The sequence below is a fragment of the Lycium barbarum genome, chromosome 11 (assembly GCF_019175385.1).
Source record: "Lycium barbarum isolate Lr01 chromosome 11, ASM1917538v2, whole genome shotgun sequence".
Classification (NCBI taxonomy): Eukaryota; Viridiplantae; Streptophyta; class Magnoliopsida; order Solanales; family Solanaceae; genus Lycium; species Lycium barbarum.
Window position 1 is genome coordinate 17,102,310 of NC_083347.1, and position 72,089 is coordinate 17,174,398.

Sequence of the window (72,089 nt, forward strand, 5' to 3'; positions counted from 1 at the left end):
TTTTTCCTAGAAAAGCTATTAAATAATTTTTGATTATGTAAATAAGGGTAATTTTAGAAGAATAAGATCAATTTCTTCTTGAAATTCTAAAGTACCACTTATTTTGAAACAAAATAAAAAGCCTAAAACATCTTTTATTTAGAAACGGAGGGAGTACTATCCTGGGCAAACACCTCAGTCTTCAAAAAGAAACACCCCCATGTTACTCTGTCTCGGCAACTTCATAAGAGGTGTGCATACGCTAAAAAAACTATTTATTATGAAACGGAGAAAGTACATATCAACATGGATTTTAGAAGTCTTTCGATACATGATAATTAATGTGATTAAGGATTATTCATATCATGTGATATACCTACTGTGAACCCCACTACCGTGTGGATGCTGCATTGCCTTAAATCATAAAAGTCTATCATAGTACATGTTTGGGACAATGCGCGATTTTTTGGGACAATGCGCGATTTTTTGGCCAACTTTTCATTGCCCTTATTAATGTGGATACCAAGAATTTTAGTAATGATAGAGTAACCAAAATGGATGAAAACAACATAGGCTATTTTATCGTTTATAAGGAAGTATCAGGTTAAATACGCTTCATTACATGTTTGTATCTCATATATATATATATATAAAAAAAAAAAAAGGGTCTTAAGTTCCTTTCTAGTCCTGTGCAGAAAAGTTCACTTACAAAACTAGGGCAGGAATCATGATGCAATATGTTCCCCTACAAAACCTACTATATGCGATAAACTGATGGCGAGTTGATTCCCTTTAGGAAGATGTTGGATAAGTCCAACTTATTGAAGCTTTCCAGCAGCTACCTGCAATCCATTATCACATGAGAATTTATGAATATTATTTTGCGCAAGCATAGATAATAACACCTCGGTTATAATAGGCACAATTTTTTTACGACAAAAGTGAAGATCATAATAACTTCATGGACCCAAACTTACATAGCACGTACACAAGTTGCATTGAATTGCATAAACAATAAGTGAAATAAAATTGAACAAAACATTGTTACCTTTTTTCATGGAAAATATGGGTCTAAGGAATTGAAAGGAGAAATAAAGGGGCATTGATTTCTCCCATTGTTATTTTCGTCAGTGTAATTTGCAGAAAGGTTTGGATGTAGAAAACGAAGAAGGCTGCATCAGAGGCACAAACCAAAAGGGGAAAAAAAGATCTGAAGGCGATTATGCTGCCGGCGACTCAATTCATCTCAATCGCTTGTAAGCCACATCAAACGAAGAAGGATGTATCACCTTAGCCCCTACAAAACAAAGATCAAATATCATATCCGAGAGACATGGTCAAAACTTCAAGAAGGACAGACAAAACAAGGACAAAACTTAGCTGATGGTGCAAAGAAAACAGAGATCCAGAGGCTGCCAGAAATCAGTCGCCGGGAAACTAAAAGTGATCGAAAGTCAGAAATAACTGTTGGGGTAGGTGCGGAATTACTGACACGCCTGACCGGGATTTTATTTTATTTTTTGTCAAAAAGGTGGTCGAAAAAATGCAGATTCGCCTGAAACAGTGCAACAGTCATCGAAACCTTCGGTTACATTTAAATGCGTCTAAGGCTGCATACAATAAACCATCTTGGTTCGGCCCTTCTCCGAAGCCCACACATAGCGGGAGCTTAGTGCACCGGGCGACCCTTTTTCGTATTTGTCCTCCTATTTATGAGTCATTTCTTTACATTTGATTAGAATTTCTGTAACGACCCATTTGGTCTTTATAGCTCTTTCGGCATTTTCGCCCGCTCCTGAGCATTGATTAGGTCCCTTTTGACCCGAGGGGACCGTTGATACGCTTCCCGAGGCATCTAGACCGAACTCTGGCGACCTTGGTAAAAATATGGGCTTTAAGTAAAAAAGGTTGACCCGAAGTTGACTTTTGGGCAAACGGATCTTTTTTGGAGGTTCGTCAATTCTAAGAGGTACGGATGGTCGTTTAGAACCTGTATGTGTGTTTGGTTCGGTCCCCAATGCATTCAGATGCATTTCGGGACATAGGATGAGAGATTAGAATTAGGCATCGGGGGTTGACTTGGTCAACGAGGCCTCTGTTGGGAATTCTGAGACCACGAGCGCGTTCGCAGCGTATTTTTGTATAGGTCTAGGTGGTCGGGTTGTGAGCAGATGGCCTCGGGAATAACCCGGAAATTCGATTGAGGACTTAGAAAATTATAGGAATTCTGGTGTCTGGTGCCCGCAATGGCAGCACCAGAGCAGCCCCAGAGGCACCGCTATGGCGGTGTGATGACCGCTGGGGTGGTAACTTTTAATAGGTGCCATACTGTTGCGGCAGTATCCCAACCGCCGAAGCGGCGCCGCCATAGCGGCATTCCTACCGCTGTGGCGGTGACGGGCAGTTATATTTCATTAAATGTGTCTTAAATAAGTCTTAAACCCTCATTATTTCATATCTCGATATAGGAGCTTAGAGAAACTGTTCTTGGAGATAAATTGAAGAAATTCTTGGAAGTAAACTTTGCCTAATCCTTTACTCTTCCTTAATCACAATCATTTTAGATTCTTCCCTTTCCTTTAACATTTCCCTAGAGATGGAATTTGGAGGAGGGTTTTGGGAAACTTTTCCCTTAGGGTCATGTATGATAAATTGATGATGTTAATGCTAAAATTTGATGAATCTAAGCTTATTAATCAAATATCTCCCACTTTTAATATTGAATTTCGGATTTGGAGACTTAGGGTTTATACCCAATTTGGGGGTTTTACTTGAAATCAGGTTTAGACAAATTCTTGGGTTAAATCAACAATTAATGGTTGGGTTATGATTCCCTAGTACTTAATTTGGTATTTTGCCCGCGAATTTCCCTTTTTGCCCTTGTAGGCCCGTTTTTCCAATTTCTAGGGTTACAATGGACCTAATTAATATCGTAGCAATATTAGTATCATTCTCCACGATTTCTAATTTAGAATTCGATTATGCTTAGACTACTTTGGTTCTGAGCTTCAGAGGAAGGGCAAAGCAATAGAGTGACTTGTTGGTGTTGCGGTTCGGCAGTCCAGGTAGGTTATGGTTTACCTTTAGTGAGACTTCATATAGTAAATCACACATTTAGATTATGATGTCGGAGACAGCATGTGAACCTTCAGGTATGAAGTTGGGATGGATATTGCCTTAGGTTGGGCCTTGATGTGTGCTGGGACTAGCCACCCCGTTATGTGTACTTGGTTGTTTAACTATGTTGGCTTGATGCCATGTGTAGTTGGTAGGTATCGAGTTCTGTGTATCGTCCTGATTTGAATAGAATTGACATATCGTTATTGGTATTTGTGCTCAATATATGATAGCGTACCCTCCATTAGTACTTCAGTTATAGATATATATTGGCATGCCCACTATTGGTACTTGACTTGATATATGTTGGCATACCCATTGTTGGTATTGTGATGTGATGCGTTGTTAGCGTACCTCGTTATGGTACTTGTGATATTAAACCTGATTGTTGATTGTTGACATATGCATTGCACGTATTCTCTTATATTCATGCATGGCCGATACCCGATGATGATCCAGTATTATTGATTGACCGAAACTGATATTTGATAAACTCTTTTACTTGAGTGATTGTGAAAAGGCCGATGTTCAAAGATCCATTCCAGAATCGTTGTTTATATGAAACTGATATTTGATAAACTCTTTTACTTGAGTGATTGTGAGAAGGCCAATATCCGAGGTTCAATTCCGGAATCGTTGATTTGTGACACTGATATTTGACAGACTCTTTTTGAGTGACTATGAGGAGGCCGATGTCCGATGGTTATATTCGGGCATCCTTGTTGCATGGCCGATTCCGATGTTATCCCGGAATCGTTGTTAGTGAATGGACTCCGCGGGTCCCCAGGGTGGTGCCGGTGAGACTTCCCCCGTGAGCAATTAGCTAGGGTCCCGTCTGTCTGTTGGGAAAAGATACGGGATGGGTGGCACTTAAACTTCGCGAGTCACACTGGGTTGTGCTACCAAGACGTTGATATTTCCGTCCGGAGTACATGTGTACACTTCATTTGCATGGCACGACATCGCATTCATGCCATTATTGCACGGCATTGCATTATTACTTGATTGAGGTGTGGTGATGATTGGATTGTGATGTTTCTGTTCTGATGATTGTATCGTGTCGATTCTATTGTGGTGATTGGATTGGAACGGATATACTCAGACTTATCATATTGGGGTTTAGATGCTTACATAGGTGATGATGGATACTCGGTTGCGATTATATTGTCTCATGCTTGGTTGGTTTATTTGCTTTATTTTCTTAATTGTGTTAACTATGCTTAGTCGGCCGATGATGCCTACCAGTACTGTTGTTTGTACTGACCTGCACTTGCTGCATTTTTTTATGAATGCAGAGTATCAGATCGGATCTATTTCTCTGACTCGTGGTTGATCGACTCTTCAGCTTCCACTCGAGTTTTCCAGGGTGAGCACGGCGTCCGCTGACCTCGAAGACTCTTCTATTACTTATGTCTTGCTTTCCATTTTGAGACATGATTTCAGACTTTTAATATTCGGATGTAGATGCTCTTGTATGACCAGACCAGATACTGGGGTGGATTTCATTTACTTCCGCACTTGTTAATTTATATTATAATTGTGAGACTTACGTTACTTTACCTTCTTCCGTTATTTTCTACTATTTGTGAATGCTGAGTTGAGGGTTCGCCTACCGATGTGGGAAAGGTAGGTGCCCCCACGATTCAGTGAAATTAGGTCGTGACATTTTCCCTTCGTACAATCTTCCACTTATTAATAGTTTAAATATATATTTATGTGTATTGACTGCTGACTGTTCCGTTGTGGCTTTCATAATGTGGATTATAGAAGTAGAATCAATCCACCACGTGTTATAATTAACATCATCCAATTAGCTTCATAACATACAAGAGAGATTGAAGTCATGAATGCACTTTCTCCTGTTTCCATCAGCAATTGACCCTTCTCTTGAACTCACATGGCCATAAGTTCATTAATAGACCAATTATCCTTATGTGTGTTATAGAAGATCTTGAAAAGGTCGTATTGTGGAGGAAGAGAGATCAAAATTGAGTGCACAAGGAAAGTTTCAGACATTTCAATCTCAAGAGTCTTATATTGAGTCATTTTCTTGAATAAACTTCGCAAATGGACCTTGTGCTTGTCCATCCTCAATGTATCTACCGTAGTACTCACCACCTCTATCAGTTCTCACAATCTTAATTTGCTTTCTATTTAGCCTTGAAAACTTTAAAGGCTTCTAATGCTTCGTAGCATGTAGAGATACATGTATCGTGAGTAATCATCTATAAAGGTGATAAAGTATTTCTGACCATATGCGTCCATGTCTGGACAACATATTTCTGAATGTATGATTTGTAATATGATTGAACTCCTCTTGGCACATTTGTTTGATATTGGTCTACTTGCCTTTAATGCAGTCCACAAAGTACTAATTACTCCATCATTTACTAATCTCTTAATTCTATCTATGGAGATATGTTCTAATCTCCGATGCCACAAAATAGAGGATTCTAATAAAAAAAGAAAACGAATGAACCACCACAAATTAATGAAGGAAAAGAATGTTGGGGAAAATGTGAAAGCAAAAGCACCAATACCCAGAAATCAAACCAATAAGTTAAATATTCCAAAAGTGAAAGAACGAAAAGGCAAAGTCTAAAATATTAAATTCAGAATAAATAATAATAAGAAATACCTACAACTGTACTTCAAAATCATAAAGAAGAGATTCACGAATTGAGAGAAACGACATGTTAGCTAATTTTTTTTTTTAGTTTCCCACTCATTGTCCGGTATTCGTATTAGAGCCCGACTAAATTAAGATTTGTGTCACGTAAGGCCCACTCATGAGAAGCGCTCTCTACTAAGGATTTTTTCATGCCCAGGACTAGGGGCGGAGCTAGGTTGGGCCGAAGGATTACACTTTGTATACAAGGTTAAAATTTCGGCGAAAAATTACACTATATATACAAGGTTTTTTATGTATATATGTATATGTTAAACCCGCTTAGCTTCTTCGTGTCTTTATTTCTTTATATTCTTGAAATCCCTTAATAAAAATTCTGGTTCCGCCACTGCCCATGACTCAAACCCAAGACTTCTGATTAATGGAAGAGCAGCCTCATCCGCTGCCCGACACTATGGCATGTTAGTTAAATGTTAGCATCAGTAATAAGAGTACAACTTCAGTATAAAAAATGTTTGTACTTACCTCAAAAAACAAATTGTATTTCTGCTCGCATCTCCAATCTAGGGAAGAGCGCCCCGGGATGAGATTTAACATAAATCTTGTCGTTTAATTGAGTCAACAATATGCAAGAACATAAACACTAGTTAATTAAACTGCAATTAATAATAAGAAAATCTAATTACTATATGTAAAATATCACTCCAATTCTTGGGAAGAACCTGGGATAATTAAATCTAACGTATATCGCGTCGTTTTATTTAAAGTTTCCAAAAATATAAGCACATGTTAATTAACTGTTAGCTAGTAACAATAAGGGAAAGCTACACTATGTATTGTGTGTGTATATACAACATATATATGTTTACATGTTTTCCTTGTATCTCCCAGGTCTAGGGAAGAGCCCAAGTGCAGTGAATAAATAGCTTAGTAAATTTATGCTTTTAACGTTTGATTTAGTGACAATTTATGTACAGATTAATAATGTATGTAGGCATATCAAAGGCAGGTTGGATTAAACTTGGGTAGCTTAAAATTAACTTAATGCCGACATTAATCTAAATGTTGGAAAACTTAATGCGACATTTTAATAATGTCGTAAATAAATGTCGTAAATCATCTACCGACATTAATATAAATGTCAAAAAAATCCCGACATACAAATATACGACATTTGTACTAAGTGTAAAATAAATGTCGCTAAGTGATTTTGCGATACTTGTGGGTCTTAGTACAACATTTATAAAATGTCATCGTATAGTAGGCCTAACTTCTTGTAGTGTTGGTTTATCAGTTAAACCGGTTTTTGCACACTCCTAATAGGGATTAGGTATGCGTACACTCTACCCTCTTCAGACTCTATTTGTGAAAATGCAACGAGTATGTTGTTGTCGTTGTTGTAACATTGTTATAAAAAAATAAATTTAAAAAAACTCACTAAAATAAATATAAAATTAAATTAGGTAAACATATATCTCTAAAAATTAAATTAAGAAAATTAAACAGGAACCTTATACCTTATTTTGTCAAATATGAAACCAAAGGCAGTCACACAGCAGTATTGACTGCACAAACCCCACCACCTCACTTTTCACGGAAAACGCCAAAAGCCTTTGATTACTAGTACAACCAATACCAAATTCTCCTTTGTCTCAACTCTAATTTCTCTCTTCCTAACTACCTCTTTGTTCAATTCCTCTTTTCCCGTTCAACTAATCCTTGTCACCCACTTCCCTAACTTTTCTTCTATAAAACCTCCCTCTTGTAATTCCTTTTCTCCTCATTAATAATTCGATAGCAAAAATGGGAAGCCTTGATTCAAATAACAGCACTCAAACTCAATCCAATGTCGCAAAATTCAACCCACTTGACCCTGAAGAATTCCGTACCCAAGCCCATCAAATGGTAGACTTCATTGCTGATTATTACAAGAACATTGAGAACTACCCGGTTTTAAGCCAAGTAGAACCTGGTTATCTTCGTACCCAATTACCCGAAAATGCCCCTTATCGCCCCGAATCATTTGACACCATTATGAAAGATGTCACAAACCATATTGTCCCTGGTATGACACATTGGTTGAGCCCTAATTTCTTTGCATTTTTCCCAGCCACGGTTAGTTCCGCGGCTTTCGTGGGAGAAATGCTATGCAATTGTTTCAACTCTGTCGGATTTAATTGGCTGGCTTCGCCAGCCATGACGGAGTTGGAAATGATAGTCATGGATTGGCTAGCCAATATGTTGAAATTACCAAAAACGTTCATGTTTTCTGGCACCGGTGGTGGTGTAATTCAAGGTACAACTAGTGAAGCTATACTCACTACCTTAATTGCAGCTCGTGACAATAAGCTCGAAAATCTAGGTACCGATAATATTGGAAAACTCGTAGTTTATGGTTCTGATCAAACACATTCTACGTATACCAAGGCTTGCAAGCTGGCTGGTATTTTCCCATGCAATATTAGGGCAATACCAACTTTTATTGAAAGTGATTTTGCTTTATCTCCTGTGGTCCTACGTCGAGTTATTGAAGCTGACGTGGCAGCTGGACTTGTCCCACTTTTCCTCTGTGCTACTGTAGGGACCACTTCAACCACAGCAGTTGACCCTATAAGTCAACTAGCTGAGGTGGCTAATGAATTTGGCATTTGGCTCCACGTGGACGCTGCTTATGGTGGTAGTGCATGCATATGTCCAGAGTTTAGACAATATCTTGATGGTATTGAACATGCTAACTCGTTGAGTCTTAGCCCACATAAGTGGTTATTAAGTTACTTAGATTGTTGTTGCATGTGGGTGAGAGAGCCGAATGTGCTAGTAAAAGCTTTAAGCACGAATCCCGAGTATTTACGAAATAAACGTTCTGAATATGACTCAGTTGTGGATTATAAAGACTGGCAAGTTGGTACGGGTCGAAAGTTCAAGTCCATCCGTTTATGGCTCGTTATGCGTAGTTATGGCGTAGCCAATTTACAATGTCACATTAGGTCCGATGTTCGAATGGCCAAAATGTTTGAAGGGTTCGTTAAGTCTGACCCGAGGTTCGAGATTGTTGTGCCTAGGCGGTTTTCCCTCGTGTGCTTCCGATTCAACCCGGTTAAGGAATCTGAACCGGCGTATATTGAGCTATTAAACAAGAAGTTGCTTGATTGTGTTAACTCAAGTGGACAAGTTTACATGACACACACAAAAGCAGGTGGAATATACATGTTAAGGTTTGCAGTAGGTGCCACGTTGACAGAGGATAGACATGTAATTTCAGCTTGGAAGTTGATTAAGGAGTCAGCTGATGCTTTGTTGAAAAGAAGTTATTATGCTGATTAGGATCTTGTGTTAAAAGGAAAAAAAAAAAAAAAAAAAAGAGCTGAAGAGGAGGAGTAAAGAAAGAAAGACAAATTAAATAAATGCTTGGATTCTGTAAGATATGTTGGTGTATAGGCATTTGTGATTGTTTTGTAAATTTCGGACAAAGAAGTCAAAACAATCTGCAGTTGTCTTAATATATATATTTGAATAAAGATTGATCTGTAAGCTCTTTGGTGGAAGAAATTATTTATAAGCCCATCGAGGGCGTGTATTCTTGAGGATCTTTTTCTGTACTCAGTAATAAAAAAGCATTGATTATCAGTTCATCGTTTGTCGTTCGACAAGCTTAATTTGTCAGTTTTCTGATTGATTATGTTCTCTCAATACTTAATTCATCTGTTTCATTCATTCGAGGTTAAATTAGATTCTCCATAACCTTAAGCTACAATACAAATCTAGAAGTCCAAATATTGCAAAATATTACACACCTCAATATAATTTAAGTGGTACCAATACCCCCTTATTTGCCCACCTGGCAGAGGAGGTATACTCACCTACCTAAAGACACGTGAGATTTAAAAAAAAAAAGGACTAAAATGAAAAACTTTACATGCGTCACTTTTTTATTGAACATTATATAGCAAGATAATCTTAATATTCTTTTCTAATAAATAATTATTCTTAACAAGAAAAGATTTTTTTTTATTTATAAGATAAAAGGAATTTTTGTAGGTCCCACTTTCACTTTTAACTTTTCTTCTCTTTCTTCTTTCTTTTCTTCTCCCATGAATGGCAGTTCTCTGCCATGGACACAACCTTCACTTCTCCATTTATATACTGTCATCGCCACCTCCATTGCCACCCTGGGTGGTCCACCCATGTTACCATATAACTACTAGCTTCTATCCCACCTTCCTTAAAGTTGAATTCTTAACTTTATCAAAGTTCAAGCATTGAAAACAGTGACCCATAAACACACAATTCACCCTTACGTTCATATTCTTGACTAGCCAACTGATGTTTGAATTTTTTTGTCAAATAAGAAAGGTAATATGAGATAAGTTGGTAAGCTATTGAGGAATTAAGAACACAATGTCTCTCGTGTTCGAAAATCCAATTGATCTGCGTGTTATTGACGTAGAAACAATGGCAATCTGAGTTTGACACTAGATTTTATTTCGCACCTAATTCTTACTTTCTTTCAAATCGAGCTTGTTCCTTTTCCTCCGGACAAGCTCGTATGGTGTTCATGGCTTTTCTCGGAAAAGAAAAGATCACAAGAACTATGTTGTTCGAATCGAATAAGCAGGTGTATTTTGTGTTGAGATCCAAATTTATTGTGTAAGATTGTGCGGAATGGAAAATTTTAGAATAGTTTTTCCGGCAAGACTACCGGAGAGGCAGTTAGAGGGGCGGAGGAACTGACATTAAAGAAGGAAAAAGAGAAAAAGTACTTAAAATGAGAACCAAAAATGATTTTAAATAATTTAGTGGGTAGAAATTTAATGTAAAAACATATATAACAATAAAAAGAAAAGGACAAAATGAAAAAACGGTGAAAAAGATTGGAAAGAAAAAACAAATTAATTAGATCTATGTGGCAGCTGATGTGGCAGCATGTGTAAAACACCGCTTATCACAAAATTGGTTTTGTGTTTCCAATGGTGTATTAGTACCACTTAAATTATGTTGAGGTGTGTAATAGGTCGCATGTATAGTTTGAGTGTGAACTCGACATTTTGAGTATAGTTTAAGTGTCATTTGATGTATTTTGCCGAGTAATTAAGTATTCCCATCTTACTGCTTATTTGGATGGTTGTTATAAATGGTTGCATAACGTATCGTATTACATTGTATATACGAGTACAATATTATTTAAAAAAAAAAATTGGCTAGGAGGTAAAGTTATTAGGGAAAGGTGCAAATATACACCTTAACTTTGTGTGTTAGAGCAGATATACCCCCTCATTAAAAAAGTTGTGCATATACACCCTGCCGTTACACAAATGGTGCAAATATACCCTTTTCACTGACAATTTTTTTTTAAAAAATCATTTAACTTGTCTTATGATTAAAAAAATGCCATAGGTAGATTTATTTTTTTAAAGCCACGTGGTAATTTTTTTCTGTTGGGTCGGATCTGATTTATTTAAAAAGAATGGGTAGACTAATTTCTTTTTTAAAGCCAGGAAATATTTTTTCTAAACGAACAAGACAACCCATTAGAAATAAAAAAATTGTCTCGTGACTTTAAAAAAAATGGGTAGACTTAGGACCCGTTTGGCCATGAATTATTCACTTTTTTCCGGAATATTTTTTCACTTTTTTCACTTTACGTTGTTTGGCCATAATAATTCCAAATACAACTTGAAATTGTATTTGAAATTTGGAAACAACCAAAACCTGTTTTTCACTTTTCATTTTCGTTTTGGGCCTTTACTTATGTTTTGTTTTTCAATTTTTACCCCAAAATTTTTATGTTACTCAGTTTTTACCCTAAAAGTTCATACAACTTTTTTCATTGGTCAGAGGCAATTCATATTTGCTCAGTTGCTCTCCACTCCAACAACATTGAACATCATGTGCTAAAAAGCTTCTAAAGGAAAAGAAGCAGGTGAGAATTTTGCAACAAAACCATATTTAGAGATACTATATTTTTTGTGTACACCAGTAAGCCTCCCAGTTGCAGCTTTTTGATGGAAAGAAACCATCAGTTTTGAGCGCTCCATAAGCGGATCTCAAGTATAATTGCTATATTTCTCGCATTGGTTATATTTATTAATTTCTTTGGGTTGTTTTTGCTAGTTTTTAGAAATTGGGGGTATAAATCATATTTCATTTTTTTTTAGGAAAAATAGATTTCAACAACCAATTATTATTTGCAAAAACTATGGCCAAACACAACTCCAACTTCAAAAATTCCAAAAAAAAAAAAAAGTGAAATTGTTTTTGATTTCTATGCCTACTTACTTTTCTAAAGCCGCATGACATTTTTTTAATTTACGAGGCACTTTAACTTTGTGCACATCAGAAAACATTATTAAGGTTTGGTTGACTAATTATATTTTCCTTATGTATTTTTTATTTTCTCAATCTTTTTACTTCTTTCTTGAACAATTATTAGAGTAGTAACGATAAAAGATTTTAAAAAACAATCCTTTCTTAGTTTTGTAAAGCCGCAGGTATCTTGTAATGACAATGGAGAAGTAAATGACCGGAGGGAGTATTTCATTCCGGCTATTTGTTACTCAATAAAAAGAATAAAAAGACATCGTGCGTTTAAATTTTAGGTGAGATGGATTTACACTTTAACATGATATTAGAGCATGCAAAGACATTCTGAATTTGAATCTTACCGCTGCCATTATCAACAAGAATTTACACTGTTAAAGACAAATTCAAAATTTAAAATTAATGAGTTCATTCAGCACTCTTTGAAAATATGCATTCAAAACGTATAGTTATAACACTTAATTTTCAGAATTTTGCACGTATATAACTATGATATAAAAAAATAGTTGATTAAGATAAACTCATACCCACGAGGCCACGGCTATATGTTTGCGGGCGCTGACTTAAACAGAAATAGATAATACAAGATAGCAATATATAGAGCCACCACCTAATACCAACTTTGCGACATGAGTAAATTACTAGCTAGCTAGGTTGTTGGCCGATGATCGTTTATGGATAATATATATAACGTGCAGCCAAAGTTTAATTTATGGAATGAACATGGGTGACGTTGATGAGCAGCAGAAGCAGCTCGCGATATAAGATAGTCATGACTCACGCAGAGACAGATCCAAAATTTAAATTTTATGGGTCTAACCTTCAAGATTTTTAGCATTAAGTTATTATATTTTAAAAGCTATCGGTTAATTGATACTCCATCTACTAGTATTTGTTCTAATTTTAGTTAATTTATACATCAATTTATACTCCGTATAGAAGTATTGGGTTCATATGAACTCGGCACCGTTACTGTGGATCCGCCCATGGACTTATATATGAATGGTGGCACAATTGATTGCCCTATTTGTGTACGATCCTTATAGAAGGTAAGTGTCCATATATGTACGTAAGTACTTACTCTTATTTAAAACTATTATTTCTTGTTTCTTGTATATGAATTGAGTTTGTCATCTGCATGCTGTTTGACTTTAAATAGCTGATGTAATTATAGATGCTCCTCAAATTCGAAAGTTCTAGTTTCGATCGTATGTAAGCAGTTGAATACTCCCATATTTGTAGACAGTTATAGGAAATCTGGGAGCAACAGAGTGCCAGCAGACTTTAAATCTATATTAACGTCTCATAAATGCTAAAGGGATCGGGTGGTTTACGGTTAGTTACGTAGGAATAGTAATATACTGTCTAAATTTATGTAAAGGATCCGAAATACAAGAGTTAAAACGCTTAATTTTATTAGTTATAATTTTTTCAATTTTTTTTAAAGAAACACTACAACATAAAACATAAGACATCTGTAGCTACAAATTTAAAAGTCGTAGCTATTACCTAGTAATAGCCACAAAAATCAAATTTCATGGCTACCTACAAAATCATAAAATTTCTTAGCCACAAAAATCAAATTGACAAAGCTAATTCTTTGTTTTTGCTATAATTGCTAACAATCGTGGCAATAATTCCCTAATTAGCTACAAATTTATTGCTACAATAAAATTTTGTAGCTGATCATAAGTTTTTGTCACGCCATAAAAGTTACTGCAGCAATACAAACATTTAGCCACAATAAATTAATTGAAATAAAATGTTGTAGCTAAATAAATGTGTTTGCATCAAATTATAAAAAAATGTGGCAATAGTTCTATTATATAGCCACAAATTGTTTGCTACAATAAAATTTCGTAGCTAATCATAAGTTTTTGTCACGCCATAAAAGTTACTATAGCAATAATAGAAATCTTTTAGCTACAATAACTTATTTGAAACAAAATATTGTAGCTACATAAATATTTTGCTTCAAGTTATAAAAAAAATTGTGGCAATAGTCCAATGATATAGCTACCAGATTTTTGCTAAAGTAAAATTTCGTAGTTGATTGTTAGTTTTTGCCACGAGTTTAAACTTATTGTAGTAATAGTAACCTTTTAGCTACAATAAATTATTTGAAACAAAATGTTGTAGCTAAATAATTTTTTTTTTACTTCAAGTTATAAAAAAAATATTGCAAAAGTTAAATGATATAGTAGGTTTTTTGCTATAATCAAATTTTGGTGCTAATTAATAATTTTTGCAACGAAAATTAAATATCATAACTAAATAAATATCTTTGCTTTGAGTACTAAGAAGTCCTAACTAAATAAATATTTTTGCAATAATATCTTTATTGATATGGCATAATTAGAGGTGTTGATAGTTCGATTCAATTTTATATGATCTTGCTAGTAAGTTTTAAATATTTTTAAATGATGAAGATTATATCTAATTACTTTTGATTAACTAATTATAATGAATTTAAACAAAATTTTACTATGTCTCACTCAAGTTTTATCTTGATCAATTGTTTTTTACTCGGACCTAATCTATCTGAAAAATACCTTTTTGATCTACTATTAAATTCATTACTTAATAATTACTATAAATGTAATTATAATTAGTTGAACTGAGGATTAATAATTGAATTTAGCTATTATAGAAATGTATCTATACCATAATTAGTTACATCTAAATAAATGTATGATTAAATCTAATTACTTTTTATTAACTAATTATAATAAATTTAAACAAAATTTCACTAATTTTATTGAAGCTTCATCTTAATCAAGTGCTCTCCAAATTGTTATTTGACTCAGATTTATTTCATGCATCTTAAAATTAGTTTTATCGATCTAGTGTAATTAGGGACTCAATGATTCGATTCAGTTTTATAGCTTTCAAGTTTCAAAAATATATTAAATAAATAAGTGATTTTGTATTAACTTCTATTAACTAATTATATAAAAAACAAAAAATAAAAATAACTTCAAATTTCTCATGCAATCTTCATCCCGATCAAGTGTTTCGAGAATCATTATTTGACACGAACATATTCCATCAGTATAATACCTTTATCGATTTGATAAAATTAGAGATGTTAATTGTTCGATCCAATTCAATTTTACGGAACTTATTTGTAAGTTTCAAATATAATTTCAACACATAAGTGATTATATCTAACTAATGTTGATTAACTAATTATTTTGAACTCAAACAAAACTTCACTAAGTATAAGTGAAGCTTCATCTTGATCAAAACTTCCAGAATTGTTATTTGACATGTACCATCAAAATAATACATTTATCGATCTAATGTAATTCGAGGTGTTAATCAGTGTTTTAAAAGGCAGTTTTGGGACTTGCCTCGGGGCTCGCCTCGGGGCAAGGCACTAGCAAAATGCCCCAGGGCTCATGTGCGGGGCTTAATTCCTGCAAGGCTTACGCCCTAAGCGCCCGATTGTACGCCCTAAACACGCCTAACGCCCAACGCTCGGGGCTCGCCTAACAGTTCTTACACAATTATATGTTAAATTCCTTAATTAAAACCGTTGACCCTCATAATTCTTTAAGAAATGATTGATACTTAATAATTTTTCATTTACCGAAATAAGAAGATTGGGTATAACTCAAATAACAAGTCGTAGTATTGCATATTTACTATATGAGAACATCGTGAGGGTGAATATCACTTAATATTTCTTTTAAGAATACATAACCGAATTGTGAATTTTCACTTGTCATTGGTCTTTTGTCCTATGTATCAAAATTATCATATTTTATTATTTCTCTATTTGAAAGTAATTTTATTTTTATTCATGAAGGAATTACGTTTCAATTATAATACTCATAAAGTTGTTTATAGGGAGATAAAATGAATAGTATGATAGTAATATTGTTTTAACAAATTGTGATTTTTTCATTGTTTGAAAGTTAAGATGTTAGAGTTGATTTGCATTTCATAATAGCTTTTATTTCATTGTATTGTTTATACTTGTAAGGTTATATATATATATATATATATATATATATATATATATATATATATATATATATATATATATATATATATATATATATATATATATATATATGCTTTTCTTTTATTTTTTATGTAATTTTACCTATTTAAAAATATTTATTATAATTATATTATTTTATGAATACAAAAAATTAAATACTCATGGGCTTACGTGCCTCGGGGCTTACGCCTCACTGAGGCATATGTAAAACGCCCCGCCTTACGCCCCTGCCTTTTTAAACACTGGTGTTAATTGATCAATTCAATTCAATTTTATAGCTTGTAAGTTTCAAATATAACTTCTATAAATAAGTGATTATATTTATTATGATTAACTAATTATATCAAATTAAAACAAAACTTCAATAAGTCTGACTCAAATTTTATCCTCATCAAGTGTTTTTAGAATGGTTATTAATTTGACTTGCACATGCTCTACTGGAGCAATACCTTTATCTGTCATTAGAGGTTTTTGTCATTCGTATCAATTTAATTTTACAAGATCTTACTTAAAAAATTAAATAAATATAATTTAAATTTATCTTACTTGTAACTTTTAAGTATAATTTAAATAAATAGGTGAGTATATTTGATTATCTTTTATTAACTAATTATATCGAATTTAAATAAAACTTCGCTAAGTCTCCCTCAAGCTTCATCCTATCAAGTGTTTTGAATATTCATGTTATTTTACTCGGACATGATATATTGCAACAATACTTTTATCGATCTAGTTTAATTGGAGGTGTTCATCAGTCGGCTCGATTCAATTTATAAGATCTTACTTGTAAGTTTCAAATATAATTTAAATAAATAGGTGATTATATCTAATTACTTTTGATTAACTAATTATATCAAATTTAAACAAACTTTACTGTCTCACTCAAGTTTTATCAGGATCAACTGTTTCGAAAATTGTTATTTGACTTGAACCTAAACAATACCTTATAACCTACTATTAAATTGAATTAATTAATAATTATTGTAAATGTAATTAGTATAATTAGTTGAACTAAGAATTAATAATTAAATATATATTAGGAGGGAAACATGAAATTCAAATTGAAAAGAGAGAGAATGAATAGGTCAAAAAAAAAAATCCCTCCAAATTTTTTTCCTCTAATTTATTTGTGCCTAAATTAGAGCCTTCTTTTCCTATTAGGAGTGGAGAGAGTAGAGAACCAAAAACCCTAAACTCTCAAAACAGATCCAAAAAGCACGACTTCTTCCTTTTCCTCAATCACCTGATTTAGAGCCCGTTTGGATGGGCTTATAAGTTGCTTATAAGCCGTTTTTAGTTTTTTTTTAGTGTTTGGCTGACCAGCTTAAAGTCATTTTGTGCTTAAAATAATTGGATCCATTTGACTTAGCTTATCTAAAGCAGCTTATAAGCTGTTTTCAACTTATAAGCCAAAAAAATAAGTTAGACTACCCAACTTATTTTTTTTAGCTTATAAGCTGTTTGCAGCTTATAGGCATAAGCCCATCCAAACAGGCTCTTAGCTTCCATTTTCTTTTATTGATTTTAATCACCAATTCCTCTCTTTTCTTGTTCTTAGATTTGCAATTCTAAAATAGCTATTACAAAATATGCCTAGATAATCAATTTATGAATGTCATGTACAACAGAAGGTATATTTTCTTGTTCTTCAATTGTGTGCTCTGTCTTTTGAGTTTTTTACTTTTTAAAGATTTTGTCTCATACCCATAAAGAAATTAACTCACTCTAAATTCATTGAAGAGATGTGGCTATATAAATGATATAATATTGGTCAATCATCATCTATATATATCACCATGAAGTATTTTGGACCTTTAATTCCTCTTGGCCACTTTTTTTTTCGATCTTGTTCAATATTTTGGTCCTTTTGAACTTTTTTTTTTTTTTTTGGTCACTATTACAGTCAAAGATATGTTATTTGGCGAAAATTAAGTAGTAATTTTCTTTCTTATAACAGTGAAGGAAACTACATTTCTAGCTTGTTGTATCAAGTATATGGAGTTTCGGAATGGGATTATAGATTTGATAATCACTTTTCTTGTTAATATTTTCCTTTACTGACCGGCTGCTCTTTCTTCTACAAGGCAGGGGATTGTGAATGCATATAAAATAAATATTTGACCAAACTATCTAAAGCTGCAAATAAGGACAAGTGGAACAATAAACTTTTTTTTTTTCAATTAGACAAATTTGCGTGTTTATTTAATCATATCTAGCTAACTAATGTTCAATAAGTTTTTTAGGAAGCGTGGAAATGCATTGTGGAATCGACCAGGAAAAAAGCAAGCGAACGTATGGAAGAAGTTAAAAGGGAAGCTAAGGTACAAGCTGAAGAATGAACAAAAAAATTGATAATAAGATAGCAAAATTGGACAAACGCTGAAAAGAAGAATTTCGAATGATGTTCGCAGCTCAAGATCAACAGTAATTGCAGTTTTTGGAGGAGTACTAAATACATCAAAATCGACAAGGACATGAATAATTATTTTTTCTCTTGTAAAAGCATACTGATATGTTTGAATGAAATAATGTTTCTATTTGAAACCTTTCATTATGCCTTTTTTTTAAATGTTTCTCATTTATTCAACAATTGAAGATTATATTCAGCTACAATTATCTATAATTTCATGCCAAAAGGTATCTAAATTACATTATATGAATTATTCTGGATAATAGTATTTGTGGAAAAAGTTTCAATTAGTAGCTATAAATTTCATTTGAATTCGTAGCTAAACATATATAGCCATGTAATAAGGACACGACTGTAGATTTTCACTTTTCGTAGCAAATGAAGAAAATCTATTCCATTGATTCTATATATTTCATGGCTAAATGTATGGATTTTTAGCTACAATACAAAAATATTTGTGGCAAATATTTTAATTTCTAGCTATGAATATTTTTCGTAACTAAATGGGAGTACTATTGCCATGAGACTAAGCTATAGAAATAGCTACAAAATTTGAGATTGCGTGGCAAATAAATTAAACTTTTTGCTACAATACAACACCTTGTAGCTACAATATGAACATGGCCACTAATATTGTTTGTCGTGGCAAAAAGAATAAAATCACTTGCTATAAATGTATTTTTCGTAGCAAGAATTTTTTACCATCTCAACTACAACACAAAAAAATTCATAGCTATAAGTATTAGTCCTTAGCCACGGACTATGTAAAGTCTGTAGTTAACTTTTAGCTACGCTACATATTGCTACGAATGCTACGGATTTTTTTTTTTTGTGGCTAAAGTGTTTAGCCACGAAAATTTTCATATTTAGCTACGAAGTACTCTATAGCTATAGATGCCTTATGTTGTAGTGAAAATTTATATTATATTTGAAAACTATACATAAAGTACACAAGTTAGTATAGCTAATGATTCAAATTATTTTAAAGAAATAAAGAACATTGTAGTTAAAAAAAACTTTTGACTCCCAAAATAATAACACATTCACATAAATGAGACAAAGAGAGTAACACATAAATTGTTATGGATGAATTGGCATAACGGTGTCATTTTAGGGGCTCCAACCTATTTACGGGAGCAGGTCTAGCCCTTAAGATATGAGTTCACGCGAACCCAATAACTTTTGTTCATATCTAGTATTTGTATTACAATATCCACCAAATATTTATGAATGATTGATTGTGGACTCAGTTATTAGTTTATATTAACTTAAGATTATCATAGGAATTAGGAACTTATAAACTTGAAAACCAAGATCCGCCTCTGTCTATGTATTTTACATATATTTTATTCTACATTTTATTTTCGTATATAAGCAAACAACGTCATATTCTTTCAAGGGGTGCAACACTCTAATAATTAAACCCCAAGCGCTAGTTCAAGAGTTACGTATTACATATCAGATCATGTTCTAGCATGACAAGTTACCAAATAAAATAAAGGTAAATAGCTCTAGCTCGGGTGATTGATGTGATGCACTATGAGTTGAATGTTCCATTCGTTTTTTCCTAAATTATGATTTATTGGGGATCTTTCACTGGTCTTATATTGACAATATTCAATATGCGGCAACACTCAAGGTGTGGCTGTTAATACTTAATAGGTTGCTTAATAAACTTAACTTTTAAATTTTATTTTAGTACTCTAAAATATTCTAACTAATCCTTTACATCAACATACACTACAAGAAAAAATATATCTGGCAACAAAATTATTTTTGTTGCCATAGATTGATTATTGTTGCAAAAAGTACTTTTGAAAATAATTTTTTTTTGTTGCATGGACTTTTCCCGACGGCTGTTATTGCAACAACGTGCAATATTTTTTTTTTTTATTGCCAAAAGTACTTTTTGCAACAATAATCACTATTAAGGTAACAAAATTAAATTCTTTGGCAACAAAAAGGTTTTTTGCCAACAATAAAACTAAGTTGTTGCAAAATATTAAATTTTTGTTGTCATTTCTATACTTTCTTGTGGCATATAGCTGCATCGCTATTCCCCATTTTTTCTTTTACTTCCAATCAAAAATAATGTGTCCCGTTGGCATCAATCACTTTTTATTTATTTATTTATTTATATATTTATTTATTTATTTATTTTGTGATAAGGAAATCATTATGTTGAAATACAGCAGTGTTCCAATGATGACAAAGGTATTTCAAGCAATGATGTGTTGAGTGGAGAAAATGGTGTATCAGATGAAAAAGATGAAAGAGGAAAAAGTATTCTGAGTATACGAGGTGACGAAACCTCTTCAACACATACATAAAATTGGTATTGGGCCTTTGTAACAAGGTTTGGGCTCAACATCAATCTTGGGTAATTTTCTGAAGCAACAAGGAGCGGCCCAATGCAATAGAACAACCCAAATGAAGGAAACACAACATAGTTATAGTGTACATAGTCACATAGAAAAAATGGCACTTTGATTCTTTTATGAGCTGTACAAAATTCATGATTAGTTAATTAGATAGTCTAGGAATTTAGCATTCAATCCCTAGAATAATTGTATAAATTAGCAGCTACACTGTACAGAATTTTCATTCAGAAATACAGGGAAATTTCTAAATCTCATTCTTGAACATCCAACATGGTATCAGAGCAATAGGCTCGATCCAATTCCTTTCATCTTAATCACCAATTTTTTTTTTCATTAAAGCACCAGTTCTTCAAACCTCTAATTCACAATGACTAATGAAACTCCTCTTGCTGTTGAAGTCATAGTTGTGACTGGAAAACAGAACAACACCATTGATCCAACTCACAGTTACTATCTTCAACCTTCAGATTCTCCTGGTATGTCTCTAGTGCACTCCATTTTTTATGGAAAGGGTTTTCCAGCTTGGAGAAGGTCCATTTTGATAGCACTATCTGCTAAAAGGAAACTGGGTTTCATTAATGGATCATACAGTGAACCAGATCTAGATTCAACTGACTTTCTTCAATGGAGTTGCTGTAATGATATGGTGACTGTATGGTTATTGAACTCAGTTTCCAAGGATATTAGAGACAGTGTCATCTATTCAAAATCAGCTAAAGATCTGTGGCACAGTTTGGAGAGCAGCTTTGGGAAATCTAATGGAGCAAAGCTCTATCACCTGCAAAAGGAAATAAGTGGGTTAGTGCAAGGAAGTACATACATTTCTAATTAATTCACTAAGCTCAAAAAATTGTGGGATGAGCTAGATTCATTAAACTCAGATGTGATTTACACTTGTGAAGGAAAAATGAAGTTAACTAAATCTCTAGAGGACCAGAGAATGATCCAATTTCTAATGGGCTTGAATGATGTTTATGCATATGTAGAGAATGATCCAGTTTCTAATAGGCTTGAATGATGTTTATGCATATGCCAGGGGAAATATTTTGATGCTTAACCCCTTACCTAGCATGGATCATGCTTACTCGTTGTTGTTACAAGATGAAAATCAAAGGGAGAAATGGAGTTTCATGCTAATGCATAAATACCATATGATTCAGGTTCCTTCATGGTGGGAAACCAAGGAAGAAATGCACAAAGAATAGGAAACCAAAATGCATACAGAAATGGACACACAGGACAAAGGTTTGGAGGAGGATATCCCCAGAAACCAACATATGCACCTAAGAAATTTAAAAGAAGGAACAAATACAATCCAAATGTGTCTTGCACAAATTGCCACAAGATAGGGCATGTTGAGGATGCTTGCTACAGACTAATAGGGTATCCTGATGACTTTGAATTCACGAATTAAAAGGCAAGTGGAGTTTCAGCAAAAGCAAATGCAGGTATGACTAAGGAAATTCAGGGAAACAATGGGGTACAAAATGAACCATTCACACTTAACCAGCAGAATTTTAGTAAGGAACGGAGCACATAAATTACACAGATGATATGCTAGAAACTGCAGATGGGAAAAACAGGAACCTCTAGTTCAGAAATCAATGTTAATGCATGTGCTGGTACAATTCTAAAGTATTATGTATCTTGTTTCTCTGTTTCTATATCAGCTTAGGTGGTGCACCCACTTCTTGGAAGTCGAAAAAGCAAGCATCGATCTCTCTTTCCTCTGGAGAGGCAAAATATAGATCGATGCGACGGGTTACAGCTGAATTCACATGGTTAGTTCGTCTTCTTGATGATTTTTCACTTTCGCCATCCACCAATTCACTCCGATTCACAAGCAGCCATTCACATAGCTCGTAACCCCATTTTCCATGAACGAACTAAACATGTGGAAATCGATTGTCATTTCGTTCGGCAACAGTTTCTATCTGGGTTGATTTATCTCTCTGTTGTTCCGTCCAAGCTCCACCTCGCCGACCTTTTTACTAAACCACTCACTGGAGCATCTCATCGTCAAATACTTGTCAAGTTGGGGGTTTCTTCTCTCCCCTCCAACTTTAAGGGGGGGGGGGGGGGGTGTTGAAATACAGCAGTGTTTCAATGATGACAAAGGTATTTCAAGCAATGGTGTGTTAAGTGGAGAAAATGGTGTACCGGATGAAGAAGATGAAAGAGGAAAAAGTATTCTGAGTATACGAGGTGATGAAACCTCTTCAACAAATACATAAATTGGTATTGGGCCTTTGTAATAAGTTCTGGGCTCAACATCAATCTTGGGTCATTTTCTGAAGCAACAAGGAGCGGCCCAATGCAATAGAACAACCCAAATGAAGGAACCACAACATAGTTATAGTGTACATAGTCATATAGAAACAATGGCACTTTGATTCTTTTATGAGCTGTACAAAATTCATGATTAGTTAGTAAGATAGTCTAGGAATTTAGCATTCAGTCCCTAGAATAATTGTATAAATTAGTAGCTACACTGTACAGAATTTTCATTCAGAAATATAAGGAAATTTATAAATCTCATTCTTGAATATCCAACAAAAACTACGTACTAAAAGTCATTACAAGCCAAGACTAGGCTAGGAAACATAGTTCCTAACCCCCTATTTGGAGGGTTGTTTCCCGTGGTTCATTATTGTATTGTTTTCGACGAAATCATGTTTATTTTCATTGTTCTTAAAATTATGTAGTATGGTATTGTAAACTCGTTGTAATTTCGTGGTTATATAATCATGGAAGAACTCAATTTTTATAACCACGGATTTTATGGTTTTTGCGTGGTTACGTATTTCATTTACCCATTATACCCCCACCCACCCACCTACCCCCACCCCCACCCCACCTCACGCCCCACCCTTCGCCACCAACCACCTACTTATTTTTTAAAGTTTCTATTTTATCTTTTACATTAGTTTTATTAATATATATAAACTAGTTTTTAATTACGGGTTAAGAGTAGTTTAGTAAACTTACATGTTATTATACAGTACCCTACAGTCAAACCAAACAATAAAATTGTTATTAAACCGCAACAAACAATACATTCTATCCAAATATTGTTTTCATTAATACAGTACAATACAATTCGATACTATACATTATGAAACCATGGGTAACGACCGTCCAAACAGGGTGTAACTAGAATTTGGTTAGAGTGCTTGAGCGGGTTAGACTATGACCTATATTTTAGCCAACTCATATCAGCCCAAATAACCTAACTCATTTATTGAACTCAGCTCATTTTGACTAACTTAAATTCAATCCAACCCGTACACTTGACACACCTACTCACATTTAATAGTCTATTTTGTTGTCTGTGGAAGTCATTATCTCATGCAAGGCACTTTTTCCTCTCTTAATAGTGCTTTGTTGGCCTCTAATATAGTCCTGATACACAATGGGCCGATACTTGCTTTCACTATTTTCTTTGAGAAGTGGGCCTGCAGGCTGAACTATAGCTGTCATTTCTGGGCCATGGCCCACTGCTACAGATATCCTCGTCTTTTCCTCATTGACTACTGCTCGATGCTCTACGCTCTTGTACTTCCCATTACCCAATATCTGAGCAAAATGTTTTGTTGGTAACTGAGATTTGAATTAAAAGTTTTGTAAAAAGGAAGATGCTTATAACAACATTAAGGTGCCGTTTGGCTATAAAAATTATTCACTTTTTTCAGAATTTTTTTTTCATTTTTTTTCGGAATCAACGTTTAGCCATGAAAATTCCAAATACAACTTGAAGTTGTATTCCGGAATACCAAAAACTCAAAAAATTTATTTTTCAAAAAAATCACTTTTTTACAACTGCATTTCACCAAAAACTACAATTTCAAAAACTATGGCCAAACACAACTCCAACTCCAAAATTCCAAAAAAAAAAAGTGATTTTTTTTTGGTATCAATGGACAAATGGGGCCTAATATCCTAACAACGGCTATAACAAGTTAACATATATAGACAGTATAAATCCAATAATTACAATTAAGGACAGCAAAATTAGCTCATGAAAATATGATCCGCTCAACTTATCCAAGTTTGGGCGGATTAATGACCCATTCGTTTATTAACTCAGTCTGTTTTCATCTGTTTGATTCAACCATCTAAAAGTTAGACTGATTTGGGATAAAAATGTAGCTCAAACCGACCCATGAAAAAATTATCACAATATATTTTTTGTAAAAAATTATTTGAATGTTATATAAAGTTATAAGGAAGTTTTTTTTTTTATTATTATTAGGTGGTTAAATAAATCATAAGAAACAAACATAGAAATTAAAACTTGGTAAGAGTTGGTAGGTCGGGCTAATAACCCATTGTTTAGTCCATTTTACCCCGCCATCAACCCAAGTAACCTTTAGAATGGGATAATGACCCGCTCATTAACTCAACTCATTTTAACCCGTCCAAATTCAGTCCATCCTATCATTTGACACCCCTATACATTACTGACATAGTTATAAGTTAATTGAAAGCAAAAGTAATGAGACTAGCTAGTGGTTTGCTTATATGAATTTGGACAATCTCCCTTCATGAGCTAACTTATCGGGTTGAGTTAAGCCCAAGTTTCATATATTTACGCTAAGTATATATGTTAAAAGGAAAGCAAAAGTAATGAGATTAACCTCCAAATAATCTCCTAGGTTGACGACGAAAGTGCCTGGAACATGAGGAACAGCAAACCATGTTTGATTGTGTTTAATTTGCAAGCCATGGATGCCATTGTCCGTCAAAATAGTAAGAACACCATGATCAGAATGTCCAGCAAGTCCCAATGTCTTGTTTGGCTCAGGACATGGTGGATAATAATTTGTAGCTAGGATTTGAGTCCCTTCTCCAAGTGACCTCTCTATGTATTTTGGATCGAGGCCTAATCCTTCAGATATTGCACCAAATATTTTTACAGCAAGTTGCCAAACTTCCTTTTAGTACTCCTTCGCGACGTGCCTTCAGATACATGTACCAATTGATTAGTTTTATCACAACAACAACAACATACCCAGTGTATTCCCCCATGGTGGGGTCTGGGGAGGGTAGAGTATACGCAGACCTTACTCCTACCTTGGGAGGTAGAAAGGTTGTTTCCGATAGACCCCCGGCTCAAGAAAAGGTGCCAAGATTAGTTTTATCACTAAAGGCGATAAAGAAGAACCTATTACTATCTCTTCACTCCAAAAAGATTGAAGTAACAAAATTCTAGGAACAAATACAAATCATCTAATTTTCCTTTAAAATGGGACAATTTGAAATAAATTTAAATAGCAACTACACCAAAAGAACTCGTTATAATTTTAATAGTGAAAAATATATGATGATTCAAATAATTGTAATCAAGAAATTCTACTCTCCAAGATGGTGCATGTAAGAGGAAGGAAATCCCATCAATTATAGAAGGATGCGACAAAATAAAAGCAATTTTCAACTTGGATTGCCAAATGCCCAGGAGTACAATGAGTTGAAAGAATATAAAGAGTTTTAAGTTATACATGATGGTGCGGAACTATTTTACACCTTGATTAAGTCAATATAACCGATTATAGCAGGTTACTACCTAAATAGTTTAGATTACCATAAGTGTTTTTTTTTTTTTTTTGATTAACATAATCTGATAGCTAGAACAAAATTTTCTTTATACATTAGTAAATATATAGATACTAGTATAAAAATTTCTTTATAAATTAAAAAATACATAGATGATAAAACATAATTTGAGAAAACCTACTTTTGGGGTAGAAAGACTGCTTCCGAAAAAAAATATTGCGTCGTTGCCAAGATCGAACCCGGCTCACCCGTGTGAAGGGCGGGAATACTTACCTCTATACTTCAGCGAGTCGGGAAAAAGTAGGATGTACGCAGACCTTACCCCTATTTTTGTGGGGTTCGACTGCTTCCCAAAAAATTAATTGCCCCGTTGCCGGGGATCGAACCCGGGTCACCCGGGTGACAATTGGGAATACTTACCACTATACTACAACGACTTGGTGTGAAAATGTTAAAGAATTATAGTAATTACCTGCAGCTCGAGGGATTATCTGGCCAAAGGTTGTAGCTGTGAGGAACTGGACCGCCATAGTGCCTCTGAAAGTCCCTCCAATGAAGGGCATGCTTTCTGCTAGTGTTCAAACTTGTTCCATATCTTACTGGATCCATCACATTTTCTGAACCATATCTCATTTTCTCTTCCAATGGCAGGTTGAAAAATTCTTCTATGACTTTAAGCATCTCATCCATGATAGAGATCTTTATACCATGATTAGTCACCTGTGAAAATTTGATCGAAAGAATCTTAATCACATACTTGACATTCCAATGTAAATAGGAGTAATAGAAAAGATCAGGAAACAGAAAACTAGTGTACTGGTGACCAAAAAAACATTTGTCTTATCAGTTAATTAACACGCATTTACTTTCATGCACAAGAAACCATTTAGTAATTGTTTAGCGATTAATTGTTTATACATGAGCGTAAGAACTTGTAAACCAAGTCATATATAGCGATTCTAGTAAACATGTTTTCAGTCTAATTCTGTGTTATGTTTGGTATGAAGAGCTACTTACTATTGTAAGTTAATTAATTTTATCAATGGTATGAAATAACTATATGTTATCCGTCCACCGTCCACATAACTTAAATATAATAAAAGAGAGAGAGAGCTGGGAATTAAGGTAACTGACCCTAAAGAATCCCCATTCCGCCTCTGATAGTGGACAGCCTTTGCTCAACAGGTCCATAAAGGCCACTCAAATCTATAACAGGAATTGAGCCATGGATCGCCATTGATGGCCTTTCTTTTTCTGGCAGTGGCAAAACAAAATCGGGAGCTGAGGCAGCATTTTCATGTCCTTTGAATTATCAACTAGGTACTTCACACCTTTCCTATAATCAACGCTCACAGTAATATCTATTGCTAGTGACTGGCGGTGAATTGTCATTGTTGGTGCTAGCGCATGGCGGAGAATTAATTAGAGCCATTGCTTGGCCGTGGGTCCCGTAAGTTGGGATGTTGGACTGAAATAGGAAACTGTGTGAAGGGGGGATTGGGGTGAGGACAGGGGAGAATGAGTTGTATGTGAGCGACATTTTGGTCAATATAACATGTATTGGCTGTATAAGAATGAATGACTTCACTGGCGGAGAATTGGCTAAGGTTTAAGGTGGGTTTGCAAGGAGGAGAAGATGAAGTAGTTGAAGGACACGTGGATAATAATGGAACCATACTCCCTAAAATAACTGTAAATTTATTCCCTATTTCTAGTCCCTTTGTCCCTAAAATAATGAGTTAATTCCCTGAGTAGTCACTCATGTTTTGAGATCTGCCTCGTAAATTTACATCAATCCCATTTAATCTAGTCTAACCCATGTCTTATACTTGATTTTAGATCTGGTTAAAAAAGAAAAAACGTTATTTTATACCCAAATAATATTAGTGATTTAATACCCGAAAGATCCAAAATTATTTACACCAACAACGTATAGAACTTAAACTCTATATTTTAATGTTCTTGAGAAGATATTTTTTATTTACTTACCAAACACCAAAATATAATTAAAAAAAAATCACCTATTTATCAAGAAAACATTTTCCATTGTACCAAACACACTGTAAGTCTTGCATGTTTTCCCCAATATTTTTTCTACCCTTTATCTTAAATCAAACGCTGATTATAATTATGCGAATTCTTATACCACTAACCAAATATTTAGTAATTATTATTTTTTATCCTGCTAATCCCTCTCTAAACAAAATATATTTCTTCACTTTATGCTAAGACGATTTTTCAATCCGTCCAATCCAATGATGACCTTGATTTATATTATTGTACCTAAATTCTCGATTATACAAGAGTTCTGCCATTTGTTTATATAGCTAATTAAATAATCGTTGAATATGCATAACTTAAATTCCACAGATCTTATCATTGCTTGTTGTCATGTCTCAATTAAATGTGCAATCATTTTTTTTCAATCGGCTAATAGTTGTTAATTAATAGTGATGAAGAAGCTTGGTTCGTAATATGGTTTCTTTCTCTTGTTTTATTACATGACTTTTTTTTCAAATGGTATTGTACAGTATACCAATCATGAATTAGATTCTCTTATATTTAATTTCACATATACACTATACTTTCAATTAATACTAAATTCATAATAAAGTAATTGATAAAAATAAAATAAGAAACATCATAGACTATATAAATGCACGTTCTCTGAAAAGTCAGCATAATTTTTTGATAAAATCGCATCTTTGAATCTTTTAATTAAATTTAAAATCGGGTATTAGATATGAGTTGGTTGGATTAAATGGGTTTGATGAGTTAAATAAGTTTATTATTAAAAAATAGAGTTTTAATGTGACATGGCATGCCAACTAAGAGAGAAGAAAACTTTTGTGGTGTTTAATATTTTTTAAGGAAAATGCTAATAGTTCAGTAATGTCCTAAAAGAAACAAAAATGGCTTTATGAGGCAATTCCCGAAACATGAGTGATCATTGAAGGAATTAACTCCCCAAATAATAAAACATTCATATAAATAAAGAGTAACACATAAATTGTTATGGGGAAATGAATTGGCATAATTGTGTCATTTTAGGCACTCCAACCTATATCTATGGGAGCAAATCTACCCCTTAAGGTATGAGTTCACCGCAAAAAAAGGGTAATTTGCGGAGGTTGAAAGTTACAATTCGCGGAGGTTTTAGCCTCTTCTAGCAACTAGTGGAAGCTAAAACCTTCACGCATTGCAACTTTCAACCTCTGCAAATTACCCATTTTTTTGTAGTGGTTCACATGAACCTAATAATTTTTGTTCATACTTTGTATTTGTATTAAGATATCTAAAAAATATTTATAAATGATTGATTGAGGACCTAGTTATTATTTTATGTTAACTTGAAATTATTGTATGAATCTATAAACTTCAAACCTAGATCCTTTTCTGCCTATGTATTCTACATATAATATTTTATTCTACATTTTATTTCGTATATAAGCAAATATGTAACAGCATATTCTTTCAAGTGGTGCGACTCTCTAATAATCTAAACCGCAAGCGCTAGTTCAAGACTTAGGTATTATCAGATCATTTTCTAGCATAACAAGATACCGAATAAAATGAAGGTGATGTAAATTGTGTGTGTGTAACTGGTAACATGGTCCTTACCAGTTGAATGGCAATTTCATGATAAGGAAGCTGCATGACTTCCCTTGTTATTTCTTTTACTTCCAATAAAAAATTAATATGTGTCCCATTGGCATCAATCACTTTTTATTTATTTATTTTGTGATGAGAAAATTCATTAAAATTACATACTAAACGTCATTACAAGCCAAGACTAGCCTAGGAAGCATAGTTCCTAATAAGAATTTGGTAAGAGTTGGCGAGTTAAGCTATGACCCTTATTTTAACTCATTTTGATCAACTCATATCAGCCCAAGTGACCTAACTCATTCATTTTGATCCAACCACTACGTTTGACACGCTTACTCAAATTTAATCGTATATTTTGTTGTCTGTGGAAGTCATTATCTCATGCAAGGCACTTTTTCCTCTCTTAATAGTGCTTTGTTGGGCTTTAATATAGTCCTTGTACACAATGGGCCGATACTTGCTTTCACTCTTCTCTTTGAGAAGTGGGCCTGCAGGCTGAACTATAGCTGTCATTTCTGGGCCATGGCCTACAGCTACAGAGATCCTCGTCTTTTCCGCATTGACTACTGCGCGATGCTCTACGCTCTTGTACCTGCCATTACTCAATATCTGAGAAATATGGGGTTTAATGTTAGTAACTGAGATTTGGGACAAAGTTTTCTAAAAATAAGATGCTTTTTATCATATTAATATCCTAACAATAAAGTATAACCTTCTCTAACAAGTAAAAAGAAAATGCACAAACAATATAAATTCAAATAATCAAAGTTAGGGGTTATAAAATTAACTTATGACTCGGTCGATACGTCATGTTTAGACGAGTTAATGTCCTGCTCATTTTTAACTAAGCCCATTTTGACTAGTCCAATTCAGTCCATTTAAAATTGCATTGATATGGACTAAATATGTAACCTAAATTTACCTACAAAAACCTTGTCAAAATATTTTTAAAAGATTACCTACAAAAGTCTCAATGTCTTGTTTGGCTCAGGACATGGTGGATAATAATTTGCAGCTATAATACGAGTCCCTTGATCTCCAAGTTACCTTTCTATGTAATTTGGATTGAGGCCTAATCCTTCTATCAAAATATTTTTAAAAAATTATTTGATATGATATATTTTACCATAACAAAGAAAAACAATTTATTAGATAACTAAATAAAATACAAGAAAACAAGCAAATAAATTAGAACTTGGTAAGAGTTGGCTGGTTGGGTGGATTATATCTCATTGTTTAGCAATTTTGACCCAGCTCATCTTAGTCGGGTTATCTCTGACCCATCTATTTATTAACTCACTCATATAGCCTGTTTAAATTTAGCTCAACTCGTTTATTTAACAACCCTAATTACGATACTCTGATACTATATGGATTAAATTTAAAGCAAAAATGATGAAATTAACCTCCAAATAATCTCCTAGGTTGACGACGAAAGTGCCCGGGACATGAGGAACAGCAAACCATGTTTGATTGTGCTTAATTTGCAAGCCATGAATTCCATTGTCCATCAAAATAGTAAGACCACCATGATCTGAATGTGCAGCAAGTCCCAATGTCTTGTTTGGCTCAGGACATGGTGGATAATAATTTGCAGCTATAATACGAGTCCCTTGATCTCCAAGTGCCCTCTCTATGTAATTTGAATCGAGGCCTAATCCTTCTGATATTGCACCAAATATTTTTACAGCAAGTTGCCAAACTTCCTTTAAGTAATCCTTTGCGACGTGCCTTCAGATACACGTACCAATTGATTAGTTTTATCACTAAAGGTGAAAAAGAAGAACTTGCTACTATCTCTTCACTCCAAAAAGATTGGAGTAACAAAATTCTAGGAACAAATACAAATCGTCTAATTTTCCTTTAAAATGGGACAATTTGAAATAAATTTAAATAGTAACTACACCAAAGAACTCGTTATAATTTTAATAGTGAAAAATATATGATGATTCAAAAAATTGTAATCAAAAAATTTTACTCTCCAAGATGGTGCATGTAAGAGGAAGGAAATCCCATCAATTATAGAAGGATGCGACAAAATAAAAGCAATTTTGAACTTGGATTGCCATTTGCCCAGGAGTACAATGAGTTGAAAGAATATAAAGAGTTTAAGTTATAAGTATCGATAGTGTGGAACTATTTTACACCTTGATTAACTCAATATAACCGATTATAGTAGGTTATTACTTAAATAGTTTAGATTACCATAATTTTTTTATGGTAAAATAACTTAATCTGATAGCTAGTATAAAAATTTCTTTATACATTAAAAAAATACATAGATGCTAGTATAAAATTTTCATTATAAATTAAAAAATGCATAGATGATAGAACATAACTTCAATTTTAATAGCTAGGAAAATGTTAAGCAACACCGAGAAGATACATTCCGCGAGTGGAGTCGAGGAAAAGTAGGATATACAAGATATTACCCCCACGTTTAGGGTAGAAAGGTTGCTTTTGAAAAATATATTGCGTCGTTGCCGGTAGGGCTGTTCACGGTTTTGATTAAAATCAAAACCATACCGAAAATTTAACCAAACCGAATAAAAAAACCGACATTTGGTTTGGTTTGGTTTGATTTGGTTTTAAATTTTAAAAACCGATAATATTTGGTTTGGTTATAGTTCTATTAAAAACTAACCGAATAATTAACCGAATCAAACCGATAAATTATATACATAAATTTTATAATTATTTATATGTATAATATTAGTTTTTTATAAATAATTATAAATATTTTATACCTTTTAACCATTAATTTGATTTTTGGTCTACTTATTTCACATGATTGTTTAAGGCTCATGTTTTTAAGAATATGTCCAAGCCCATGTCTTTAAGTCTTTTAACTTTTTTAAGTATCAAGTGTAAACCTACTAACAGAAGCTCACGTTAGAGTATAATGTCTTTAACTTAAATTTTTAGCCTTTCTTTGTCAGCCATTTGATTTTAGTTTTTTTTTTTTTTTTCAAACTTATACTTTTTTTTTCTTGTCTGAATGAGTCCTAAACTTCTAATATTTTTCATATGAAAAGGACAGAGGTTGTAGATTTGGAGGTTCCAATAGAAGATACTTCAGTAACATCAGCATTTGCTGCAACTCAAGCACATGGTAATGCCCTAATACTTCTTCCGTGGGTAATCCTCCTAAAAGGCAGAAAATAACAACTCCTTGTTGTCGAGACCCTAACCTTGGGGATAATTATAGAAAAACATCTGAAGTTTGAGATCATTACACAAAGTTTTTTTAATAAAATGGGAGAATTGAGAGCAAAATGCAAGTACTGTCTCAAAGTTTGGGATCATTACATAGTTTTTATTTCATATATTTTCATTTTAATTTTAGGTAGTCTTTATGTTTAATTAATATGTATGTTTGTAACAACAACTAAAAGCTCCTATGCTCTACTTTATCTCCAGGTATGTGTATTAAGATGACAAAAATGGTGCAGCCACTACTAAGTTAGTTTTTAGCTCTCTATGTAATAGTTTAGCAACTTTGGGTGACTTGAGTACTACACTATCACTAATAGTGAAAATGTTTCTATGATGTATGTTTCACCTTAAAATATAAATAAAAGTTATCGTTTGAACAAAAAAAAAAAAGACATGTCTTTTTTAACTTTTTAATGTTTTACTGATAAGTCTCATGGCTGCTAGTCATAAACCTAAAAATCGATCCAAACCGAACCAAACCGGTGATTATTATTTTATTTGGTTTGGTTATGATTTTAGACATTTAAAAACCGACTAAATTAATTTGGTTATTATTTTAATCAATAACCGACCCAAACCGAACCATGAACACCCCTAGTTGCCCGGATCGAATTCGGCTCACCTGTGTGAAGGGTGGGAATACTTACCTTTATACTTCAGGGAAAAAGTAGAATGTACGCAGACCTTACCCCTACTTTTGTGGGGTAGAAAGAATGCTTGGTTATGATTTTAGACATTTAAAAACCGACTAAATTAATTTGGTTATGATTTTAATCAATAACCGACCCAAACCGAACCATGAACACCCCTAGTTGCCCGGATCGAATTCGGCTCACCTGTGAGCAGGGTGGGAATACTTACCTTTATAATTCAAGGAAAAAGTAGAATGTACGCAGACCTTACCCCTACCTTTGTGGGGTAGAAAGAATGCTTTTGAAAAAACGATTGCGCCGTTGCCGGCGATCGAACCCGGGTGACAGGCGGGAATACTTACCACTATACTACAACGACTTGGTGTGAAAATGTTAAAGCATTATTGATAATTACCTGTAGGTCGAGGGATTATCTGGCCAAAGGTTATAGCTGTGAGGAATTGGACCGCCATAGTGCCTCAGAAAGTCCCTCCAATGAAGGGCATGCTTTCTGCTAGTGTTCAAACTTGTTCCATATCTTACTGGATCCATCACATTTTCTGAAGCATATCTCATTTTCTCTTCCAATGGCCGGTTGAAAAATTCTTCTATGACTTTAAGCATCTCATCCATGATAGAGATCTTTATACCATGATTAGTCACCTGTGAATTTTGCAAGCGTTTATCTTAGCATAAAATTTGATTAAAGAATCTTAATCATATACTTGACATTCCAAAGTAAATAGAAGTAATAGGAAAGATCAGGAAACAGAAAACTAGTGTACTCATGACAAAAAAAAAAAAAAAACATTTGGCTTATGAGTTGATTAACACTCATTTACTTTCATGCACAAGAAACCATTTAGTAATTGTTTAGCGATTAATTGTTTATACATGAGCGTAAGAACTTGTAAACAAAGTCATATATAGCGATTCTAGTAAACATGTTTTCACTCTAATTCTATGTTATGTTTGATATAAAGAGCTACTTACTATTGTAAGTTAATTAATTTTATCAATGGTATGAAATAACTATATGTTGTGGGTCCACCGTCCACATAACTTAAATATAATAAAACAGAGAGAGAGAGAGAGAGTTGGGAATTAAGGTAACTGACCCTAAAGAATCCCCATTCAGCACAAGCAGAACTAATGGCATGTATAGTGGACGGTCTTTGCTCAACAGGTCCATAAAGGCCAGTCAAATCTATAACAGGAATTGAACCATGGATTGCCAACGATGGCCTTTCAGATTCTGGCAGTGGCAAAACAAACTCGGGAGGCAGCATTTTCATGTCCTTTGAATTATCAACTAGATACTTCACACCTTTTCTGTAATCAACTTCTACAGTAATATTATCGCTGCTAGACGGTGAATTGTCACTATTGCTGGTGGTGTATGGCGGAGTAGGAGAAGCAATTAGAGCCATTACTTGGCTGTTGGAAGAGATGGGGTTCATTCATATGGATTTTTAGTTCTTGATGAACTTCCTTTGCCACGCGTTGGTGGTCTTCGGTGCAATAGGCCTTGTGGCATTGTCCATGCAGATAAGACATCTTTTGCTCTAATTTACTTACCTGTTCCAAACAAATTTTGGAACCTAGCTAACGGAAATAACGATGCTAGCTCTTTTACAAGTTTAAGAGGCTACTGTTGCTCCAACCTTTTTCTGGATTCATCTTACTTCATCATTATTCAATTGCAATGAATAATTAATAACTTAGTGCATAATTGGTGTTAGCCATCCTACGCTTCTACTTAATCTAGTTCTTTTTATCTTGTCACTTTACTAAAATACAAATTGATCAATGAATATCTTTCACGTTAGAGAGAATCAAGAATACAGTGATTATTTTTTATATTCCTACCCTTATTATTCCTAGAAGACATATGGCCACCTTGAATTGTTAAGGAAGAGATAAAGGATAATTTAATCAGATACTATATTATATAAAGGATAAAAAAATATGTTAAGAGTATGATGCAAGTTAATCACGAGTTTGACAGTAGATGATGTCTTAATCTTTGCTTAAGGACAACTTATTCTTAAAATTGGGCACATATACTCCTACTTTGTACTGTTTTCCCCTAATCCTTGCCAAAATGATACATACCGATTCTTTGGTGTATGTCGTGTTAAACAAGCATTTTTTTGCGCGAATGTCCTTCAAAGGCACTAGTCTTTAATTTTTATCCTACGCTTAAAAATTCATGAGTTTCGAGTTCGAACCCCCCCCCCCACCCCACCCCCCCTCAGTTAAATTTTTTTTAAAAAAATCGCAAGGTAGAGGTGGGAATTCAAACTTTGTTTGAACCTTATAAGGCAGAGTTTGGACAAAAGCTTGTCTTGAGGCAAACCTCTGCCTTAAGGTCTAACTTTTGCCCGAATAGGCCTAATTTAGGGCAGAAGTTAGGCCTTAAGGCAGAGGTTTTCCTTAAAAGGCCTAATTTTGAGTAAACGTTTGCCTTAAGGTCTAACTTTTGCCCGAATAGGTCTGATTTTGCTACAAACCTCTGCCTTGCGAAATTTTTTTCTTTTGTTTTTGACTGAACCGGAGTTCGAACCCAGAATCTTAGGATATTAGGTGAAGGACAAAAATTAAAGACCAACAATTTGAGGGGAAAAAATAATGACTAGTGCCTTTGAAGGACCATCGTGCAAATGACCCTAAAATAAGACGACACTCTCTTTTTGTCACTACGGTGTATGGGCCTCTACAGCCTGCTAAAACAGGGTCATTTGCATAAATGACCTTGTGGCCACTATTTAAATCCTATTCCCATTATTTCAATGAAATTTTACATGACATAGCTAACTTTAAGAGGTATTTATGGTTAATCACTACTATTTAATATAATTACTTTTCGTAGCTACAATGAATTTTCAATTTTCATTTCATAGCTATATGCAATTGTATATATGTATTTGAATGAGTTATATGCAGTTGTATTCTGCGGTGTCTTGTATCCTTAAATGTCGTAGTTTTGTTATATAGTATATTGAGTTAAATAGCTATATTGTATTGAATTTTTTTTTAGTTAATTTGATAGAATTTATTAGTATCAAATTCTGATATAGTCAAATACATCAAAAAATATATGTATATGAATGTATATTTGCTTTGAATGAGTTATATGGAGGTGTATTTGAATCATTGTTTTGGACAACTTTACTGCAATGGCTGAATACATATGTATATGTATTTGTATACATATTTATATGGCTGAATACATATTTTGATTATATTTGTTTGTACTACAATTATATACATTTATATACACTCATGTATTTGATTGTATTTTTGTCTTTACTGCAATTATGACTATATGTTTGCCAAATTAATTGAACTTTTGATTTTATGTGTTGTTTGTTTCATTTATATACATATGTATATGGCTGAATAGTGTATTTAAATACATTTAAATACACGGGAGAATACCTAAAAACTAGCTACAAATCTAAATATGAAAATACTAGCTACAGCTCATTAGAAGCAACTAAATTTTAGTTATGTGTGTAAGTTACTCTTATTTTTTTTATTTTTATTTTCAGTTAAGTTACTCTTATTTCAATGGGTTAAACTTGTCGGTAAAGATAAATTCATCCAACTATTTTTAAAGGTAAAATTTCATTAGTCCACTCACAATAATAGAATTTAAAAGTGACCACAGAAAAAGACATATGGTGCAAATAATCCAGGGAGTTTTACGCTAGAAAACAGCCCAACAAAATTCACAAGAAAAATAACTAATCTTTAATTCCGAAGACAAAATGGCAGATCAGATAGGCTGATAGGAGTACTAAACATCTTTTCACGAGGACATGATAATGAAATTTGAATGATATATATGAACAATTGAAACAAATTTATCCCAGGAAAAAAAGAGGTCATTAGGGGACTGTAAAAGTGATATGTTCCAATGCTTACAACATAAAACTAACGTTTATTTTATCTTCATGAATAATAAAGGGAGATATGATACAACAGATATAACAAGATACTCCAGGAATCAAAAATGTTGAAGCTAAGAGGGATACTAAGCCCACCATGGAGCTTCACCAGTTCTGAGGTCTGTCTCAACCCATGGAACGAACACTACCTTCCCATCATCAATGTCAGCATGAGCCAATGCCAAGGACTGTTACAATTTGAACATTGCAAGTTACTACAACTGTTTAATTTATATACACCGACATAAATGACTGCTTATTTCATCTAATTCCCAGCAAAACACGGGGCTTTCTTTTGAGAAATTATATTTTATGTGTCAAATTATAACCAACCTAACTTATGTGAGGGTCTCTTATTACTTGAAAAGTGTACTCGTGGATATATCCTATTTATGCATAATGCACCCTCTCCTTATATTTTTTCCTCTTTTATTTTTGAGCTATTTCTATATAGGGACAGTCAGCTTCAACAATTTCTGCTATAACAAATGTTCAAATGCTAGACCAAAAGCCCATGTAGTACCTCATGCCTTGCTGTTAGGTCAAAGGCAATTGATAAGATATGAAGCTGGTACATAAACTGCTTTTATGCATTTATGATAAAAGGAAAGAAAAAGGTATTAATGCCAAATATTAGCTTATGGACTTACCAAAGAAGCAGGTCCTCTAACAACTCTTCCTTGATTATTGTATTGAGATCCATGGCATGGGCAAATGAACTTGTTCTCAGCAGTATTAAATGGCACCACACACCCAAGATGAGTACACACAGCATCGATACCATAGGTTGCAAGTGTCCCATCATTCTCCACAACTAGGTAAGTAGGATCTCCCTAGAAATTTCATGAGAAAAGATATCACAACATAAGAACATTCAAAGCCAAGAACAACACAACTACGTCTCAAATCAAAACAAGTTGGGATTGACTACATGTATTGTCACTGATCATGCCTTTCTTTGAAAGACTTTGCATCGAGTCAAGAAATGAAAGTATTTATAATTACCTTCAATCCTTGAGTCAGAGTTCGGTTGCCAGGTGCATGAGTTTTGAGCCACTCTGATGCGACAACATCATTCCCTAAGGCGTCCTTGGCGATGGTACCGCCACTTCCACCTCCTCTACTATTAATCAATTCCAAATGTGTAACAAATCAAGACTCATGGAGCACAAGTGACATATATATATATATATACAAAAATGGAAGGAAGAAGAGCAAAACTTGGCCTGAGTTAGCAAGAAACGGAGAAAGGCAGAGAGAGATGGAAAACATCGAATTGACGCCAAAGATGATATTTGACACTTTCAATTGTTGAAGAACTCTGTAGTTATTTTGAAGAGACAAAGTTCATATGGTGATGGACAAACGTGTTGCAGATCTCACTAATGCTTGCTTAGAGCAGACTCTTTTTGGTCTAGATTGATTTCAAGATGGCATGACCTTAGTCTATATGCAAAAAACTAAACCAAAATATGAAATTTACAGTAGAAAAACACCCAAGTACATTCACACATTAGCTTGAAATATTAATTTGGAGAAAGGGTGTTGTGAGTGGACCCTGTCACAACACCTCAAATAATTACATGCCTAGATGCCATTCATTAAGAGAACAAAAGGACAATCACGAGGTTATCATTTTGGAAGGTTAAATATATTCAAGGTATGAGAGTACCTCTTGGAATCAACTCAACTATTGAGGGGCGAAAAAAGATATGCTATGGTCTAGAAGGTTGTCATCTCTTAGCAACATATCCTACACAATTTTTTTCCCTCAAGCCTAAATAAATGAAAAGAATTTAAGTTCTATGCAAACGGCCTAAAAAATATGTATACACAACCACGTTACTGATTAGGTAATTACACAATTAATCTCTTGATAAGCATTAATCGGACATCTAGTAAAAATAGTACTCAACTAACATGTTATCATTGATTAAAACAAAAATATGCATAATTAAAAGAGGATGGGAATAAGAACTAACCCAGGTGGTGCAAGAAGGTAGCATAAGGGACCAACATGCCAGCAGAAGGGAGTGCAAGAGCACCCAATAGAAGCAAATTCATAAGCTGCCTCTTTCCCATGTCTGGCACTCTATCATCTGCTGGAATACTGATAGCCATGCATGTCCATCTCATTCTCTTCTCTTTCCCTTTTCCATTGCTAATCTTGTTGGCCTTTACCAGCAATGCTTGTGAAATTGATGATACCCCGCTCTTGCTCGATCATAGCTAACAAAATTTAAAATTAAAAAAAAAAATAAAAAAAAATCTACATTTGTTAATGTCATTCATCAACCCTCACTTAAAAAAAACAAGAATTAGCGAAGTATAACTTCTGTAGCTAAACAATAAAAATCTGTCGCTAATACTATTTTATTTTACGATTATAAGAAAGCTTGTCTGCTAGGGACTATTTAGCGACAGACTAATGAAAAAAGATTTAGCTAAGCAATTAATCATGCGTTTGAAGATTGATTTTAGATTTACCTGAGAAGGGTTGAGAGGAGAAAGAGTGGAAGCAGCCATATTGTGAGTTCAAGGGTACTATAGGATAGTTAGTGAATACGCTTCGTGTGAGGTTTTAATTGGAGTATTATTATTCAAGAAAGAATAGAAAAGGAGAGGAGAAGAAGTGTCCTTGTTGAAGGGTGATAGAGAGATGAGGGTCAATGAAGGTAGGCGCGTGATGACCACAGTCACAGGGTCCATAGATAAGGCATTGTTCAGTTTAGCCACACGTTAGGATAATATATATACGGTTAAAACCTATGAGTCCACCCTTTTTGGTTCACCACCTGAAAGTTCATCAAAACAGCCTAAAGGACTTGGTCCCTGAGTTGTTTTCATAGATAATGATGAAAAGTAAATAAGATAAGATATTTACGTGGAAAACTCCTTACTCAAGGGATTAAAATCACGACCTACTCCAGTAGGATTTCCAACTTCACTAAACTAAGAAATGTTTCAGATTACAAGCTTTTGCAACCTAGGAATTAGACCACTAATCCCTCCCCTTACAATAACTCTGTTGCAAGCACCTTCTTTGACTAACTCTAGTAAAACACCAAACTAATTCAGCTAACTCTAGCTGAATCCTCACACCACTATGACTAACTCTAGCCAAGTGTTAACAACAAAAGCTTGATAAAGACAAAATACCTACGAAACTCTTCTTAAGGAAGTGTAGGTTTACAATGTAGAAATCATAAAGACTAGACAATTCTAGGACTCAAAACATCTCCTGTCAATGAGATTTGGTCCTTGAAAGCTGTCTTAGCTTGTTCTTGAAAGCCCCAAAGAGAACTGTGGCGGCTGCATTTGTATAAGTCTAATCTTTTTAGGTTTGCAAGTGTTAGGACAAATAATGCTCAACATGTTGTATAAATATGAGACCAATAGAGAGAGCATGTGAGAAGCATGTGACCATGGACACACATATAGCTGTGCTGCTGTAGTTCTGCCAAACCGTGCAGCAGCTTTACAACTGTTAAATGCCGTGCAGTGCTCCCCGAAGACCTAGTAGAGAACCTAGTCCTTTGCGTGTTTGTCAAATTATCAAAATTATGAAATGCTATAACTCAATCATATATTCCATGGATTACTTGCCTTTTTCTTCGGTTTCTTTGTCTTTGTTTTTTTACGTCCTCTCTTTCCAATTTCCATTTTTGTCATCTGATTCCCTATATACTTCATTTTCCTTTATATGTTTCCTCTAACTTATTCAAAGTTTTTACTAAATAAATGTGGTGTTCGAGCAGTCCACACCTTGGTTATTCCACCCGTACAATTATTAATAACTTTGTCCATCAAATTGTAAATATATGGGAAGAAATAATCTATAGTCTAATATTATTCGAAAGAGTGATTTTTATATATTTGCACAACTTTTGAAGATGGCAATAAGATTTAAATGGCGATCTAAGAAAAAACATTTGCATAAATTAGCCTTAACTCTAATTACAACATCCTAATAAAGAATACATCATTTATTCATATGTACTACTCTATTACTTTAACAATATTATGCTACATCCAGAGTTCAATCATTTCGGGTCCAGATCCAGACATCTTGTGGACAGCCTTCTTGGTGGATATGGCCCAGATACAAGCCCACCAAACCGAGCCTAGCTTTCAAACAACTGATGGTTGAATGGCAATGAAGATGGGGGAACACCGTTAGAAGTATCAACGAAATCTTGTTTTTGCTCTCTAAATATTACTCTATATTATCTTCGGTACTATATGTCTTTTAAGTTCTGTTTACTGTTTAAAAATATATTTAATAATTTGAAGGAGCTATATTTTATCTCTTCCTAAATATCTCACTTAATGAATATTTCACTAATTTGAATATTAAGGATGGATGGATTAGAAAAATTAATAAGTGACTTCTTCATTTCAACATATCAAATGCTTTAAACAAGAGTTAATTTGCCAAAATGAGGACTCCAATATTTTGAAGGGGAAGAGTATTAAATTGCAGAGGCTCCTTAGAGCCCGTTTGGATTGGCTTACAGCTTAAAGCTGTTTGCAGCTTATAAGCTGAAAAAAATAAGTTGGGGTAGTCCAACTTATTTTTTTTGGCTTATAAGCTGTTTTCAGCTTATAAGCTGCTTTAGATAAACTAAGTCAAATGGGTCCAATTATTTTTTTGAGCTTATTTTAAGCATAAAATGACTTTAAGCTGGCCAGCCAAACACTCAAAAAAGCTGAAAACAGCTTATAAGCCAACTTATAAGCCAATCCAAACGGGCTCTTAATCTCTAGAGTCCATAATCTAGAAGCCCATAGCCCAGAGGGCACTGTCCAGGAATTTGGGTTGTGAGTGGCAGTTAGGCAAAGAAACATAACATTGAGGAATATAATCTTGGGCTGCCTTTCTAATTCGAGCTTTTAGCTGATCATTTTTTTTTTTTGTGCGGATTGCCCTTCAAAGGCACTGGTCTTTATTTTTTGCTCTTCGCCTAATACTTCGAGATTTTGGGTTCGAACTCCAGCTCAATACAAAAAAAAAAAAAAAAAAAAAGGAATTTCGCAATGCAGAGGTTTGGATTGGCAAGACAAAACTCTGCCTTAGGTAGAGTTTTGCATTCAAAACTCTGTCTGGGGCCTAACTTTGGCCCGAATAGACCTAACTTTGCTACGAAACTCTCTTGCGATTTTTTTTTTTAATTGAGCCGGAGATCCCAAACCTCGTGATATTAGGCGAAAGGCAAAAATTAAAGACCAACAATTTGAGGGACAAAAATTAAAGACCAGTGCCTTTGAAGGGTAATTGTGCAAATGACCCCTAGCTGATTGATGGAGATAAAAAAAAAAAACGAGCCCAACATATTCTAGGACATTTAAGCTGAATAAAAATAGGGAAAACAACGCAAAATATCCCCAACATGTAAAATAATTACCCGCTCATGCCCCTTCCTAAACTAATTTCGCTTCTTACCCAACCGGTTAAAAATATTTACCTGAGTACCCTCTCGCCCAAAGCCCTTCCTCCATGATACCATCGCAGTATATTTATATATCACGATAGTATCATGGAGGACTAAGAGAAGGACTGAAGCAGCCCTCTATGATATTGTCTCATTATATTTATGCACCACGATGATATCACAGAGGACTGAAGAGTGTCTTCTTGAAGGACTGAAGTAGTGCTCCACGATATCATCACAGTATATATATATATATATATATATATATATATAAGATGATGGTATCATAGAGGTTTTTTTGAGAAAGTGTGTCTTTTGAATAAATGAACATGATACCATCTAAGTATATTTATATACATACCATGTTGGTATCATAATTTTGGGGGCATTTCGGGTAAATAGCTTCAGGGGCATCAAAGTAAGAGGGGTATGGACGGATAATTTTGTTTTCAGGGAACAACGACGTTCTTTCCCCATAAAAATATGAGTAAGACCTCTTATGTTTATTAGTCAAGTAATAACCTAATAATTAAAAATAATACTCCCTTTGTCCCAATTTGAGTGTCTCACTTTTTTTTTCGTCTGTCCCAAAAAGAGTACCTCTTTCTATATTAAGTAAGTTTTGATAAGTTTTAGACCACAAGATTTAAAGGAGTACACACATTTTTAATTTAAGAATACAAGATTCAAAAGTCTCCCTTTATTTCTTAAACTTCGTGCTCAGTCATACTAAGACACTTAAAATGAGACGGAGTGAGTAATAATTATAATAACCATATTGAGTAATGGTAGTAAGAGAGAGTAAAAATTTGCAACATTTTGTTTTTGGTAAAAACTTTTTAACATTAAAGTAGTGATCCAATATTTAAGTCTATATCGGTCAAACTATATATATATAGTTATATCAACTTTTACTCAAGATTAAAATGAAGTGCAATTGATTTTAAAACTTGGACCTAATTAATCATTTGATAAACTTCTAAAGAGCAACTCTCGGTGTATGAGCTGCTAGTTGATGATAATAAAACATAATGAAAGAGCAGCTGGTCAAAACTCAAAAGTCTTGAAGAGGCAACCACCTTTAAACGACTTTCATAATTTGACAACTTGTCAAAATTATCAATGATGGCCTAAGGGGAAATAATTGGCAAATACTTAACATGATAATCCCAAAATCTACTGATGTTAATTAAGTGTGATATATAAACTTGTCTGATAGCACTAATTGTATCCTACAGAAATATACTGTTTGCAGGTCAACTTGCTAGAGTTTAAGTACTACAATAATTATCTGCTCCACCCTTTTGGGTTACTTTAGTTTATGCGCTATGTATTTACGTAGACTTGCCACGCACGGACCATAATGATTCACTCATAACCTGCCACATTTAATTTTAATAACAAACATATAGTACTAAGACACTTAACATAATTATAACGCCCTATTGTAGGAAACCATCTGACAAAGTTAATTCTCCATTATTTTCTCTGTATTCACTCATTTGATTCCGATGTTTCATTATTCTCTGTATTAATCAATACATCTAGGCCGGTGTAATTTAATCAATACCAAAATGGTGATGTTTGCGATGCGGTTGGTGTAGGTTTTAAAAATAGAGATTAGAGAACACTCAAGAGAAAACAGTTATCTTAATATGTTTTCTGAGAATACTGGTTATAGTTTTAAATATATAAAATTTCATTAGAAATATATTAAATGTCATAAAGCATGTGTATGAAGGAGCCACCACTAGTGAGAGAATGTGTTGTTTATTGAATTTGAGTATGCATAAAGCTTAATCAACTCATATGGAAGAAGATGACAGTAGATGAAGATGAGAAAGATGATGAACAGTAATGAAGATAAACGTAGAGAGAAATATTGATTACTTGTCTATTTTCTTATATACTAAATGATATACAATCTGGTATATATACATGTGTTGATCATCAATACTTAACTTCATCATTAGGATAAACTAGCTGACTATAGTCTAACTAACTAACTGCTTAGTTGATTATTTAACTAATATCCGGACTATCTCTGAAATGACAGTTATGCTCTTCTACTTTATTTTTAATATTACAACACTCCTCCTCAAACTTGATGTTGGAAGATATCAAGAACACCAAGTTTGGACAATAACAATTCATGTTAGACCCTGAGCAACCCTTTAGTAAGCAAGTCTGCAGGTTGCTCTTTTGTAGGAATGTACTTAGTGGTGATCAAGCCTTGTTGAAGTTTTTCTCTCACGAAGTGACAATCTATTTCGATGTGTTTAGTCCTTTCATGGTAAACTGGATTTGCTGCAATTTGTAGAGCAGCTTTACTATCACTGTATACTGTAATAGGTAGAGTAACACTTGCCTTAACTTCTTTCAGTAATCCAGCCAACCAAATTAACTCAGTAACTGTTGTAGCCAAGCTCCGATATCCAGATTCAGCAGAGCTTCTAGAAACAGTTGATTGCTTTTTTGACTTCCAAGACACAAGTGTGTCACCATACTTGACAAAAAATGTTGTTACTGATTTTGTAGTCAATGGGCAGGCTGCCCAGTCAGCATCGTAGAAGGCAGTGATTGTGTTCTTCTGAGTATTTGAAATCAGGATTCCTTGACCTGGTTGTTTCTTGACATATTTCACAATCCTTAGTTCAGCTTCCATGTGAGATTTCTTTGGATCTTGGAGGAATTGGCTAAGTGTTTGTACACCAAAAGAGATGTCAGGTCTTGGCATAGTTAGGTAGAGTAATTTTCCTATGAGTCTTTGATATGAAGTCTGATCAGTAGGTGGATCCTTGATCTCGATCTGAGTATCCTCTAGTTGCTTATCATATTGAACAGAGGTTAATTTGATGTTGGGATCAATAGGTGTTGAGATAGGTTTTGCTGCAGCTATTCCAGCCTTTGAGATGAGTTCTAGATTGTATTTTCTTTGATGTATCACCAATCCTTTCTTTGATCTTGCAAATTCTATTCCTAGAAAGTACTTAAGCTCCCCTAAGTCCTTCATTTTGAATGCTTTTGGCAGGCCATCCTTAGCTTCTTGAACCACTTCTAAGCATTCACCAGTTATCAGCAAATCATCTACATAAACCAATATGATCATAAGTCTTTTGTCTGTCCTCTTAGTGAATAAAGAGTGATCAAATTGACCCTGACCAAACTTTTTTTTTTTAGACTTGTAACAGTTAATCTATATATCCACAGGTGTACTACATCAAAATATGTAGTCCCCCTCCAAAAGGTTACATTTTCAGCATTGATCTCTACAGTTGTCTATTCTTACAAGAGATCTAACACATCAAAAATATCTTCTGTCTGATCTAGAATTTCCTATTTACACCAAAAATAAAAAAAAAGCTAGACAGTTCATCTTTAACTTCTGTAAATTATTCTTCTTGTTCTCAAAACATCTCTGGTTCCTCTCTTTCCAAACAGTCCACCATATACATGATGGGACAATCTTCCATCTCTCCTCTTTTCTTGTTACATTCCCATCCCTGTTCCAGCATTTTAACACTCCTTCTATGCTCCCAGGCTTCACCCATTTGATCTTTCTCAGGTTGATAAACATCCTCCATAGCTGGTCTGTCCATTTGCAGTGCAAGAAAAGATGACTGATTGTCTCATTATGATCCCCACACAAAAAACATCTCGAACATAAGTGAAAACCTCTTTTGTTCAAGTTTTCATGAGTCAACACTGCCTCTTTTGCCAACAGCCAGTTAAAACAGTTCACTTTGTAAGGTACTTTTGTCTTCCATATCATCTTCCATGGCCATCCTTCTTCTTGAAAACTTGATACATTCAGGTCTTTGTATGCTGAGTTAACAGTAAAAATTCCTTTGCTATCCTTCTTCCATTCCAGAGTATCCCTTTCCCCTGTTAAGTTGATGAATGCTGCCATTGTATTGTGGAATTCTGCTACCATCTCCATTTCCCAATCATTCAAGTGTCTTCTCAGATCCAGATCCCACCCTTGTCCAGTCCACATCTCAGCAACCGTAACATGTTGCTTTTGGCTAAGGATGAACAAGACAGGGAATTTTACCTTTAGAGCTGTGTCACCCAACCATATATCATTCCAAAAGGATACCTTTAAACCATTACCAACTTTACATCTAATTCTTGCAAGCATTATTTGCCAGTGATTCCTGATTGCCCTCCACACAGTGCATCCATATGGAGTATTAACCATGTTTGTCATCCACTTGTCCTCCAAACCATATTTAGCAGTAATGACTTCCTTCCATAGCATGTTTTCCTCTGTAGCAAATTTCCATAGCCATTTCATCATCAAACTTTGGTTTTGCAATTTCAAATCTTTGATACCCAATCCCCCTGTCTTCTTGCTCACAGTCAGTTCCTCCCACTTGACTAAGTGAAATTTCTTCTTATCTTCATTGCCCTGCCATAGAAAGTTCCTTCTAAGGATATCAATTCTCTTCATTACATTGACAGGTATTGGGAATATGGACATCATATAAGATGGTAAAGCATCTAGCACACTTGAGACTGAGAAAAGCATCTTTAAGTTTATGATTCATTCTCTAGGTGCTTGTTTTAATCCATACAAGGATTAATAAGTCTACATACTGATTTCTCCTTCTGACTTTGAAATCCTTGTGGTAATTGCATGTAAATCTCCTCATGAAGATCCCCTTGCAAGAAAGCATTATATACATCCATTTGATGTATATGTTATCCTTTAGAGACTGCCAAAGCTAAAATGGTTCTAACTGTAACCATTTTTACAACAGGTGAGAAAGTCTCTTGATAATCAATCTCTTCCTTTTGGCTATACCCCTTAAAAACCAATCTAGCCTTGAATCTTTCTATTTCACCTGATGTCTTGTATTTCATTTTATAAATCCATTTGCACCCTATCGGAACCTTTCCTTCTGGCAAAGTTGCTATTTCCCAATTTCTGTTACTTTCTAATGCTGCAATTTCTGGTTGCATGGCATCAACCCATCTTGGATCCTTAGTGGCCTCTGTGTATGTTTTTGGTTCCACCAAAGAGGAGGTGGCAGCTATATAGGATTGATAAGTAGGTGACAGGTGCTGGCAGCTTATATATTTGTTTATGGCATATGGAATATCTTGATGAACATTCAGAGAGATGAAATCCTTCATCCAAACTGGAGGCTTTTTGCCTCTTGTAGAAGTTCTGGTTTCATTTATTTGTAGTGTAGTTGGTTCAAGTTGATTTGGTATTGGTTCATTTTGAACTAGGATAGGTTCATGTTGAGATGGTTTTGGATGAATTTTAGCTGTAGCTGATTGAGGTTGATCAGGGTGATCTTGACTAGGAGGATCAGAATTCTGAGTTTCTTGTATTTGAGTTGGTTCTGTACTTTGTTGAGATATGAACTGATGGTACTCCTCCTCACACAAGATTCCAATATCTTGATATCTTGTGACTAATCTACAAACAGTGGTGTAGAATTAGATTCTTGACCAAAGGGAAACATGTTTTCTCTAAATGAAACATCACTGCTCATAAAGAAACATTTGCTAGACAAATGATATAAAATATAAGCCTTTTGTGTTTCTGAGTATCCCATATGCACTGCAGGTTTGGTCTTTGACATCAACTTGTCATGTTCTTGAAGTACCTTAGAATAGCATAGACAGCCTTGGACTTTAAGGTGACCAAGTGATGGTTTCATATTATACAGTCTCTCAAATGGAGATTGATTATTAATAACTAGGCTAGGCATTCTATTGATCAAGTACACAGCTGCAGAAACACAGTGTCCCCAAAATTTTATTGGAATTTTTACTTGATATCTAATTGTCCTTGTAACCTCTAATATATGCCTATGTTTCCTCTCAGCAACCCCATTTTGCTGCGGGGTATAAGGACAGGTTCTTTGATGTACTATGCCAAGTTTCTTAAACAAAGTATCACACACAAAATTGACAAATTCTGTGCCATATCAGACCTTACTATTTTAACAGGTTTTCCAAACTGAGTTTGTACAAAAACCAGAAAATTCTGTAATGCTACACATACATCATATTTATGTTTCAGCAAACTAATCCAAGTCATTCTTGAGTAATCATCAACAATTGTCAAAAATAATCTATTACCATCAAATGTAGCAGTTTTATAAGGACCCCATAAGTCTACATGAATCATATCAAAAGTAGCAACTGTTTTAATACTATTTGCAGGAAAACTATTTCTAGTTTGTTTTGCACATGGGCATACACTACATTTTTGTAATTCACTAGTAATTGACTGCAGATTAATAGGAAATATCAACTTTAGAATTGAATAAGAAGTATGGCCTAATCTCTTGTGCTTTTTCCTAGTTCTTTATTCAGGAGCAAGTATAAGCCATTGTCTTCCTTACCAATTGCTTTCACTCTCCCACTGAAGAGCTCCTGAAATACACAAAATTCAGGGGAAAAGGAAGCAAACCAGCCTAATTCCTTGGTTAGTTTTGCCACTGAAAGCAAGTTGTATTTAAACTACGGAACATGAAACACAATGGTGGTTATATTTTCATCAGAAATAGAACTTGGACCTATGTGAGTCACATATGATATATCTCTATTAGGTAGATAAACCTTTTTTGGATTACTATTTTCCATGATTGTAGATTTGTTTAACATAGTTATATCTGAAACCATATGATTTGAGGCTCCTATGTCAATAATCCATTATTTTCCTTTATCTGATACTAGCAAGACATGGCTATCCTTATTATTATCAAAACATAGCCATGACACAGTAAAATCATCATTCTTGTCATGATTACTATCAGAAAAGGGCATAGTCATACCAATTAGATTTGCAGATGAGTTGAGATTTGAGTTGCTTGTGACTGAGGTGGTATTTAGCAGGTTCAGAGTCTGTTCATATTGTTCTATTGAGAAAGTATTTCCCAGCTGTATAGCAGCCCCTTGATTGTTGTTTCCTTGTCTTGAACTAGTTGCCTCAGTATTGATTTTCCCCTTCAAAACTTGACTCTGTAAGTCTGTATGAATTGATTTTGTGTACCAGTATCCAAATTTTCAGCAAACACATTATGAGCACTACTAGGTCCTCCTCCTCTCTTCTTGAACTTAAAATCAGAAGGGTACCCTGTGACTTTCCAGCAGTTGTCTTTAGTGTGTCCTCTAATCTTACACGCTTCACATATCAAGTTGTAGTTCTTCTTGAACTTTGGATTACCACCACCCTTTGTGTACATAGCAACTGATTCAAAATTGCCCATTGACACAGCAGAATTAGGTATTTGATTCATATTTAAAATTGATTTTTGATTCTCATCCCCTATTACCATAGCAAATGACACAATTAACGGAAGGCAAGGGGTTCATCATTAGTATGTGACTTCTTGCTTGTTGATATGAATCATTCAATCCCATTAAAAAACTAATATAACGTCTTTGTAGAAACTGCACACGGTCTTTAGACTTTTCATAATTGCACTTAGCGGCAAGAATCATAGCTTGAAATTCCTCCCACAGATCCTTCATTCTTGAATAGTATGTGGCTACTGATGCAGTTCCTTGACTCAAAGTAGCAACTTCCTTATGTAAATTATAGGTTTTTGACCCATCAATTCTATTAAACCTTTCTTTCAAATCTTCCCATACATTTTGAGCATTAGTTGCAAACACAACACCACCAAGAAGACTCTTAGAAATAGAACTCATTAACCAGGACAAGACTATAGCATTGATATGCTCCTATTGATAATGCAACTCATCAGGAAAACTTTCTTTTGGTGCAGAACCATCTACTAGACTTAATTTGTTCCTACCAAGAAGTGCTAATCTCATAGATCTATACCAATATGTATAATTTTCACATCCAGTCAATTGAAATGAAATTATTGATATGCCACTTATATCAGTTGCATTCAAGAAAAAAGGGTGATTATGATCCATACCAATAACAATTCCTTGATTTTGACTGTTTTGATTGGTAGTACCGTTCGTCAGATTCTGATTGTTATTCAGGTGTCCTTCACGTCTCAATCCATTCTACATCTGAGCAGCTTGTTCTTCATTAGTCCCCATTTTCACTTCTTGCTTAGAGCCAATTAAAAGTTTTTACCCAGAAATTGAAATCTTGATTTTATTTGCGAAATTAAACTCTAGATCGACACCAATCTGGTGTGCTCTGATACCTTGTTGTTTATTGAATTTGAGTATGTATAAAGCTTAATCAACTCATATGGAAGAAGAAGAAGAAGACAGTGGATGAAGATGAGAAAGATGATGAACAATAACGAAGATAAACTTAGTGAGAGAAATATTGATTACTAGTCTATTTTTTTATATACTAAATGATCTATAATCTGGTATATATACATGCATTAATCATCAATACTTAACTTCATCATTAGGATAAACTAACTAACTATTAGTCTAACTAACTAACTGCTTAGTTGATTATTTAACTAATAACTAGACTATCTCTGAAATGACAGTTATGCCCTTTTACTATATCTTTAATATTACAACAGAATGGTAGTAGAAGATACCAAAAAAAAAATCTATTAAGCAATAGTTATAATATTATGGATCGAACATTATATTGAGCCTCTACTTATTGTTTATGCTAGTCGTGAATGAGTAGATTAACATTATACATGATGAGGTCTGATGGTATAAGCTTAATTTTTGCAAACGATTATATAGTTGATTGACAAAACTAGTGAGGGTGTCGACCACAAGGTTGAACTATGGAGAAACACTCTCGAAAGTAAGAGTTTAACATAAATAGAAGTGAGATTGAATATATGCATTGATAGTTTAGCCAACATGAATAATGTGAAGTTTAGGTGAAATTAGACGTGATTGTGATAGCTAAATGCAAGCAATCTCAATATATAGCCTCGATTTTTTAGGAGAATTGTATGAAGATGAAGATTCTATACATATAAAATTAAAATAGAAAGGTTGAAATGGAGAAGTACTGCTACCGGAGTTTTATAAGATAAAAAAAACTATCTACTAAAGCAAAAGCAAACTTCAATTTATGGAACGATTATAAGACCAACAATGTTATATAAGGGCGAATGATTTGCTTCTTATAAAGTCCTTCATGCCCACAAAATTAGTGGCATAGAGATCGGTTGTTAAGATGAATGTGCGATCACGCAAGATTAGACAGTTTAAAATGACCACACAGCATAAGGTACAAATAGCACACATAGATGAAAACTAAGAGGTCGCTTGAGATGGTTCGGTAATATCTTACGTCAACCTCTAGATGCACTTAAATCACATAAAAGAAAGTTGTTTTCAAAGACCTACAATCTCTTGAAATTTATGCAGATTTAGTTATAATTAAATTCGATTGTAGTTTGATACGATATTTATAAGGCAGAATAGTCTGCGAGACTCGTGTACTTAACCATTTTTGACATCTCGGTGTTTGTACTTACATGTTTGCCAACTGAACCCCTCTACCCATCAAAACTGAGCGTTTTAAACCCCTTTCCTGCTCAGCCCATGGAGCGTGTGACACATTCTCCCACACGTAGATTTCCACGTGTAAAAAAAATGCCACCTAGGATTCCCGCTATAAACAATGCCACCTCTTATTTTCATTCTCATTCATCTTTTTTCAACCAAACCCCCCGAGTTTTTATCTTCTTCTTCTCTATCTTTTCCCTCGATTCCACCTGATTATCCCAGTATTGTGGTAAGTTTGTTGACCTCTTCTTAGTTTATTCTTGTTACGCTTCTCTTATTTCTTTTTTTTTTCCTGTTTTTTTTTTTTTTTTTTTTGGTGTTATTTGACAGATTTTAGTGTTTGAGCATGTTTGTGTAATCTTTGCTTAAATGTTTTCAGTTTTTGTGTTGTTAGTTGTCTACTTTAAGTGTAATATGCATCATATGCAGTTTAATGCATACAATGGCATTTTTTCGTTATTTCGATTAGATTGTAGGGTTTTTCTTGTAAAATTCAAAATTGGTTTGACATTACCCTAATTGTTGTGTGAGTACGTTGGGTATTGGTCTGTTAGTGGTCCACCTGGGTATACCACCGTATTGTAGGTTTATTTTTTAGGGAAAAAGGATGAATCTTGGAAGCTTTTTCATTAAAAAAATGAGGGCTTTTTGCTATATTCTTTATTGATTTGGTAAAAGGTATTATTCTGCCCATTATTAACTGACCCTGTTGTTTTTTTGTCACTTTGCAGGCTTGGTAATAAAATGGTATCAACAATTGTGACACTTCAAATGCATTATGGTGGTTGCTTTTTATCATACCCTGAGCTAAGGTATGATAATTCAATATCTAACCCTGAACTAATGAAAATAGATGTTGATGAGCTATATATTATGCTGTTTCAGAAGTTAGCTTTAGAATTGGGAGTTAAAAAAGTTGAAACTTTTGGGTGTAAAGTAAACAAAAGGGGTGGCTTTTACATGTTAAACAGTGATGGGGATGTGTTAAAATTTCTTAATAACTTGAGGGGTGGGGACTTTGTTGATGTCTATATAGTACATGCTAGTGATACACCTTTGGTTATTGAGGATATAAATGAAGTGGAAATAGCCAAAAAGTTAACACCTAAGAAAAGGCAAGCAAATGTCATAATGTTGGGTCCAATGTGTCACCCCCCTCCCCACCTGTTGTAAATATTGACGATTAGTTAAATAAAGCCCAATTTTCAACCCCAAAGAGAGGACAGCCTAGGGCTGATGTGTCACCCCAAACCCCTAGTATAAATACCAATTTAGGAGACAAAGAAAATGGTAAAGAAACTACTGGTGAGACTGTTTCTGCTGATGAACAGGAAGGTAATGACTTCTCTTCCTACCACCTTCAAACCTCTGATGAATATGATGAATCTGATGTAGATGAATCTGGGGATTCTGAGTCACTATATGATGTTGATGAGGACGTTGATGATTTAAGTGACTTGGATCAAGAGTTTGTTGAACCTCGACAGGCAAACATTAAAGAAAAACTAGCTAAGAAAAAGGCTGAGAAGGTTAATGTAGATGAGATACCATCTGGTCCTATAGCTTTAGATCCTAGTTTTGAGGATATTTTTAAGAATAAGAGGGGAAGATATGAAGGGAAACTAGGAGATGATGCCTTGCATTTTGATAGTTCAGATCCAGGTAGTGAAGTTAGTGATGAAGAAGGGAGGAACCTGTTGGGAATGATGAAGAACTAGAGCCACCACCTAGGAATGCAAATAGCAAAGTCTATTTTGATGCAAAAGCCAAAAAAAAGTTTTATTTCAGTTGTATATGGCTTTTTTGAATCATATTGAGTTTAGGGAAGCACTGCAAACCTACTCAATTCAGAGAAGTGTGAACCTTAAGTTGAAACCTAATGAAAAGAAAAGGATAACAACAAAGTGTGTGCATAAAGGATGTCTTTGGCATATTAGAGGAAGCATACAAGGCAGCACTGGTGATTTTAAGGTGGTGACTTACTTTCCTGCCCATAAGTGTTGCAAGAAAATAAGAAACAAATTGTGTAATCCACCTTGGATTGCTAAACATTTTCTGGACAAAATCATGAGTGAGCCTAATATTAAGTTGCATCAAATTCAATCCTTGATCAGGAAAAAATATGGGTTGTATGTGAGTAAAAAAAGTTGTAGAAGGGCAAAAATGATAGTTATGCAGGATCATATGGGTGATTACAAAGAGGAATTTGCTAGGCTTTATGATTATGCTGAGGAGTTGAAGTCTACCAATCCTGGCACTACTGTTGTGGTAAGGACTTCCAACAATACAATTCCTGGAAAGGAGGTGTTTATGGGATTTTATGTATGTCTTGGAGCACTGAAAAGTGGATGGTTAGAGAGGTGTAAAAACATCATTGGTTTTGATGGTGCATTTCTCAAAGGGGTTTGTAAGGGTGAGTTGTTGTCTTACATTTCCAAGGATGGAAATAATCAAATGTACCCTGTTGCTTGGGCTGTAGTTGATAAAGAATCTAAGGATACATGGTCAGGGTTCATTAGGTGTATCAAGCATGATTTGGAGCTGACATTAACTGAAGGTGAAGGATTGACAGTAATGTCTGATATGCAGAAGGTATGACTCTAACACTATGCACTTCAATTGTTTTTTATTTTTCCATTTATGCCTTATTACTTACTGTTGCTTGACTGTTTATACCCTGTTGCTTGATTGTTTTATTAAAGGGTCTTGTTGTGGCACTTCATGATTTACTACCAAATGCTGAGCACAGATAGAGTGCTAGGCATATATGGGCCAACTGGAAGAAGGAATGGAGAGTGAGGAAAGAAGAAGAAAATTCTGGCAGGTACTAAGAGCATCATTTGAAGTTCTTTTAAATAAAAAACTTGATGAGATGGATGAGTTAGGAGAAGGCATTAATGAAGCCTTCTTTCAATACAACAAGGAGACATGGTGTAGGGCATACTTTAAAGAACACAGCAAATGTGACATAGTTGAGAACAACATGTGTGAGACATTCAACAGCTGGATTTTGATACCTAGATTCAAATCAATCATAACTATGTTGGAAGAAATCAGAATCAAAGTTATGGAGAGGATGAATCAAATGAGAGAATTTGCTAAAAAATGGATAGGTGAAGTATCACCCATGGCAATGGAAATTCTTAAAGAGAATGCTGAACATGCAGCAAATTGTGAGTTGCATTTTAATGGTGATAGTGGGTTTGAGGTTAAAGATCCACCATATAAACATGTTGTTAATATGAAGAACAAGGTGTGTAGTTGTAGGTCATGGCAAGTGAAAGGTATTCCTTGTGCACATGCCATTACTGCAATTTAAAAGCTTGGAGGTTGAGGCATTTGTTGAGCACTGGTATAAAAAAGAGACATATTTGAAGGCTTACAACAAATTCATTCAACCTATGACAAACTTGAAGCTGTGGCCAAAGAGCATAAGACCACCCATTGAGCCACCTGAAATTACTCAAATGCCAGGTAGGCCAGAGAAAAAGAGAAATAAGGATGCTGATGAACCAAAGAAAAAATTTGGAAAAGCTACAAGGAAAGGCAGGAAAATGACATGTTCAGTATGCAGTTCTATGGGACATAACAAAAAAAGATGTCCAATTGCTGTAAGTGTTATTCTATTTTATGCCTTTATGATTTTGTCATTTAAATTGAAATACTTAATGTTGTGAATGCAGAAAAGTGGTGGTGCTTCTTCTTCAACTGCTACTGCTGGTGCAACCAATGCAGCAGCAGCTGCTGGTCCTGCTGGTGCAACCAATGCAGCACCAACTGCTGGTCCTGCTGGTGCAGCTACAACTGATGGTGGTAGTGCAAGAGGTGGTGTAAGTATAGGTAGAAGAGGTGGTGCAAGTGCAGTTGGAAGAGGTGGTGCAAGTGCAAGTTCTTGTGCAAGTGCAAGTGCTGATGCAAATACTCCAACAACAAGTACTCCAACAAATACTGGTGCAAATACTCAACCAACTCAATCAAGCACCCAACAGTCAACTACTACTGTAGGTCCAAAGAAGAAGACTTATTCAGTTAGAAGTGGTAGGGAAAATCCTGGTTATAAGAAGCCACCACAAACTAGGTATAAGAGGCCAAGGGCAACTGGTTATGGTGTGCTATTTGGAGAAGGTGGCAGTGTGATTCAGAGGGTAAGTATTTCAATTTAATGACATCATTCTTTTGAAACTTTTGAACATCTCTAACTCAGTCCTTTTTAGTTCAGACTGGAACAACTGATAGAGTGATGCATAGTGATGGATTAATCAGTTCAGTACCCACTAACATTGATCTTGATTACAAACCACATGGATTGAGGTGGAATGGTGGAGCTGCAGTTACTCAAAGGCAGCTACAAGAGCAAAGTGTCAAAAGAGCACACTCTTCTACAAGCACTCAATCCACGCCAGGCAACAATTAATTGTGTTTGAAAGTAGATGTTGGACTTGCTAATTTTAAGAGCCAACTATTTCATTAATTAATTTTTCCAGACAATTGTAATGCTTAAGACAGTTATAATGCTTAAGACAGTTGTAGTGCTTAATTTCAAGGTTTATGTTTCAAACTAGACATTGTCATTTTCATTATATTCATGAACAACAAAAAATTACATTCCATGACAAGCTTAGGCACATGTTCTTGGAAAACTACTAATCATAGATACTACTAATATTACCTTCCAACTGAAAATAACAAGCCTAAACAACTAACTAAAACTACTAAAAAGATAAGGAACCAAAGAACAATAACCACAACTGTGGCAACTATACACCAGGTCTACCTTCCATGCCTTCCCCCACCAAGACTTGTAGAGTTCATTAATGTGTTGTAGTATTGTTCTTGGCATATTGGATTAACCGGATCGACCCATTGAAAATAGCCACATCCATTACCACTTGCATATCTTCGGCAACCCCAAAACCTTCTTCCGGGATTGATTGGGGTCTTGGACATCTTCAGATTAGCAACAAGTACACAATATTAAAAACGTACCTTCATGATTTCTTGAAAAATAAATTCGACTTACAGAAAAAAAAATAGCTTGTAAACAGCAATGGACAAGAAGAACAGATGCAGAAAAGTAAAAAAAAAACGGGGAAGAAATTTGGAGGTAAAAAAAATAAATGGGGAAGAAATTAGGAACAAATAGAGCTCACTTTTACTTCAACAATGGTGGTTTAATGTTTGGAGAAGAAGGAGGCTTTTAAAAGCCAAAAACTGGCCGTTATTGCCTTTATCCAACGCCTCACTGGCCTAAAGTGAGTGGATTACACGCACAGCTGACTCAAATGCCACATAGGATGAGAGGGGTTTAGGGTGTGTTCGGTATGGAGGAAAATGTTTTCCAAGAAAAATGTTTTCCTAGAAAATAAGTGAATTTCTACTTATCTTCTCATGTTCGTTTGGGTAATGGAAAATAAGGGATTTTCTTACTTATTTTCTCATGTTCGTTTGGTTGATAGAAAACGTTTTCCGAAAAATATTCATCCAAGCCTCACCAACTCCAACCCAACCCCATACCCCCACCCACACCTCACTCCCATCTACGCCCCCAACCCTCCCCCTTCCCCCTCTCCCCCTAAAAAAAAAACTTTTGATTTTTTGTTTTTTGTTTTTGCACCCCATCCCCAACCCTCACCAACTCCAACCCAACCCCATACCCCCCACTCCCACCCACCCCCCTCTATTTTTTATTTTTTGCACCCCACCCCCAACCACTCCTGTAACCCATACACCACCCGGCGCACCCTACCCTCCCCCCGCCCCACAACATTTTTTTTGAAGTTGTTAATTTTTTTTTCTGATTTTTCTACACCACCACATCCCCATCACCCCCCTCCCCCCTTGCGTGGAACCCATACCACACCAACAACCCCCCCTCCCAACCCCAACAGTTTTTTTTTGAAGTTTCTTATTGTCTTTTGCGGGTTTCTACACCCCCTACCCAAAAAAAAATCTTTTCACCACCCCCCACGCCCCCCCCCCCCCCTCCCAAATACCACATCACTCCCTCCAAAAGTTTTAATTTTTAACCACGCAAACATTCAATTTTTATAATTGTCAACTTTTTTTGGAGGGGGGTGGGTGGGGTGCAAAAAACCAAAACAAATATCGAAACTTTTTTTCAAAAAAAATATTTTTGGGGGGGGGGGGGGGGGGGGGGATTGGGGGTGGGGTGGGATTGGGGGGTGCAAAAAACCAAAAATAATGTCAAAACTTTTTTTCCAAAAATATTAATTTTTTTAGGGGAGGGGGTGCGAAAAAAAAAGTCAAAACTTTTTTTTTTGCAAAAAAAAATAAAAAATTTGTGTGTTGGGGGGGGGGGGAGGGTGCGGGGTGGGGTGAGGGTTGGGTGGTGCAAAAAACCAAAAATAATGTCAATGTTATAAATATCCAACTAGTGGATATCCATTAATTTGGAAATATCCCAAAATATCACAAAATATCTCCTTTGTATGTTGCTCCTATAAATAGGATGCACAGATGCAATGTTGAAAGAGCAGAAATAAGATAATCTGATATCTCTCTACATATTCTCTCTACATATTTCTTCTGTGTATTTACTTCATAGTTTTATTTTATAATACGTTATCAGCACGAGACTCTGTCATCTCGAGCAAATACTTTACAAGCCTCGAAGGTATTGATTTCTTTGTTTTCCATTACTAATGGCAAATCTTTCTAGACGTGAATTTGTAGCCTTAGATATATCCGACAATGGTTATATGTCTTGGATTCTTGATGCCGAGATTCACCTTAATGCAATGGGTCTAGAAGACACCATCAAAGATAAAAACGAGGCATCAAACCAAAACCGTGCTAAGGCAATGATATTCCTCCGCCATCATCTTGATGAGAATTTAAAAATGGAATATATCACGGTTAAAGATCCTCTTACGTTGTGGAATGATTTGAAAGATAGATATGATCACCTGAAGATGGTCATACTTCCACAAGCACGTTTTGATTGGCTCCATTTAAGGTTCCAAGATTTTAAATCTGTTAAGGCATACAATTCTACTATGTTTAAAATTATTTCTCAATTGAAATTATGTGGTGAAAATATTACTGATCTTGATATGCTGGAGAAAACATTCTCCACTTTTCCTGCCTCGAGTATGCTCCTGCAGCAGCAATACCGAGAGATGAAGTTCAAAAAATATTCTGATCTAATCTCACATCTTCTAGTGGATGAACAACATAATGAATTACTGATGAAAAATCATGAAAGCCGACCCACTGGTACTGCCCCATTCCCTGAAGTGAATGAGGCAAATTTTCGCCATTCTAGGCGTGGAAGAGGCGTGGCCCCAGTCGTGGTCATGGTCGTGGTCGAGGAAGGAATTTTAATCATGATTCTCGTTTTGCACCATATAATACCCTTCACCACCAGCAGTGTAAAAGGAAGGATGAAAAACATGAAGTTGTGCAAAAGAAAAATTCAGAAAATAATTGCTTCCGATGTGGAGGAAAAGGGCACTGGTCACGTACCTGTCGTACGCCAAAGCACCTTGTTGAGCTATTTCAAGCCTCCCTCAAAAAGGCATAAAAGGATGTCGAAGCAAATTTTATTTCTGAAGATAATGTTGAGCCCATGCATCTAGATGTGGTAGATTTCTTTGAACTCCCTGAAGGGAAAATAGATCATCTGATCGGTGATGGATCTATATTAACTTAGATATTTCATACATGTCGTTTGTATTATCTAATGTGGTTATGTTTCCATATATATATAATAAAGTGTGTGAAATACTTTGTCTAATCAAAATATCTACTTCGATGTTTACTTTGCCTATTCTTTCGTTTTGAAGAATATATGGAAAATCCTCAAATATTATTTGGATCAATGACAAATCATGAAGATATTTGTGTGATTGATAGTGGAACAACGCATGCTATATTCAAAGATGAGAAATACTTTTCTCACTTGCGTAGAAAAAGGGGAAATATTAATACAATTTCTAGCAATTCAAAATTAATTGAAGGCTCCGGAAGAGCTACTATATTTCTACCTAAGGGGACGAAACTTGTTATAGAAGATGCACTATTCTCTTCTAGATCCCCAAGAAACTTGTTGAGTTTCAAAGATATCCGCCGTAATGGGTATCACGTTGAGACATTAAATGAAACAAATGATGAATATCTTATCATTACAAAGAATGTATCCGGCCAGAAATATGTTTTGGAGAAATTACCAACTTTGTCTTCTGGCCTGTACTATGCAGAAATTAGTACAATGGAAGCACACTCAATCGTAAACCAGAAGTTTAACGATTCAGGAACTTTTGTGCTTTGGCATGACCGAATGGGTCATCCTGGATCAATAATGATGAGACGAATTATTGAAAATTCAAAAGGGCATCCACTTAAGAACCTGAAGATTCTTGAAAGTAGTGAATTTTCATGTGTCGCTTGTCATCAGGGAAAATTGATAACCAGGCCATCACCAATGAAAGTTGACACTGAATCCCCTGCTTTTCTAGATCGTATACATGGGGATATATGTGGACCTATTCACCCATCTTGTGGGTCATTCAGATATTTTATGGTTCTAATAGATGCGTCTTCGAGATGGTCTCATGTGTGCCTCATATCGTCTCGCAACCTGGCATTTGCGAAATTATTGGCACAAATAATACGTTTAAGGGCACACTTCCCAGATTATCCTATAAAGGCTATACGTCTTGATAATGCTGGAGAATTTACATCCCAAGCTTTTGATGATTATTGTTTATCAGTTGGGATAAAGGTTGAACATCCTGTACCACATGTTCATACCCAAAATGACCTTGCTGAATCATTTATTAAGCGTGTGCAATTGATAGCAAGACCATTACTTATGAAAACACGGTTGCCTACAACCGTCTGGGGTCATGCTATTTTACATGCAGCATCTCTTGTTCGTCTTAGACCGACTCATTATAATAAATACTCCATGTCACAATTAGTATTTGGTCATGAACCAAATATTGCTCATCTTCGAATCTTTGGTTGTGCTGTATATGTGCCTGTAGCACCACCACAGCGCACTAAGATGGGCCCCCAAAGAAGGTTAGGAATATATATTGGGTTTGAATCACCCTCTATTATTCGCTATCTTGAGCCATTGACAGGAGATTTATTCACTGCCCGATTTGCAGATTGTCGATTTGATGAAACAAATTTTTCACAATTAGGGGGAGAGAAAAAAGAAATCAAAAGAGAAATTGCGTGGAGAGTTCCATCACTATCTCATTTTGATCCACGTACCCCTATATGTGAGCAGGAGATCCAGAAGATCATCCACTTACAGAACATAGCAAATCAAATGCCTGACTGATTTACTGATTTGAAAAGAATAACTAAGTCGCATATCCCTGCAGAGAATGTGCATATTCGAATTGATATTCCAAAGGGACAATCTACTAGTGTCATAGCCTCTGAATCTCATCCACGCCTGAAGCGTGGTAGGCCATTGGGCTCCAAGGATAAAAATCCAAGAAAAAGAAATACAAACAATGATCAGAATGACACTATGAAAGGATCTCATGAAGAGATTCAAGATCTGATTAATTCTGATATTCCTGAAAAAATCAGCAAACCCGAGACTTCAGTGAGTGAAGAACTATATCGTTCGAAAATTGTGGTGAATAGTGTTTTTGCATATAATGTTGCACTAAATATTATAAAGGGCAGTGAGGATCAGGAACCTCAATCTGTCGGAGAATGTCGACGAAGATATGATTGGCCAAAATGGCAAGAAGCAATTCAATCAGAATTGAATTCACTTGCTAAACGTGAGGTTTTTGGACCTGTAGTCCAAACGCCTAATGGTGTAAAACCAGTTGGTCACAAATGGGTCTTTGTACGGAAAAGAAATGAGAGAAATGAAATTGTGCGATACAAAGCACGCCTTGTTGCACAAGGATTCTCTCAAAGACCCGGCGTCGACTATGAAGAAACATATTCACCAGTTATGGATGCTATAACATTTCGATACCTCATGGGTTTAGCTATCTATGAAACCCTTGAAATACATCTTATGGATGTGGTTACAGCTTATCTTTATGGTTCACTTGATAATGAAATTTATATGAAAATTCCTGAAGGATATAAAATGCCTGAAGCATTTGGTTTAAAGTCTCGGGAAATGTATTCAATCAGATTACAAAGATCATTATATGGTTTAAAACAATCAGGGCGTATGTGGTATAATCGCCTAAGTGAGTACTTGATAAATGAAGGATATATAAATGATGTCATTTGTCCATGTGTTTTTATTAAAAAAATAAAATCAGGGTTCATTATACTTGCTGTTTATGTTGATGACATAAACCTCATTGGAACTCCAGAAGAGCTCCAAAAGGCGATTGAATATTTAAAGAAAGAATTTGAGATGAAAGATCTCGGACAGACAAAACTCTGTCTTGGTCTGCAAATTGAACATTTCGCAAAAGGGATCTTTATCCATCAATCTGCCTATACTGAGAAAGTTTTAAATCGGTTTTACATGGACAATTCGCATCCTTTAAGTACTCCTATGGTTGTTCGCTCACTTGAAGTGAACAAAGATCCGTTCCGACCTCAGGAAGAAAACGAAGAGCTACTTGGTCCTGAAGTACCATATCTTAGTGCAATAGGTGCACTTATGTATCTTGCTAGTGCTACAAGACCTGACATAGCATTTTCTGTTAATTTGCTAGCAAGATATAACTCTTCTCCTACACAGAGGCATTGGAACGGGATTAAGCATATATTGCGATATCTGAAAGGAACTAGCGATATGGGTTTGTTTTATACTAATAAAGGTAGTACAGATCTTGTTGGTTATGCAGATGCAGGTTATTTATCTGATCCACATAAAGCTCGATCTCAAACGGGCTATCTGTTTACATGCGGAGGTACTGCTATATCATGGCGATCGACCAAGCAGTCCATTGTTGCTACTTCTTCAAATCATGCTGAGATAATCGCTATTCATGAAGCAAGTAGAGAATGTGTGTGGTTGAGATCAGTGATACATTTCATCAGAGAAAGATGTGGCTTGAAGTGTGATACAAAAATACCAACAGTATTATATGAAGATAATGCTGCATGCATAGCTCAATTAAAATGAGGTTTCATAAAAGGAGATAGAACAAAGCACATTTCACCAAAGTTATTTTTCACACATGATCTCCAGAAGAATGGTGATATTGATGTGCAACAAATCCGTTCAAGTGACAATCCTGCAGATTTGTTCACTAAATCTTTGCCAACTTCAACTCTTGAGAAGATGATATTCAAGATTGGAATGCGAAGACTCCAACATCTGAATCTTGGTCTTCGTCAGGGGGAGTGAAATACGCGTTGTACTCTTTTTTCCTTAACCAAGTTTTGTCCCATTGGGTTTTCTTGATAAGGTTTTTAATGAGGCAGCTCTCAAAGCGTATTTCTAGATATGTGCACTCTTTTTCCTTCATTAGGACTTTTTCCCACAGGGTTTTTTTTTAATAAGGTTTTAACGAGGTACATCATCTATTAATGGACATCCAAGGGGGAGTGTTATAAATATCCAACTAGTGGATATCCATTAATTTGGAAATATCCCAAAATATCCCAAATATCCCAAAATATCTCCTTTGTATGTTGCTCCTATAAATAGGATGCACAGATGCAATGTTGAAAGAGCAGAAGTAAGATAATCTGATATCTCTCTACATATTTCTTCTGTGTATTTACTTCATAGTTTTATTTTATAATAGTCAAAACTTTTTTTCAAAATATTAATTTTTTTTGCGCGTGGGGGGGGGGGGGGGGGTAGAGGGTAGGGGTGGGGGTAGGGTACGGGGTGGGGTTGGGGGGTGCAAAAAACCATAAATAATGTCAAAACTTTTTTTTCGAAGAAAATTTATTTTTGGGTGCGGGGGGGGGGGGGGGGGGGGATGGGGTGGGGGTGGAGTGGGTGAGGGGTTGGGAGTGGTTGGGGTTGGGTTGGTTGGTTGGTGGAATAAACTTGTGTATTTGTTTTCTCCACTTTTATTAGGGAAGTCATTTTCCCCAATTTTGTCCAAAATTTTTGACCAAACGAACATGAGAAACCTTCATACCGAACACACCCTTAAAATGCTCAGTTTTGTTGGGTCGAGGGGTTCAGTTGGCAAACATGTAATTACAAGCACCGGAATGTAAAAAATGATTAAGTACAAGGGTCTCCCAGACTATTCGACCTAGTTATAATGCAAAAATTAAATTGGTAGAAACTAAAATTACCATTTCAATAAGTTACTGCAATTGTAAATTATTAATTTATCATGTTAATTATTTTTGGAGGTGAGATAATATCTTAATTAATTATAATTAACCAACAAAAATCATTTACAAATACATATTTCTAGTGTTTTGATGTAAACAGTGAATGCACAATTTTTATTTTCAAACTTTAAAGTACCATGTATAGGTAAGTGAAATAATATTGGGTAAATATTAATGAAAAGAAATGTGCGCAGGCTAGGTTTGCCCGCGACAGTATAATAAGCTGGCGGGGTCAAGCTACTACACTTGCAATGAGTTCCAAATAACATAAATAATGGGTAAGAATATTATTGTAGGTTTGTCCCAAGTGGAGTGAAAGAATTAAGAGGAATGAAAAAGGCCCAGTACAGTGGCCCCTCAACAATACTCGCAGAAACAACAATGATGGTGTTATTTCTGCATGGGGGAATGGCGTGAATAACGCACTCATCATGTGACTTCATCTCCTCCCCAGACTTCCTTTTTCTCTCACACTAGGAAAAAGAAATTAATAAAAAGAAAAAATTGTGATAATCTCATTTGACCCTCCACAGATTTTTAGTTTGAAGAAGGTGAACACATATGGAGACATCTGGAGTTGGCACGATATTTGAATAGGTTGAGTGTTGAATAAAAATATCTCTAAGTTTAAGTATCTAAGTGAAAAATCTTACTAACTTTAAGTGTCTCCGGACATAATCAGCCTCTAAAGAAAGCCCTCAAGTATATATTACTGATGGCATAAGTATCTATATGGGATCTTAACCCTTTTAGCTAGTCAGCCGGCTAAAGAATTTCACTCGTCTAGCTACGCGTCGTAATTGTTTATAGTCGTTCGACAGTGAATACTTAATGTATAACAAATATATAATAAACGTATATATACATAATAATTATACCTACACTACACATTAACTATACTGGCTAAAATGTGCAAAAATTAAATACTAGGATTATTTTTTGTCATGCGCCGTTGTGCTTATGTGTAGTTTAAAAATCCCTATCTGCATGGCGAACTACCACACTAGTTATGCTTTGATTACTGTTTTTGTCATGGGCATAAGTTATGAGAAAATCTATGCAATGGTAAAATTGAACTTAATAATACTAAGGATTTTATCATTTTGCTTATATAATAAACAATTTTTTTGAATTATAAATTGTATATTTGTACTATATCAAACTAAAGATTTAACAAGAAATAATCACTGCATAATTAATTCCTGCATAGTTAATCTCTACACAACTAATATCTGCATTACTAATTCCAACCTAACTTGTCTCTATATCTGACGGCCACTAAGAATATTTTAAATTGTTAAAGGGTGCGTTAGCACATCTACAAATAGGTAGGACTCTAAAACTTTTAGGGAGTCGAAAGATGTTCTTGCATTTGTCAAAATTTTGGGAGCGATAAATCAAATAATTATACAAAAAAATCTTTCAACACCATCATTCAAGCGTGCAAGCTTCCCCTGTGATGGGTTTCTGCCAAAGGCCTTATTTTTCTCATATAGTTTTTTATTTATAACTAAAATAATCACAAAAACCACAGACTGTACGACCATTACACCGGAGAAGGCGGTTTGGTCTCTTTTAAGCTTTCTCTTGGATCCATGCATGGGAGGAGAATCCTTTTGCTTTGTTAAAAAGGCAAAAATAAAAGGAGTACTAACACTGATAAAAAAACATTACAACATGATTCTCCATGCTATAGAATATACAATTATTAATGAACAGAGAAAACGTACGAGATGGGCAATCTAAGCTTGAAGCATCTATTTATTTATAATAAAAGAAAAAGGAACGTTCTTCAAAGGCATTTCGAAGCTATCAAAAACTTTAAAGCTGCTTGTTGGCTTCTTCACATTACCCCATCAGTACTCTTTTTTTAGAGTCTCGTCGTGTTTTGCATATTTTTTAATGCCATATGGTTTGCATAAATAGTTACAACGTGACCTTCTAAATTCTAATCTATTCCTAGTTACGCAAAAAATCCGACTCTTTTTCTATAGAATCCGATGAAGAGACAGTGCGAGTTGTGACTGACAAGTACGATTGACGACCCTTTTAGGCAACTCATATACCCCATTGATTAAATTGTTTTACTCTTTTTTTCTCTTTTTCAGCATATATCTTTTCATTTGCTAATTTTAAAGGAGTTGACGCACTACGCATTAACGGTGTAAATAACACTGATACAGTGGCGGGAGCATGATTTTTACTAAAAGGGTTCAAAAATATAAAGAAGTAAACACGATAAGAAACCAACGGGGTAATATCTACTAGATAAAAAGGGCAGCCCGGTGCACTAAGCTCCCGTTATGCGCGGGGTCCGGGGAAGGGCCGGACCACAAGGGTCTATTGTACGCAGTCTTACCTTGCATTTTTAAACTACTAGATATACATAAAAAATAATTTTAAACTGTATGTACAGTGTAATTTTTCGCCGAAGAGGGATCACATGAACCCCCTTGGCCTAACCTAGCTCTGCCCCTACACTTATATATTCAGATTACTTAGATGGTAAATATGTGTACATTTATGATAGGCATTACTTGGATGTAATTTGATAAATATGGTAATTAAGATGCAGTAAATTATAGTAATAATATAAAGGGCAGTCTGATGCACTAAGCTTTTGTTATGCGCCAAATTGATCCGGTAAGAGATACATCACATTGAATTTTTTATACGCATGAAGTCTTACCTTTCATTTGTCCAAGAGAGTGAAACTATACTTTGGTAAAGTATAGTGTCCCTGCTATAATGGTTGTATCCCACTTTTACAAAAGGAAAACTACTAAAGCATTATTTGCCACAAGCAAATGGAAAAATTAGCCTAAATAGTCGCCCATGCAATCGCTTAAATTAAAAATAGACGACAAATATATAATATATGTATAATATGTGTGTAACCGCATATAGTCACTGTATGATCTATGTATAACAATTAGGAAAAGTAAATAGCAAGTCCAACCATCTGTGTACAAACCTTCCCATAGTTGAAATCCTAATACAAACAATGTTGATTTTTATCTCTTTCAATTTCTTTCGTTAGAATCTAACTACCTTGATCAACAGAGACCATCACCCACCAGAAAAATAAATACAAATAAATAACAAAATAACCGAAAAGTCAAAAAGGTCAAGAAACAAAGTAACAAGTGTCCTTAAGAGAAAATAATGAAAGATGCTAAAACTTGACTTTTTACATCTAAAAGCTAACGCAACATACACAAAGCTTCTGTTTGGTTAGATTTTGAGAGCATATTTTGAATTGTTTTTTTTTAATTTTTGTTTAGCCATAAAATTTTGATAGATTGAAAACAAATCTTTAAATTCTCAAATTCTAGCTCAAACCTGTTTTTGGGCCAAGATCTATGTTTTGGCTTTTTCAAAATTTTTAAAAACTACCCCAAACTTTTATATTTTACAAAAAAAAAAAAAAAAAAAATTTATGACCCAACTAATTATATCTATCATGTTCCTCCATTAAAGTTGTATTTACCATGTTTCCACAATTAAAGCAGCCTCTTCTATAAAATGAAGATTGTTCGTACAATATATGGGAAGATTATATTAAAGAATAGCTAGTTACTACTGTCGTTTTTTTTTTTTCTTGCACGGATGGATCTTTGTATTGTAATTTAAATTGTAGTAGCTGGTAAGTGTGTTATTAGCAATTGTTGTTAAAATATCATGTCCTTCATAATCTAGGATTAACAAATATGTATATTTTGTATGATTGGGTATTCTTAATAGTTTTTAGAACTTATGAATATAAATAATGTTTCATGTTTCCAACACAAAAAGTGAAATATGTTTTAAAAAATTATGACCAAACACATTTTCAAAACTTGAAAAACTTCACCCAAATCAAAATTTTCAATTTTTTAATCTATGGTCAAACGCTAGCTAAAACTTGAGCAAATGTCCATAAGAAAGATCTGTCTGATACCTAAAAGCAGTAATTCGGTCAACTAGAACGAAAATATTTTGAAATAAGTGACCTGGCTCTTATGTGGACAATATATGATGTTTTATTCTTTTTTGTTCCCCTTTTTGTTTTCAGTATCAGAAGCATTTGGCAAGAAGTATAGGAGAGTAAGAACTCTTCTAAATTTATTAATTAACTAATGTAACTCATAAAACATAATATTTTGAAAAAAAAAATACATAAAACATAATAATAATGATTGAATTTAACTTATATAAATTGATAAATATATATTTTTTTTAAAATCACTATCATGTTAAGTGAGACATTTATATGTAATCGTACGTCTATAAGAATATGATTAATGATTTGAAACATTGGGCAAGTCTATAGTAAGTTAGAACATATTGCATGTTAGCGTTAAATTTTGTTGCATATTTCATAATCATTTACGTGTTAATTTTATCTTGTAAATTGCTTTGACCAAGTCCAAAAATTATACTCCCTCCGTCCCTATTTACGTGACACTTTTCTCTTTTCGAAAGTTAATTTGACTAAATTTTGAAACTAAACTGGATTAGATTAACTTAATATATTAAGATTAAAATTTATATATTTGAAAACTAAATGAAAAGAACTATAATTTGCAACTTTTCTCGTATCAATTTGGTGAAAAAAATACATCTTAAAATATTGGTCAAAGCTCATGCAGTTTGAATCTCGGGAAACAAAAAATGTCATATAAATTGGGACAGTGGGAGTAGTGACGAGACTAACCACGTCAACATCCCGTCACTCCAATGTATCTGATAGAGACCGACACCACCTCAACCCTTAAAAAATTATACCCCTTTTCAATTTATACAACATTATTTGACTGGGCATAAAGTTAAAGAGAAAAAAAACGTTTGAAATTTATAGTTTAAGATAAACCTTAGATATTTGTGTGATTATAAATTATTTCATTAAGGATACAAAAGAAATTTTATAGTTAAGTTATTTCTAATTATAAACAAGTGATTTTTTCGGAATAGACTAAAAAATAATGTCATATAAATTGGGTGGGTCGGAGGAGTAACAAAAAGAACTGATTATTATGTGCACCATATTTTTCCTTTTTCATTCTAGAGTCTAAAGCTAAATATTATTTTCAACCAAGAATGCCTTCCATTAAAATATTCAATAGATTGGTGAATTATGTCAAAAGTAGGTACTATTACTTTAAAATGAAGTGGGGGGGGGGGGGGGGGCAGATTATTTTTAAAATGACCCAACATTTTGCTGTTTGGTTTCAAAAGTATGACTTCCTTACTTGCAATTGCTTCCCTACTAACTTCAGCTTTTGGTACAAGAAATGCAGATATTGCATCACTTATTTGCGAGGGACCATACCCTTATGATAGAGGCGGATTAAAAAATAATTATTTTATGAGTTCTGAATTTAGAACAAGACACCAGAAATTTGAGATAAATTATTCATATATATTATTGATTGAATTTATTAACACAAATACAATATTTACATTAAAATTATTGAACTCGTAACTTCAACAGTAGATTCACCCTTCTTTATGATTAGGTTTACACTACTTGAAGCAGCTTTTGATGAAGCATAATGAAACTAGGGTGTTTTAATTGACCATCTAAATGCTCATCATAATAAGCCTCAAAAACACTTTCTAATATAGTTTTCTTTGGAGAACGGGATAAAGTAAACGAGAATATAGAGTTCATTTCTACACACATGACAGTTCTTGACTTCTTGGTCAATTGTGGCATTAAATCTGATAATAGACACAACTATGTATGTGCAAAACAAATTCCATGAATAAAGAATCACGATTAATATTGTGGGCGCAATAGCTGTCAAACTTAAAAGAAATTTGCATACACATAATTATATCCCTTGTACAATTGGTGGAACAGCTTCTGAAATTGGTCCCAGATATTGATATAACTAGAATAAATTAGCTTATATCAATTTTCTTATTTCTTCCAATGAGTTATATATAATACTCCATCCGATTGATATTATATGGTATTTTTAGCTTTTACATTTCGCCCAAAGTAAATGACTTTTTACGTAATCAAGAAGATAAGTAAATGACTTTTTACGTAAACAAGAAGATATGAATTACTTTTTCCAAATTTACACTTATTTAAGTGAGTTTTGACATAACCAAAAAACTAGATAAAATAGGTACTACTATTTAATTAAGGATAATTTAGTAAAAACATTTCTTACTTTCTAAAGGTGAGTTAATTTCTTAAGGGATGTATCCAAGCTAAAAACACCATACAATATGGATTGGAGAGAGTATAGTTTACACGGTTCTAGAGAGTTCACACTATAGTATCTTGATAATCAATAAATTAAAGAGACTATAGGTTATTGTTTGATTATTTTGGATCCTAATTAAGCTCCTAAGATACTGCGAGTTGTAACTCTAAGAGATAGTTCTTATAAATGTCATAACAAGAAGAAAAAGTTGGATAACTCTGAGGAATAAATTACCTATAAATTTGTAGATTTGTGCGGATATATACTACTACTTCATCATAAGTCTTAATTTGAAAAACCTACCATGACTTAATTCAAACTCAAGGCATTTCCCACATTGACTTCTGTTTCCACTAAGCCCCATGGGAGAAAAAGTTAAAAATAAATAAATAAACAAGTTTAACTAGACATTGAACTAATAGAGTAATAACTCTAGGACTGCATAGAAGTTGCTAATGTTTTGTCCCATTGATGATCTTTTTCTAGTTGTATGGAAGATGGACATACATTCAATGGCACCAAACCAAGCTGTCACTCTGCAAACACTTGGGCAAAATAAATAATTACATATTAATGTACTAGTACTAGTATATCTTTTTGGAGTTTTTCATTTGGAAGAATGGTGGCAGTGGTTAGTTTATTAATTTTTCTCTTGGAGCAGTTATATGGTGTTATGCAAAAGTGGCAGATTTCAAACTTGTCCTTTTCTTTGAATGTGTCCAATGATTTTATTATCTGAGGTAAGGTATGAACCTCTCTTTGATTATTATTGTCTTTATTGTGGGGGATATGGAAAGGGAGACATTTATTTACTTTATATAAATAAATATGTAAATCACTATATCATCCCACTACTTTTGGCCCCGGGGTGTTTTCCAGCTTGATTAAATCATCACTATGCCAGTAGAAATGGTTTGATATCACCTCTCATATTACT

At 34.5% G+C, this 72,089-nt stretch overlaps 3 protein-coding genes and 2 pseudogenes across 3 annotated transcripts; 2 read left to right on the forward strand and 3 right to left on the reverse strand.

Annotated features, from left to right (window-relative positions):
* The first annotated feature begins 7,473 nt into the window (after positions 1-7,473).
* Positions 7,474-9,355, forward strand: LOC132618838 (tryptophan decarboxylase TDC1-like). Its single transcript, XM_060333841.1, has one exon. The coding sequence runs from the start codon at positions 7,529-7,531 to the stop codon at positions 9,047-9,049; it is 1,521 nt and encodes a 506-aa protein (XP_060189824.1). The 5' UTR covers positions 7,474-7,528; the 3' UTR covers positions 9,050-9,355.
* A 14,386-nt stretch (positions 9,356-23,741) lies between these two features.
* LOC132619753 (protein DOWNY MILDEW RESISTANCE 6-like) lies at positions 23,742-28,026 on the reverse strand (annotated as a pseudogene).
* A 2,081-nt stretch (positions 28,027-30,107) lies between these two features.
* On the reverse strand, positions 30,108-35,379 carry LOC132617371 (protein DOWNY MILDEW RESISTANCE 6-like). Its single transcript, XM_060332364.1, has 4 exons — positions 34,972-35,379; positions 34,269-34,516; positions 31,412-31,736; positions 30,108-30,614 (listed from the first exon to the last, which is right to left on the reverse strand). Exons 1-4 carry the CDS (start codon positions 35,311-35,313, stop codon positions 30,348-30,350), a joined length of 1,182 nt encoding a protein of 393 aa, XP_060188347.1. The 5' UTR covers positions 35,314-35,379; the 3' UTR covers positions 30,108-30,347.
* Positions 35,380-37,649: 2,270 nt separating this feature from the next.
* On the reverse strand, positions 37,650-40,520 carry LOC132619196 (cytochrome b6-f complex iron-sulfur subunit 2, chloroplastic-like; annotated as a pseudogene).
* Positions 40,521-54,479: 13,959 nt separating this feature from the next.
* LOC132619494 (uncharacterized) lies at positions 54,480-55,438 on the forward strand. Its single transcript, XM_060334387.1, has 2 exons — positions 54,480-55,277; positions 55,388-55,438. Exons 1-2 carry the CDS (start codon positions 54,480-54,482, stop codon positions 55,436-55,438), a joined length of 849 nt encoding a protein of 282 aa, XP_060190370.1.
* Positions 55,439-72,089: the final 16,651 nt, after the last annotated feature.

What these genes read in the sequence shown, in the direction of transcription:
- LOC132618838 (XM_060333841.1), top strand. Translation starts at nt 7,529, where the DNA reads ATGGGAAGCCTTGATTCAAATAACAGCACTCAAACTCAATCCAATGTC.
- LOC132619494 (XM_060334387.1), top strand. Translation starts at nt 54,480, where the DNA reads ATGGCTTTTTTGAATCATATTGAGTTTAGGGAAGCACTGCAAACCTAC. An exon ending in TAATGTCTGATATGCAGAAG is followed by an intron (nt 55,278 to 55,387) that starts GTATGACTCTAA and finishes GTTTTATTAAAG; the next exon opens with GGTCTTGTTGTGGCACTTCA.
- LOC132617371 (XM_060332364.1), bottom strand. Translation starts at nt 35,313, where the DNA reads ATGAACCCCATCTCTTCCAACAGCCAAGTAATGGCTCTAATTGCTTCT. An exon ending in CTGAATGGGGATTCTTTAGG is followed by an intron (nt 34,517 to 34,971) that starts GTCAGTTACCTT and finishes CAAAATTCACAG; the next exon opens with GTGACTAATCATGGTATAAA. An exon ending in ACCTAGGAGATTATTTGGAG is followed by an intron (nt 30,615 to 31,411) that starts GTTAATTTCATC and finishes CATATTTCTCAG; the next exon opens with ATATTGAGTAATGGCAGGTA.